Source organism: Gambusia affinis, linkage group LG09 (assembly GCF_019740435.1).
Source record: "Gambusia affinis linkage group LG09, SWU_Gaff_1.0, whole genome shotgun sequence".
In the NCBI taxonomy this organism is placed as follows: domain Eukaryota; kingdom Metazoa; phylum Chordata; class Actinopteri; order Cyprinodontiformes; family Poeciliidae; genus Gambusia; species Gambusia affinis.
In genome coordinates this window covers 8,499,320-8,570,369 of record NC_057876.1, presented here as the reverse complement: position 1 = coordinate 8,570,369, position 71,050 = coordinate 8,499,320, and the positions used below count along the sequence as shown (strand labels likewise).

At 39.4% G+C, this 71,050-nt stretch overlaps 4 protein-coding genes and 1 pseudogene across 9 annotated transcripts; all 5 read right to left on the bottom strand.

Annotated features, from left to right (window-relative positions):
* Positions 1 to 1,282: 1,282 nt before the first annotated feature.
* LOC122836901 (gap junction alpha-3 protein-like) lies at positions 1,283 to 4,284 on the bottom strand. Its single transcript, XM_044126879.1, has 2 exons — positions 3,817 to 4,284; positions 1,283 to 3,129 (listed from the first exon to the last, which is right to left on the bottom strand). The coding sequence occupies exon 2, from the start codon at positions 3,112 to 3,114 to the stop codon at positions 2,029 to 2,031; it is 1,086 nt and encodes a 361-aa protein (XP_043982814.1). The 5' UTR covers positions 3,115 to 3,129; positions 3,817 to 4,284; the 3' UTR covers positions 1,283 to 2,028.
* A 1,068-nt stretch (positions 4,285 to 5,352) lies between these two features.
* Positions 5,353 to 16,060, bottom strand: LOC122836903 (gap junction beta-1 protein-like). Of its 3 annotated transcripts, XM_044126882.1 has the most exons (11): positions 15,394 to 16,060; positions 13,918 to 14,050; positions 12,787 to 13,819; positions 12,525 to 12,655; positions 12,252 to 12,400; positions 11,868 to 12,022; positions 10,259 to 10,344; positions 10,090 to 10,168; positions 8,634 to 8,641; positions 8,306 to 8,446; positions 6,384 to 7,287 (listed from the first exon to the last, which is right to left on the bottom strand). In XM_044126882.1, the coding sequence occupies exons 1-11, from the start codon at positions 15,532 to 15,534 to the stop codon at positions 6,440 to 6,442; spliced, it is 2,904 nt and encodes a 967-aa protein (XP_043982817.1). In that variant the 5' UTR covers positions 15,535 to 16,060; the 3' UTR covers positions 6,384 to 6,439. The 3 variants fall into 3 exon arrangements, with proteins under 3 accessions (XP_043982816.1, XP_043982815.1, XP_043982817.1); XM_044126881.1 differs by lacking the exons at positions 8,306 to 8,446; positions 8,634 to 8,641; positions 10,090 to 10,168; ... (5 more) ...; positions 13,918 to 14,050; positions 15,394 to 16,060 and adding an exon at positions 8,039 to 8,155 and having other exon boundaries at positions 5,353 to 7,281; XM_044126880.1 differs by lacking the exons at positions 8,306 to 8,446; positions 8,634 to 8,641; positions 10,090 to 10,168; ... (5 more) ...; positions 13,918 to 14,050; positions 15,394 to 16,060 and adding an exon at positions 7,504 to 7,769 and having other exon boundaries at positions 5,353 to 7,281.
* A 2,386-nt stretch (positions 16,061 to 18,446) lies between these two features.
* Positions 18,447 to 23,507, bottom strand: LOC122837182 (transforming growth factor beta activator LRRC32-like). Its single transcript, XM_044127351.1, has 2 exons — positions 22,371 to 23,507; positions 18,447 to 22,268 (listed from the first exon to the last, which is right to left on the bottom strand). Exons 1-2 carry the CDS (start codon positions 22,458 to 22,460, stop codon positions 20,400 to 20,402), a joined length of 1,959 nt encoding a protein of 652 aa, XP_043983286.1. The 5' UTR covers positions 22,461 to 23,507; the 3' UTR covers positions 18,447 to 20,399.
* Positions 23,508 to 23,642: 135 nt separating this feature from the next.
* LOC122837183 lies at positions 23,643 to 28,991 on the bottom strand (annotated as a pseudogene).
* Positions 28,992 to 29,303: 312 nt separating this feature from the next.
* Positions 29,304 to 46,535, bottom strand: LOC122837159 (ectodysplasin-A-like). 4 transcript variants are annotated; one of them, XM_044127306.1, is made up of 8 exons: positions 45,991 to 46,535; positions 38,719 to 38,818; positions 35,408 to 35,446; positions 33,964 to 34,128; positions 33,607 to 33,635; positions 33,446 to 33,497; positions 31,216 to 31,346; positions 29,304 to 30,980 (listed from the first exon to the last, which is right to left on the bottom strand). In XM_044127306.1, exons 1-8 carry the CDS (start codon positions 46,315 to 46,317, stop codon positions 30,717 to 30,719), a joined length of 1,107 nt encoding a protein of 368 aa, XP_043983241.1. In that variant the 5' UTR covers positions 46,318 to 46,535; the 3' UTR covers positions 29,304 to 30,716. The 4 variants fall into 4 exon arrangements, with proteins under 4 accessions (XP_043983241.1, XP_043983242.1, XP_043983243.1 ...); XM_044127307.1 differs by having other exon boundaries at positions 31,222 to 31,346; XM_044127308.1 differs by having other exon boundaries at positions 33,973 to 34,128.
* Between the last annotated feature and the right edge of the window lie 24,515 nt (positions 46,536 to 71,050).

Here is a 71,050-nt window from a genome sequence, read left to right as displayed (position 1 = left end):
TGGTCACAGAACATATTGTAAAAGATCACATACCCCATAGATCATGACTTTAACTTTGCAAGAAAGTCCTCATACCAAGTCATCAGTAAAGGAACGGTGAGGAGGGAGGAGTTGGATTTCTCCTGGTCTTGGCAGTCAGCTTTCACGCATTTGACAAGGAATACTAAAAGGCAACACAAAGCTAAATCTATCTAAGATGAAGGATCCAAACTATGTCTGGTGAAGTCCACACCTCGGAGGATACACTGAGATCAAATCAAAACATTTGCAGACAACAAAAACCTTCAGTTGCTCTTCAGTTTAAAGAATTTTGAAAGGCAGAAGTGTCAGACTGGTAGAAAGAAGAAGTGTGCTGATATAACCCAGAATAAACGCTACTGTACTTAAAAGAGCCCCGAATTATAGTTTATCTGACGCAAACTGATCATCTGCTTCTCTTCTTAATTCGTCTTATCGCAGAATTAATGTAAAAAAAATTTAAAATACCATATTGCAAAAAGTGCACACATGCAAAATTGTGCAGTGATTTAAAGTTTTGGGGTAAATAATTTTGTTTCTATGTGCTGCATAAAATCATGGCTTGTAGCTGCACATCTGTTATTTTAAAAACATATACCCCTTTTTTATAAAAATAAGGACATGTGTCACTTTGCATTTTTCATCTTCATTTCAAAAGTAGATATTGTCGAATATTTTCTTTTCTTTGCTGACTTACGGTGTTTTACATTGCAAATGACACTTCTGAGTATTCAAGTAATATTACTCATTAAAGATTTTAATATTTCAATTTATTGATTTTTTTTTATGACAGACCAGCAAAACCGTCAACAAAAATATAAGGTAGGGGAAAGTGACATAGTTTAGCATGCTTTATAATGAAAACTCTGAAGTGATAGAGACAAATCTATTCTTTGCAGAATAGCTCAGGCTCAGATTGAATTGAAAGTGTTCAGTAACAGAAAATTTCAAGAATTACCTCAGATTTCTTATTAAGTTTAGACCCAGGTCATTTCAACACATAGTTTGAGCATCATGAGGTAATGTAAAGTATACAAAACAACAGCTGCCACGGTTATTTTCCAATGTAATCACTTCCCTTTTCTCGATTTGGAGCTGGAACATAAACGAACCGCCGGCGGTGCAAATTTAAGACAGGTTTATTTTGAGCAGTTAAACAAACACGGTCGTCACCAAGTGCTTTACAGGAAACAAACACAAATACACATACAAACAAGGATCGACCCCCCTCCCCCGCCCCCTCACCCCAAAATGTGTTCACAATTATCTACTTCATGGCTGTCAAAATAAAATACAAAAACAAAAGCGGCAGCACAAATCTTGGAACTCATGACACCAGTCCAACTTCTGCTGGAATCAGAGGCAGCCAATCCTCCGTTCAACGAGTTGTCACGTATTGCACAATTCCTCGCTTCAAGTCAGAGCAAGTGAACTTGATTGTGACCTCAAAACAGGCAAAGGAAGCTAAACTTAACTCTTCACCCTATCTTATTTCATTCACTGAAGTCAAGCCAGAGTCCAAGCACATTCCTGCTCTGAAGTCTGAGAACTTTCTGAACTTCAAAGAAAGACAAAAAAACAAAAAACAAACCCAAATTAAACCTGATGAAACCATGTAATTTAATGCAGAAAGAGTCATACCATACAACCCGATTCAATAATCAGCAATACAAATCAATTTTTCATCATAATGCACTATCAACCTAATTTGTGTTCCACAAACAAATGTGATTTGGGATGAGATAAAAAAAAAAAAAAAACTATTAAATTTCATAAAATATGAATTTAATGGCAGCAAAACAGAAAGCTGATTTGAAAAAGGTAACCCACGTGTGTTTAGTGTACAAATACACTTGCCTCTACTCTTAAATGTACCCCACGCCCAAAGTTGGAATGAGTCAAACCTGAGTCGTCTTGTGTGAGAGGGTGAGTTCAGCATTTAAGCTTTCCTGATAATGTAAGCTTCCCCTCACAAGTGTTTTAAGACCCTTCCAAGAAACATATACCTCCTCATATCTTCAGATCGTCTATTCTAGTCCGGCTGCTGCTGTGCTTGCCGCCATGACTGGACCTAGTTTGCATAGGAGACCCGGGGGCTGATACTGATCCGCTTTTTCCCTTCACGTCACATTCCTCTGGCTTGCTGCTGCTCCTCTCCACCGCCAAATTGTCCTTATTCTGCTTGTAGGCAGCTTTGCTGTGGTAAGGGTGGAAAGAAGAGTCTGTTCCCTCAGACAGGGGGGAGAGGTTGTAGCTTGGTACCGGAGGGTAAGATGGTTGGACTTGGCTGTGTTCTCGGAAGTAGTCATCGTAGCTTGGTACCAGAGGCACAGGAGTCTCCCTGTGTCCCTTGGAAGTGCTCTGCAGGTTCTGTTGACCCCTCCTGAAGGTGATGCCCTGGCGGCACTTGGTGAACCCCAGGTGGTAGATCTCTACGAGGTTCAGGAACAATGAAACACTGGCCACCCCGAGCATGAAGATGATGAAGATAGTTTTCTCTGTAGGACGGGATATGTAGCAGTTAACCACATTAGGACAAGGTGGTCTGTCACACGTATACATGGGTTTCAGCTTAAAACCATACAAGAGGTACTGGGTTACGATGAAGCCCACCTCAAACAGTGTCTTAAAGATCACATTGAAGACGTACGTGCGCAAGAGCTCCCCCTGAAGCCGCACTCGTCCCTTCTCATCCTTTATGAGAGCTTTCTTGTGATGAGCATCCACACAGGGAGCTTGTTTGTTGACTTGTTGTTGCCTCTCTTTATCTTTCATTTTCTGCTTCTCCTCCATCCGCACCAGGTGTAGAATGTGTCCCAGATAGATGAGGGTGGGCGTCGACACGAAGATGATCTGCAGCACCCAAAAGCGGACGTGGGAAATGGGGAAGGTGATGTCGTAGCAGACGTTCTCGCAACCGGGCTGCTTGGTGTCGCAGGTGAACCCCGACTGCTCGTCGCCCCACACCTTCTCGGTGGCGGCGCTGAGGATGAGGATGCGGAAGATGAACAGGACAGTGAGCCAGACCTTTCCGACCACAGTGGAGTGCTCCTGGGCTTTTTCCAGAAGCTTTCCCAGCAGGTTCCAGTCTCCCATGGCTGTGTCAGGTCACTAAGACAGAAACAAAGATGGATGACACAAACAAAATCTCTTTAGAAAAGTTTAGAGTATGTTTCCTTGTCCTAAATGACTATAAACTGTCTAAAAACGTTGCAGGAAACTCAAAACAAACAGGCAAGTCCTTGACAAGCTGAGAGTTTAGCTGCTGAGCAACGAGTGGCCTCATCCATGTGGATGCAGACAGGATTATATTTACTTTAAGAGAGTATATATTTGGTGGGTGCAGACAGAAGCAAGGCAGGATTCGGCATGTCCTGGCCTTCATGATCCAAGCCATGGCAACATGATCCCTCAAGAAGGCGAAATCAAACACTGGCCAGATGTGTTGGAGGTCCAAACCAGAGACATTTGAATGATGCTGCTACTGTCGGCTTCCGGTAAAAGCTGTGTTTCCCAGTAGAATGATGTTATTGTGAACTGAACTGTTGTCCTGGGAGCCACTGCAAATACTTCTCTAAAATACTTTAACAATTACAGATAGAGCAGGCGTTAAAAACAAAAACGCATATCAATCCTGCTTACCTCAAGGTAACAAAATAGAAACTCAAATAATTGATGCCAGTTAAAGGCTAGAAAGAGCTTGTCTTAAGATGTTTGAAAAACTGTTCACAAATCTAAGCTCTACAACTTTTTACTGTAAACATAAAAGGTCACAAACACTTGAATGATATAACTCACATTTACTGGTGAAAACCACTTTGTGAACTCAAAACATCTCAAGGAGTGAAGCTTTTCACGTCCTGAAGGGTCCATGGAGCTGTCATGTTCTGCAGACAGGCCTCAGTGTGGCGCCTGATCCGAGGGCCCTCAAGCGATGCCCTTGAATGGACAGGAAAAGCGAAGTCCGTCTAGCGATACGCTTCGTTCCACGCTGAAAAAACCATCCGACTCAGTCGTCCATCTTCAAAGCCTGTTAACAGAAATCAGGACCCAGGCTGCGGCCCAGGGGTCTTCCACAGACACCTAGAGCACTGGAAGCCTTCTTAACCATGTCCAGCTTGCTCTTCCACATCACCCCCTCCCTTCTGAGGTTAAATTTGGCACAGTGGACGCTCTCTAATGTAAACTTCTGAAGACCTTCTTTCTCAGCTGTTACACTGAGTGACAGGGAAGCGAGCCAATGATGTTTGTCCGTTGTGCTTGTCTAGCCAAAGGAGCTCCTGGGGACTAAATATAACACAGGGGCCTATCTCCTATCACAGAGGGTGGGTGGGTGACATGGCTGGGAGATGAGCAGCCTGTGGTATCCTTGTGTTACAGCCTGAGGAAAAAAACAAGCTATTGGTTGTAAAATAACATAACAACAAGTCAATTGATCAGGAAGTTTGTTTCTTTATTACACATTGTGTAACAACCCAAAACACTGCATGCGGGGTTTTTACCTGGGTGTGAACCGGTGCATTTATGCATGTAAACACACATGCATTTGAGAGCTTAAAAATGTTGAGTCAACAACAGTGTGAAAACAATGATGGCGTCTTTTGATATGAAATTTTCAGACCTCGACTGACACAAAGTAAGCAACACACGGATGCAAGTTCTAATCAGGATCTGTTAAAAAGCTGGTCAACGTCAAACATTTACTGGAGTCAAGAAGAAAGCAACACCTTTCAGTAAATGTTAAATGTAATTAAGTGTCGTTTTATTTACAAGTATTTTAAAACAGCAGTATAACCAAACTTTGATGTTTTCAGTTTGTTTGTTCATAAGAATAAATGAAATAAATTGTTGCTCACTGATAAATGAACAATGTTCTATTTTTACTCAGAAGTCGAAATTTCCAGTTCAAATGTTGAACATTTAACAGAGCAGATCTACTTCAACTTACCCTACTAGTCGAAGTTAGTTGAAGTTTGCACACCGACTCAAAATTCAGTGTGTCTGATTTCTTATAAAACCTAACGGGGGGCGGCGGGGGAAACTGCTTAACTGACTTTTTGAGCAAAAATCCCATTAGTTTATGAACTCGGACCTGCAGCATGGTTAAAAGTAAGGTTTCAAGAGGTTTGTGATGAAGCAAAAATCATTGCTATTTATTTATTAACCCTGCATCACAGATTGTTTATTTTACCTCACAAATAATTAATACTAACACTTTACCACAAATAGTACTCTAAGCTGTTTGCAATTAGCTGCAAATAAGGAGTTTTCTTAAATGAATATTTACAGCTTAACAACTAAAGGGGGGGGGGGGGGGGGAAAGAACAAAACATTAAAAGTAATGTTCTAATTTTTCTTTTGAATAAATCCTGTGTTTAAAAGCATTTTGTCAAAAATATGCTTTATTTATATGACATGTTAATTTTACAAGTCATTTTCTAGCTTTATGGATCATAGTTTCTTTGTTACATATGTCTGACCGAGTCTACATCCCACCTGAATTTATAGCAATAATTTGTAATTTGACACAATCTAAGTTATGTAGCCGTTTCTACACAAAGTTAAACATTTTCATTGAAATTGAACTGCCCTGTCTCCAAATACTTGTACCACATTTGATAAAGGCATCGATAAATATGACACATAAAAGCATGTTTCCTCGTCTAGATTATGATTGCCTTAGTGATATTCATCCTTGTTTAGAATTTTTTTTTACCAGGCACATGCCTTCTCATTGCAGTCAAAATGTATACACAAGAAAGGTGGTTGTAGTTTTGTAATCTTAAAAGTGTCAATGAAAAAAAGAAAAAAAAAAAAAAGTAAAATATCACAGAATCTGCTGTACTAAACCCTCACGTGCAAACTGATCAAGGACTGGCTTCCAAAGTGATACATTTACAATGGAAATGTTTCACAGCACCTAATTTATACTAGATCTTTGTGTTCTGGAAGAAGTCCCTCTATTTCACAGCTCATCTATACAACTATGCTGGCAGTAAACTGGAAGCTTTGAGAGCCTGGACCAGCTGCACCTGGAGGAACCCATCAAATGGATCCTGCCTGTAATGCTCCGTCAGGCAACAAATATGCAGCCCTGAACGAAACAAATTCTTATGGTTTTCTTAAATCAGACAGGTTTCCCACAGTGTCAACTTGTGTGGGAATGAGTGCAAGACACAGAGCGCCACAGCCTAATGCACTGTGGCGTTGGGTTTGTAAGAAACCATTACTATGTCTTAATGTGCTGGAGATGATTTAGGCAAGAAAAACATCACAATTAAATGAATATAAAAAGGAAACAAGTCAATGATTTTATTATACATTTCTATAAATAAATGGTAAAATAAACAAATATACAGTTAAGGTGTCATTAAAGCAGAGAATACATAGTACAGGCATGATTTATTAGTTCAACAACGCTTCAGAAGGCAGAACATCTCTCGCCCTTTTCAGTCGGGCTCTTTTTGGTCACAGTTAGCTTTGACTTGAGCGAATGATCTGCTATCAGCTGATTGATTTCGTTTTGTCTGTATGAAGAGAACCTTTGAGTTATCCAAGCTGCTTTAGCCTCGTCCTCGGGGCGACTCATGCACCGCTTGCAGGCCCTCGCAATGAGGTAAGCCACCTCGGCCAGGTTGAGCAGCACGCACACCCCGGACACGGTCAGCATGAACACTGTGAAAATAGTCTTTTCTGTTGGTCTGGAGACGAAGCAGTCCACCGTGTTGGGGCAAGGGTATGAGTCACATTTCACCAGACGCACCATTTTAAAGTCAGGATAGATCAAGTAGAAGACGTAGAGGAACGCCACCTCAAAGATGAGTCTGAAGATGATGCTGATCATGTATGTCCACCAAAGAGCTCCTGTGATCTGAAACTTCTGGTTCTTGATGTGCTCCAGCTCCTTGGGGCTGCCGCGGCCCGACCTTTTCAGGGCCTTCTTGTCGACATGTCGCCTGTGGGCCACATGCATGGCCACCAGCAGCGCTGGGGTGGACACCAGGATGAGCTGGAGAGCCCACAGCCGGATGTGGGAGATTGGGAAGAACTGGTCGTAGCAGACGCTGTTGCAGCCGGGCTGCTGGGTGTTGCAGGTGAAGCCGGACTTCTCATCGCCCCAAACGCTCTCGGCGGCCACCACCAGCACCAGGATGCGGAAGATGAAGATGACGGAGAGCCATATGCGACCGATGCCAGTGGAATGCCTGTTTACACCGCTGATCACGGCATAAAAGGTTCCCCAGTTCATCTTCGACTCCAGGTCTGCAGAAAGGTCAAAGGAGAGTACATTTCTAGTTTTTAATTAAAGTAAAAGAAATGCATTCGATTCTTTAAAAGCCCCTCAAGTAAAATAAGACAACCAAAAGACAAACTAAGTCTTTCCAGCAGACTGCCAATAGTTGGTCTCCTAACCACCCTCCATCACTGACTCTCTTGAATAAATCAAAGCAAACTGTTGCAAGAATTTAGTGTTCAGAGCCTTACCAGGCTCATCCGGCTGTGCAAGCGGCGTAAGCAGCACCGGGGCCAAAGATGACCATCCTGAGGCTTGACATGAACATCAAGCTGGACTCGTTGGACACAGCTGGCAAGAAATGCCAAAGTAGCCTGCTGGCTCTATAAAAGCAGGGGCGATGGCCTAACACAAAGCAGTATCACAAGACGCAAGAAATCGAAGCCAATTGCAAAACTTTTGCTGAGTCACGTGGCTTGCTGACCCCATATTAATACTGTACTCCAAAACTGGCCAACCACTCATTCACAGACAGACAGACCGACAGCTGTAATTCATCCGAGGAGCCAGAAAGCCATTGTCTAACGGCAAAAATACCACAAAAAAAAAAATACAATAATTTCCTTTAAACACTATAGAGAATATGCCATGCAAATACCTATCGTGAATTATCCTTTAGAATACTTTCTAGTTGGATGTTAGGAGCACATCAGCTACATCAAATCATATCTCCATTCACAATTGATGTCAGTATATACAAAACTAAAACCAGAGTACATATTTTACCTTCAGCTGTGGTGGTACACAAAAATGTGTACAAAATGGGAAGAAAACAAATAAGATATTTTGTTTTTCTGCAAGCCAAAAGGCTGGAATGAAAACACCGTGCGTTCGGAAAATGCAAATCATCCCTCCGCCACTAGCCGCTGCCCTGCACCGTAGCAGTCATATGCTCTTATATAAACTATTTACATACAATGGTGGCCTTTATCAGGCTGCAACAAGACTCTTTAGAATTCAGATCAAACGCCTCGATTTCCGCCCACCCCGGGGCAAAGGAAGGAATCTGTGTGGACACAAAAGGCCTCAGCTTCGCCACATTATTTATTGTGCTTGGAGGTTCAGTGACGTGAAGGAAGCCCTTGACCTGGGCCGCTGCTGCGGAGTCAGGTTGGCATTTTACAAAAATCGTGACTGTTCAGACAATCTATACATAAATAATGTGATGATCCCCTCAAACTGTTCCAGCACATTTGTTTTAATGCATGACACAGTTCATTTGCCGTTTCTGAATTGTTTTCAAAGCATCCCGGCATAAAACCTTAGCCAGACTCTTAGCCCATTTTTGTTAAATTATAACAAATTATTAGTAATTTACAACAGCACAGTCTGTGCAGTCTATGAAAGAGTCTCTGCTGCACATGAATTGAAAGCGAAACAAGATGAATCACTCTAAGCTCGGGCTCTTAAACCCACCCAGAAACTTTTATGGCTCCATGAAGTGATTCCTTACAGTTGGTTCTCATAAGTCAAGAAGAAAAAAAAAAAACAATCAAGCTCCAGAGGAAAACAATGCCCATTTGTCATCCACATACATTCAAATAATCTACAGCAGAATACTGCGCTATTTATGCGTCACTTCTGACAGGGTCAGTGGGAGGGTTTGCGTGGAGAAGCCGATTCTTTGAATGAACTCAAAAACTCATTTGCATTCAATCCACAAAAAGGGAGACAAGAAGCACAAACTGTGCCAATCATAGTAACTTTATTTCAAAAGCAGGAACACACATGGAAATCAACATGCAATTGGACATGAAGCCAATGTGGCTTTTTGATCTTAAGCAGACAAGCAAGAAATTTCAGAAATAAAAATAAATCTGATGTACAGACAAGTCAAGTAGAATTTTATAATACAGAGAATCTAGGTGCACCATCAGTTCAGACACGCTCCAGAGGGACTTTTTATTTCTTTATTATTAATGCACTCGTCACACTTTATGTCCCTCTTCCTACATGTGCTTTTTTTTATATTTATTTTTATTTTGCACAAAATCTCAGTCTGTGGGAAAATGAGTTGCATGCATTAAAAACTTTCTAGGAGCAGCAAAAAGAAGCAAACAAGATGCTGAGGGACGAAATCAGATCCGTTTATACAAGTCAGTGTTTCTCTGTGGAAGTACCAATACAATACAGTAGTGCTGGCCTGGATTTTAATGGCACAGATATAATTCTAAAGCAAAAACTTTTAGCAAGTTTAAATACAAACATATCAATTGTGAAGTAATGAACCAATTTATGCTATTTTCTAGAGACTTCTGAAGTTGGAACTTCATAAAGGTCCACTTCCAAATTTGAAAACCAGCTGGATTAGCTGATCGATTTGTTTATTGAGGAAGTTAACAAACAGTAGCAATATAAGCTTACAGTAGATTTCTATATTCACATACTTTAACAATGTGTTCACGAAAATTTGTTGTAAGGAAAAAAATTGAAAAGAAAAACAAAATGCTACATTTAAAGGTAAACTTGCAAAGAATGTAGTTCTGCAGTAAGCCCAGTCAAAAAAGGGAAGTTTCTACTCAGGATTTAATTACTTAAAATAAAATGTATATTAGCTCAATCAGTGCAGTTTGTGTAAAAATTACACACAAAAACTGAACCCAGAGTGAGTTCTTTAAGTTAAAAGGCTTTTGAAACACATTTTGAATCCGCTGTATGCATTCACAAACTGCAAATCAATCAATACTTCAGGGCTACAAATTGTGCACATTAAAGCTTCTTTTGCTGCACAGCAAACTTTCTTACAATCTCCTTCAGTGTCAGCTCACACGGTTTACTTTTTATTTTGAGAGTAGCAAGAAATGAGATATTTTTCCCATTCAGACTCTTGTTTCTTCATTTCACGTTGAATAGCACCTGCACATGAAAATCAAGGTGACAAAAAAAATAAGAATCACAAACAATACGAGCAACACAGCTAGGAGGAGACTCGCTTGCTCTACTTACTTTTTTTCAGAAGACAATTGTTCTTCACTTTGCTGTGCCTCGCATGTCCATTTTGGGCTAATCTCAAAGACAGAGATGCACCCCTCCTAAAAAACACACAGACTTGGTGGCATTTTCACACATTTACGGTTACTTGCGTAAGTATCGCTTTACAACAAGAAAATGAAACGTATTTAGTACATTTTTTTTTCTGTGACTAATCAACAGAGCAATGTATAATTGTAAAGTGGAAGGAACGTTACCAATAGTTCTTGAAATTCTAAGAATCTGAAAAGTGTTATGCGTTTGTATTTAAGCTAGTGTGAACCCTTTGTTTAAAAAAAATAAAAAAAAAAAAAAAAAATTCACTTTTATGCAGTTAGTTCCAAGTCATTTAAGTGATGTTTCTACCTGCGTCGTAAATCAAAAAAATTGCAAATTCTGTCCATTGTAGCATAAACTCAACCTGATTGGACAGAGCACCTGTGAGGTACTGACATTCTTAACTAGACTTAGTTCTGGGCATTAATTGAAACCACGCCACTATAAAGTGCATCCGTATGACCTTTCTGAGATCACCCTACAGTAATCATCAATGGTGTATGATAACAAAATTGAGCAATGTTCTATGCTTAGGGATTCCTGGTTTAGTACACCGACTGTTTTTGACAACACTGCATTACCATTTTGCCGCTTTTGCATGTTTCAACAGATCTTATGGTCCAACATGACACCGATACATTTATAATTTATATTAATATACAAGTTCATTACATATTAACAATTACTTTTATTTGTTCCATTATTTTTTTTACTTAAGTTAATAGACAATTTATTCATATCAAGCCACTGCTTAACTTTACTAAACTCTGATGTTATTCTCACTCCATAGAAAACAAAATATTGGTATCATTTACAAGAAATAAAAAAATTATTTTCACCCATTTGTGCCAACTGTTTGTTTTTTTTGTAACTTAGTGACATGTTCAGTCAGACTACTGATGCAATATCATGTAAATTGGGAATATTTCATGATCAATGGTATAAATACTTTAATTCTATAAGTATACTGCTTTTTTTAACTGTCTGTAGCGTTTTGAGATTTCTTTAACCAAGACCAATAATGCTGGAAATGTGAATATTTTTCTGATAAAGCTTTGATTTTCAAGAAATTTTTTTTTTCTCAATTAATCATCTAAACTATTTGTAAAGATTCATTTCTTGGAGACCTTATATAAACCCCCCCCCCCCCCCCCCCAAATTTGTAAATGTCCACTACCGGCTTTATAAAGGGGTACTACTATTTTCATGTTAAAGTTTTATTTAGCCAATTATACACCTTTGTGTTTTATGCATTTCCTTGTGTTGGTATAACACATAAAAATGCCCCCAAAAAACCTCAAGTTTGTGTTTATAACATGACCAAAGGAAAATGTGAAGGACCTTGAATACTTTTGAAGGCACTATAAATTCCAGATGATTTGGATTTACCTTCTAATCTAATCCACCACTTCTACCTGAAAACTAAAACTGGCTTCCCAATTTGAAAACACTACTTTATCCCCCTATAATGACAAACTGATGGCATTTACCTAATTCTCTAATTAATGAGTGGTTTATCATTAAATACCTCATGGCTCCAAGTTTGCCCTTTTCCAGGAACAGCTCAACTGTAACCGTGGGCCCCTGTGGATACATTCTGGCATACAGCGTCCTGTCGTGTACCATTGCTTTGAACCAACCCACCGCCTCCTCAGTCCAATCTGTGCCATTAATGGGCTTCACCTGAAGGAAGGAAGCAGACTAAGTACCGTGAGCCGAGTGAATTTCCTTCATTATGAGGCAATAGATAAAGCTGTGACTAAGTAAAGGAAATAATTAGCGTCTCTTTGTTACAGAGCTGCTTGTTAACGTTTTCCATGAATACAAGTTGTAGACATTAGTTCCAGAAAGTGATGTAGCTGGGTGAACCCCCAAGAGAAAGCTCCTAGGTTTGATATATTGGACCGCTCACATGTGCCATGGAAACCTGCAGAGCCTGAAGTGGAAGCACCGCCATTTCTGAGGAGAGCTGCTTAACATTACAGAGTGACACACAGGAACTGTCACCGTAGTCCAACCTGTTCACCTCCACGTTTATGGATGACTTTTTCCCAGTCCCATCTATAGCATTCAAGACAGAACAGGTTAGTCTGAAATTCCCAAAAGGGAACAGTCTGTCTGAGTGACACTGCTACCATCTAGAGGCAAGTCTTTGTAAAACCATTTCACATTCAACTCGACTCACTACTGCTCACTCCAGAAATCCCAGCCACCTGAGCCCTGAACCACTGCTCATCTTGTGGAGACCAGTAGATGATCTGAGCGCCGATGTCTGGGATGCAGTTCTGCTCACCATATAAATGACTGACTTTAAGGCTGCAAATCAAAAACAAGACACAATTAACATGAGGAAGAGAACGCCAAGAATCAAAAACAATGAGACGAAAGTGTATTTAACATGTAAACATGACGTGGGGTTGTGACTTATGACTGAACAAATGACTTACTCTGTAAAAAGAGCCTCCAGTTTCCTATGGGAGTCTGCATGCTGGATGTAGAAGTGGCTGGGGCTGACAACATGAGACACCACCACTTCAGCCTCTTCAAACTTCCGGATCTCAAATTCGGGAATGCTTACAATATTAGCTGCCAGCCGACCTGGATGATCCGAGTCGTTTTCTTCGAGTCGGGGTTGCGTGTGCTGCAGAGTTTGGGGTTTTAATTCTATGCTGATACTAGAGTTCTCCACCTGTGCAAACGCTTGCTGCAATTTGTTAGTATCCAAAGCAGTGCTATGAACAGATTCCTCCAGCAAAACCTCTGTGAAGATGTCTCCTATGTCCCATAATTCAGTTTCCGTGGCGATGACGCAACTGTAGATCAAAGAGCCGCAGGAGTGGACTCTCTTCACTTGGAAAACCGGAGCGTGGTTAACGTTTGCGTGCAATGTTTTAGGACCTCGCTCGTCTATGGAGTCATCTGTCACAACATGCCTGAATTGATAGCTTTTTGTTTTGACGGTAGGTGACGTCCGCAGGGGAGACCCTGAATTGTTTGCCTTGTACTTGCTTTTAGTCTGCTCCAAAAAAGTGACCTTGAGTGAACCCTTGGTTTTAGCTTTCTCTTTGAGAAAGCACAGCAGTTGGGAGGAAGTTTGCTTTTGGTGTAGCACCTGGACGTCATCGCCATGGCCCCAGATTAATTGAGACTTCAGGCTGCACTGTGACTTCTCTGAGAAAGCATCTTGGATAGAAGGCAGTCGGACTTCTGACTTCCCTTCACTCACCAGATTGCTCTGAATAATGGCAGCTGGGATGTGCATGGAGACGTCTTTGTTTTTATCTTCAGACACGGCCTTTTCCGGCTTTAAACGGGAGGAGCTTGGAGCCAGAGGACTGTTGTCCAAGTCTGATGACTTGCCACCATCTTGCTGCCTTAAAGGGCGCAGGGAATCGAGGGAAACTTTAAGCTGCTGGTGGGACAGAGCGGCTTTGAGTGGCTGAAAGTAGTTGAAGCTGACCCTATCTAATGATTGGTAGTCTGTGAACATAGGGGAAACGGGAAAATACTTTATTCTTTAAAACCTGAAAGGGTTCCCTTTACTCCAACCTTCAAAAGAACTGAATTATTTGACTTACCAGCTTTATAATTCTTTAACAAAGCCGAGAGCTTCACAATTTCGTTGCACTTTCTGTCCAGAGCCTTTATGACATCGTTGAACCGAGGGTTTGGAATAGATGAGTTGAGGACACCATGCGCATCTTCATAGGCCTGGTGGATAGGACACAGTGGTTTATCAGAGGGGGGGGGGGAAATGGCAATAGGTTTGTCTTATGAGCTGAAAAGAAGAAACATACAAGATTAAAAACAGTTCTGGGGATTAACTGATACTTTTAGGAAGAAAACACTGAGCACCAGTCATAAATCTTATCAAAACAGATCTAAAACAATAAGTGGAAAACAAAGTGCACCCTTTCAACTCAGCTGCTCATAAATCTCTCCATCTTGGATCAAACTAAGAAGCTAGAGTGGATCAATTTGTTTGCTGGAACCTTTTTTTAGTTTAAAGGGTTCCATCACACTGAAGGAAGACCATAACTTGCCATGGTTTGTACGTATTTCGCAGCATAAATAGGAAATACCAGTGACATCGGCTGGCCTTGCCTTAATATGAAGGCACAAAATAGAAATTTTGCCAGACACTAATTTTATGTTCTTAGTAATTGATCGTAAAAATCTGTAGTCTTTCAAATTTCTTCTAGTTTTGATTTAGATATTTTCAAAATAAGTAAACATTTGCCAAATTATTTAGCTGTTCTACTTGTATTGTCTGAGAAAGACCATATTTAAATATATAATACACTTTCTATTTAGATGCCTCCCCACATCTCTATAGGAGTTGGGGGCAATTTGCACTTCTGTTTTTATTCTTCTTTCATACAAGGATGAGGTGATACAGCAACAATTTCATATCCCAACTTTTACAGTACAACCTCTATCATAATTTTAATCACAAAATTTATAATAAAAAAAACCTAAACTGAAGATTTTTCAAATTTTCCCACCTAAAAAGCTTTGTATTTTTCATCCAAAATACGAGAATTATTATTTTTTTTTTTAAATCCAGAAAAATCACATTGTATTTAAACACATTCATTTTGTTAAGTGACGTTTTTTAAGCAAGTTCTATGAACCAATTACATTGTCTCAATAAGAAATATATTACTGTCCCAACCGCATTAGGGTTTACCACCAAATATTTTTGAGCAAAACCTGAAAATTAAGCAAATCAAAGCCACACAACAACTCGCAATTTGTTCTACATCTTGTAAAACCGCTTAAATATTAGTGACCTCATACTGCCTGCTAGATCAAGAGAGACTTATTTGGTCATACTCATTTTTTTTTTTATCCTTACGCATTTTGCTAATGAGTACCATTATTTGTTGTTTTTATTTGATTATTCTGTCCCCATTTTGACTTCAATAGTTATTTTTTTAAAGCATTTAACATACCCGACAACATGCATGCTAGTTAAGTAAAATTGTTTAGCTAACACCCAGGTGACTTGTGAGCGTCACAGCTTTTTTCCCCATCCATGTAGTTAACAATACCTGATTTGTGAAGTCCCGAAGTTCTTCCTCCAGATTATTTCGAGCCTTTTCCAGCAAGTACAGTTTACAGGTTAACTGCGCTTTCTGGATGATTCTGGACGGGCGCGGTTCCTGGTAGACATCAATCTGCTGGGTAGCCATGCTGACCCTGCCGGTTTTTCTTCCGTTATTTTCCTACGCGTGCGCACTGCTGATCGGCGAGTTGGGTGTTTCGGCAGAACGTTCTTTCCTTGAGTAATTTGCCAAATTAGAATAAAAATATTGTTCCGAGTGTAAAAATACAATTTCCTCGGGGTATGAACTGTTACCACATCACAGTAGTCCCTCTGAATGTCTCCTGGTCGACCACGCTGGTTTCTTGCTCATTTCCCTAAAGTAATCCTGCTCACAGCAACAGCCGTTGGTTTTTGGTCTGATAACTCGGTGTTTGCCATGATGAAAAGCAGCTGCTATGTTTTCACTCTTTGTCTTGAGGAGTTTTAGTGCAACTTAAACCACGAATAAAAAAGTTCGGAGTGCTGTTCCCCGGTGTTTTACCGATGGGTTTTGATGGACGAGGCTCGTGTCGAGTTATCCAGAAAGATTTTCCACGAAGGCTCCGGAAGTATGGTGACGAGCCTCTCAAGGTCGCTGTATCACGTGACTGATTCAGGACATGGTTGGATTGAATTGTTTTCACCTTGCAATTTGAAACATGATATGGCGGCATGTTTTAATTAAATGCCGTCATTTTAAACATGACATATGGAAACAAGTGAATACACTGAAGTCTGTGATTATTATTATAATTTGTTAAGATGACCTGTTCAGTCAGATAATTAGATACAGTTTTACTTATAAAATCTAGTTTGAAATTAAAGTACATTTTTCTTTTCTGAGTGTTACGGGCCTTGAGCAACCGTATGGTGCAGAGAATGCTGTTGTTTTATATTCTGGTTATTTGTAATTCATCCTGGAAGTAGCTTGAAAAGATAATAGGTGAGGTGAGCTGGATAGTATGCCTCTGTGTTAGGCCTTTCTTGTTCCATCCCTCCTTAAAAATGTATCTGCCGAGATTGGCTAGCGATGACCTCCCGAGCCACTCTCACCCCACCACGATGCAGAGTGTTCCTGTCAGTTGCTCAGCAGTTGCCATACCAAGATGTAATGCAGCCTGTCAGGTTGCTCTCAGCGGTGCCCTGGATAAAGGTGGTGATAAACGGAGGAGTTGTCCCTTGCTTCAGCCCTCCGAGGGAGCCCTTCCTCACTCTAGTGAGTGTTCAACCTTGTGAAGCATATCATCCCAGCCCCTCCACGCCTATATCTGAAGCTTTCTCCTCACGAGGCTTTCAACCCAGCCCGAGACAGCTTCTTACTGACTCTCTGTCATGTGTGAAACGACTCCAGCGAAATAGGGAGTTGGAAGTTGATTCACCACTAACACAAAAACATACGGCTTCACAAGGCCATATTTTTTGCGCTGATAAGATGGAGCCCATGTGTGAGAAGGGCTTAGGTCAGTGTTACATTTATGTCTGGCATTTTGTGTATGGACTTTCTCCACTCACCTGCTTGGATTCTCTCAGTAGCGTATAAATACCAAAAAACAGTAAATAAAACATGAAGGATTTCATTAATAAATGGTTCATTGGATAAATAACTTGCAGATTTATATTGTCATTTTCTTTCCGCAATAAGCAGGTTAGTTGTGATTCCAGGTTTCAATGCTTGCTCTTATGTGCTATTAAAAAAGCTGCAGCCTTTCTAAATGCCATGATACTACAACCACCAAGAAGAATGAATGTAATTTACCACTTGCATTCCTTTGGTTTCACACCTAACATCCACTCCGTATTGTGTTCTTGGAGTCCTCTTTGCTCAAACTTGTCAAGCTGCTACTTGATCTAGAAAACTTGTGGGGTGGGGCTGTTATGTGGCTCAAGACCTGAGTGATAAGCACTCTGTCTATTCTGATGCTCCTGCTGGAGTCAGTGACTCGGCACTAAAGCTAGACAAAATTCAAAGGACACAACAAAGCGTTATATTGGTAGTATACACCATTTGAGAGGACATCATTAGCAGGGGGAAGTAGAAGCAAAATGTTCTGCAGCACTACTGCAGTGTTTTATGCTTTGGTAGTATATAACTAAAGTTTAATAATGGGTTCTAAGTTGAGTAAATATGATACAGTTCAAGTGACAATGACAAATTCCGGTAACACCCAGTGATTCATAAAAGTCGACACACCCCTGTTAAAATGGCAGGTTTTTAAAGATGGGAAAAAGATAAGACTGCGTTAAATAATTTATCTTAAATTGTTGATTAAAGCTCTGTTATTCTGACACAAATCCTGCACTAGTAAAGTGAAAAGAAAAAAACTTTTTCTTTTTGGAGATAGAGCCAAAGAAAATGAGTTGCTAAAGATTACTGAAATAATTACTTTCACAGTTTGGTTTACGTCTAGTTGGCTCTGCCAGCATGCCAAATGCAAAACCTGCCCTCTTTTCCCCAATAAAGAGGACAGCTTTCGACACTCCTGTCCAGATTACTACAAAGATTTATTTATGCTCAGATTTGGTACTGGACTCTGTTACATAATAAAGCTTTAGTTTTCTTCACAGAAAGAGACCTTCTTATGTTGACTTGAATGTATATTTAAAACCAATGTGATAATGGAAAATAAAGGTCCTCTTTATATTGTCGAGCTTAATCTGATGGATATTTGACAAACAAATAAGCAAAAAAAAAAATGCTTCACATAATCCAAGAATATGAAACTGTGCTCACCAGGTCTCAGAACAGGTTTTGTATTCTTTTTAGGAGGTTCTTCATTCCTGGTTGATACCTTTAAACTACGATTCTTCTGGTTCTTTGCAACCTCTTTTAAAACTTTAAGTATCCAGCCAAGAAAAAGTCAAGAGAACACCACTAGCACAGATGAATTTTATTGATGATAATTCAATTCACTAAAAATAATATGTGTGAACACAAGATGAATTAACGCTATAAATACATTTAAAAGTGCTTCAGCAGAATATGCTTAAGTGTGTGCAAAGTTATGCAAGTAGGTCTCTATATTTTCCATGCTAACAGATTTCCTTTATTCTTGTTTTGGCTTAACTGTACAGGACATAAGTCATTTAAAAGGTGGAAACAACAATTTTTTAAAATAATTTATTAGGTTGTATTTATTTTAGAGCCCAAAAGGTTTGCCTTTTAGCACAACTGTTTTTTTTTAGGCTACTGTATTTTATGGTTCACAGGGAAAACATCTGCTGGGCTAAAAAAAAACAAAAAACAAAAACAAAAACATAGAAACTGAAATTCACAGAAAGGGAAACGGATTCCCTTCAAACTTCATGTGATTTATCTGTAGGTATTAAACCAGAAGATTCAGACTCTTAAATAAAGACTGCCAACACATTGTGGTAATTAAGTACAGCATATTTATTAAGTGCAGCAAGACTGATGCAGAATGACATCTTCCAGGGTTAAATCCACGTCTGTTAGAAAACTCAGATTGATGTTTGATGTTTGAAGAGAACTGTATTTCATTTTCGCAAGGGTTCATGCTGAAAGTGTTACTGGTATTTTCCGTTTGATGATTCTTGCTTGGATTTCTCCGATCTTTATTCTGGGAATCTTGTGAAAGGCTTCATATCAAAAGTATTTCAGCTCAAGCTGCAGTTTTATATGCTAACAAACGCTTCACAAAGTTTGGGCAGCGGATCTGTTCCTCTGTATTCAACACAACTTGGGAGCCTTAGTGTCGATTCAAATCATAACCTTCGCGCTGAGTTGGTGATGTGAAGTGACATGTTTTGTAAAGATGTACAGAATGCTTTGCATGTGCCAACTTATACAGGAAATTTTGCTTCCTTTAGTCAAAAAGGAAAATTGTTTTCGCAGACACTTTTCTGAGTCAAGCAGAGTGAAACTCCCAGGAGTTGTCAGGAAAGCTGATCTGTTGTCCAGTTTGCCTTCGAGTGTTGATTGCTGACTTTAAACGTAAAGTTCTGGTCAGAGGTTAACATGCACTCATCATAGACATTACTGTCATATTAATTTTAAACTTTGATTAAAACCAAAAATCATATATACTTGTAAGCAACAACAAACAATTTCAGGGATTTTTATAAACATTTGGGAGTTTCGCACACGGCCAATCGGCATCATATATACAAGCATCCTCCGCTTAAAAAGTAAACATAATTCTCAAACAATGCTTTTTGTTGATCGTTTTATGCTGCTGGAAATAAGTTTATTTCCCTTTAAGTGGTGCCAAATTTGTATTGAAAATGAATTTTCAGATTGAGCAGCATGGTTGAATGTTTTGATTGCACACAGGAAAATCTTTGCCAAAATGTCTAAACAGCTTATTTTGCAATTGACGATTGGAACTTGGAGAAAACAATTAGTAATTTAATTTTTTAGTTAGCCATCAGCCTGACAGTCCCTCCTCATGATGCTGTGGACTGCAATTCCAATTTTCAAGGAGCAACTTGTGCAAGTTAGCTACACCATTTTTAATGTGTATTTGGGATCACTGTCATGTTGGAGCAACCAGTTGTGAACAAGTTTCCACTATCTGACCAAAGACATAAAAGGATATTGGTTGGCTTCTATAAGAATAGCCCCGAAACCACAAAGGCTTAAGCCTGTCATAAACTAGAAGCTGCTGGTTCACCAGCATCACTATCCACAAAGAATGAGCATTATGGCTTGAAATGGTATGATATTTTGTGGTACCCTTTAGGGTAGGATAAAAGCAACAATCAAAAAGTATTTAAAAGTTGGTCAGTTATTGGTTAAAGCTCCACAAATCACCCATTATCAAACAGACTACTTTCTGTACAAACATAGATTTTTTTTGACACTATGGATTCAAGAATAAATTATCTCAAACCACCCAGGTCTTGTTTTATGAACATTTTTGCAATTTTATGTTCCATAATCATTCCACGTTGTACAAAGAGCAGTATTTAAACATTTAGCTAGAGCTTTACACTATGCAGACTTTGTAAATATCACACCACAGAAGATCTTTGAGTGCAGCAAAGCTTCCTGCTAAAAAAAATGAGCACTAATGATAATATAGTCACAAATAACAATGTTATGACCATTCCTCCAAAATGAACTCCCTGCCCATTTCTTTCAAAGGAGCAGTAAAACAAAGGACTTTTTAGGTATTCTGACATTGTCAAGTTCCTCACTTGTGTAAAGCATTCGGCCTGGCTAATGTCAGGCAGCTTAACCCTCATGTCATTCAAGACTGTCAACCATCTGCTGTCACAGCAGTTGAAACGGTTGCCACTAATAAACATTGTAGTCAGATTTGTGGATACAGCCTCAACCAAAGAATAGTTTAGGGTCATAAAGTCATTGTTTCTTACATCGATTACTTTAAGAGGAGAGCACCCTAAGCTGCTAGGTGTTGCATTAAGTCTGTTGTTTGATATGTTGATCTCAGTCAGTGCAGGCATGCAGGGTAAAGACAGACCCGAGCTGTTTATGTTTATCCCACTGATTATCAAAGACTGTAAAGTTGTTTGCACACCTTCCAGTGCCATCTCATGTATTAGCATGTGGAGATTTTTGGCAAGATTTAAGGAAATGAGTGAGGTCCCCTGAAAGGCATTTGGCGGAAGTATTTTTATGTCATTTTCTCTAAGATTGAGGTGCTTAAGAGTCTTCAGCTGCCCAAATGTAGTGCAGAAATGATGAAAATCTTCATGATTTTTTGACAAAGATCCACTCAAAATGCCACACGGTTGCAATGAATTGTCTTGTAGAGTCAGTGTTTCAATTTGTGTGAGCGTCTTGAGGAAGAGCAGGGGCAGATGGGTCAGATCGTTGCCCTGCAAGTCGAGATGCTTCAAGGAATGGAAAATTATCTGACGAACTTGCATCGGATTACTATAATTTCTAACATCCCAGTTTATGTTTTGCAAACAGTTGTGGCTAAAATTGAGTGTTTCTAAAGAGTTAAGCAAGCTCAATGTCTCAAGAGGAAAAGAGGCAAAGCGGTTAAAGCTCAAGTCAATGTAAACCAGCGGCATTAGCCTCCAGTTTGCATGAAAATAATTCTTTTGAAGTATCGTCTCATTTACAACGCCCCGATAAAGAGAGTTTACTTCAGTTACCATCACGGCCTCTGAATCCAGAGCGCCAAGCAAATTGTTCTGCAAATGTAAATACTTTAGTTGATTCATTTTTGGTAGAATTGGGAAGTATAACAGCTTGTTGTGACTGAGGTCAAGAACTTCAAGATTGTACAACACAACGTCCTCTGGAGTAACAAAGAACTCCACTGAATTTCTGCTGAGATTCAGATATTTCACCTGGTGCAATGTAAAATCACAGATAAATGCAAGATTGTTTCTTGCCAAGTTGAGAGATTCTAATCGGCTTAGTGGTTCAAACGTCTGCGGTGCAATTTCTGATATCAGATTGTCCTCAATAATAAGACTCCTTATACTTTTGCTCTCTCGAAACAGGCTGGGTGACAGTTTTATTAAAACATTACCAGTCATCTTAAGTTGATCAAGGGAAGACTTGTTTCTCAGTAATAGCTCAGCAGCGCCATTACTCAAGCCGTTCATTGATATATCCAAGCTCCTGAGTCCGCCGAGGGATCTGAGGGCTTTGCTGTTGCTGCCAAGGCTGACGCTCAGTCGATTCCTGGACAAATTCAAACGTTCAAGCCGGGCCAGGTTTCCAAAAGCCGCCTCGGAGATAAGATCCATCTGGTTGCCGCTCAGGTCAAGCTCCTCCAAGCACGGCAGAGCAAACGCATGTAACTGTGTGATGACGTTATTTGACAGGTCGAGCCTTCGGAGCCTTACATCCAGGTCCAAGGGGACAGAGGAGAGGTTCTGATTGTTCCAGGACTGACTCTTTAAATGAAATGAACATTAATCATGGTTAAAATAAACTACACGTCCCAAGAAAACTCGGGCCTAAATGTATCTCTAGTAAGAATTTGCCGTTGAGCCTACCTTTGAAGCATGATGAGTCCCTCCAGGTCTGTAAAAGCCATGGGTAATTGACCAAAGAAGTACAAGATTAGAGAACATATGTCTAACCATTGTGTCTGCTCTGCTATACTGTACCCCTGCTGTGCTCAGAGCTCACACACGCCACCTCTTATAGCCCATGCTTCACAAAAAAAAAAGCAACAGAGTAAACAGCTGTGGACAATAGATACAGACAGCGTGGTATCTATTTTTAGACAAAGACTACTGATTATCTGTCTCTTTTTATTAAAGTGAAGCAAACAGATCTCCTTTTATTTAGAATATGTAAATGGATTTCCAACACATACGCTCATCTCTTTGATTTAGTTTCTTGCAAGTTTGGGAAAAGAAAAAGAACTCTAAAAAGGTTAACAATTACGACACTTGCATAAGCTGAATTATTTACGCATTTTTAATTGATTAAAGACATTGCAGGATTTACATTGCCTTGTGCAGCTTCATTTCAACCAAGTAAAGCCTTTACAAAGTGATGTAAATTTACACATCTGTTTGTTCCTGCCAAAGTCTGCGGAAAGCGGAAATCAGTCCTAAAATAGAGGAGAGGAACAAATAAACAGACAACGCGTTGGTGGAGCAGGAGGGACTGGCGAGGTATAAAGAGACACTTTAAAATAGAGTGATGAAAGATCCTAGTGGGACAGAGAAAGAGCAGCAACAGACAACCACACAGGGGAAAAGTTTTAAAATATACATTTTTAAGGATAAAGAATTCAAATTAGGTTTTTGGGTTTTTTTTATGCTGATTTTTTTTTTTTTTACTTCAAATTACTCATCCAGGAGGTTTGTGTTTCTGTGGGGTAAAATTATAACTTCACAAAGGCTAATTTCTTTAAGCCACATTCATTGTGCGGCAACACGCAGTGAGCACAAAGACAAGGGAAGTGAAACAAAAACTCTCTAAAACTCCTCATTCCTACTGTTAAGTCTGAAGGATCTGTTATAGTCTAATGTGTTTTTGGAAATACCATGTACTAGCAAAGTTATCCCAAATTTTTGACAACATCAAGACAGAAATTGTTGATTGGACACAAAATCAGTGATCCCCGATTTCTCCCAGTTAATCTATGGACAACTAGTGCTGCGAGCTGAAACGAAGGGCGCAGAAGAAAAGACTCAGGATTGGGTGATTAGAAATGGTCAAAAATCCTTCTTTTTGCATGCGCTCCAACCTCGTGCGATGTTATATACAAATAATCTACAGTGAACATACAAATAACCGAAACATTCATTTGATTTGGTTAAAAAAATCCTTCGTAATGTAAGTTTTATTCCCCCCTCCCACATTATAAATGTGCTCCAATTAAATGTTTAGCTGTGTGAGCATATTGTTTACACTTAGAAAAGTTTCCAGCTGTTTTCCTGTTGCTGATAGTTGTTTATCTGCATCCTTCCACACAGCTCTGTGGCAGTTTCCCACTTCCTGCAGTAACGCCATTTATTTATGTGAACTTGTTTCAGTTTAGCTGTACGACACCAAAAAAGGTTGAGTCAGCCTCCAGAGAGATCAGAGTCGATGGTCGACAAGGGATCATCCTTTCCAGTTCCTCACCCAGAGGCAAGTGCACAGTGCCTGGAACAAAGAAACATGTGAGGTTGTCTATAGGTTCAAACTGAAATACCTTTTTATTCTTTATATGTTTTCCCATTTTTTCTGTATTTTTATTTTTATTTTTTACAGATAAAATGTAACTTGATGAACAACTTATCATTATCCTAGTCTGGATAGGTTTTCAACAACTTTAAAGGGGCAGTATTATGCATTTTCTGGGCACAGTGGCATTTTATAGCACAATCAAGTAACTTTGTTACTTTCAGTTGTTATGAAAATGCTCTGTCACTAAAAACTCCTCCTTTTTTCTGAAACTCCGGCTTCAGGACGTCATCACAACAGTGCTTCCATAAAAACCCTTTAACAACTTTTTACCTGCCATTATCTGTGCAGTATGAGCTCATTTCCACCAGGTGTTTGCAAATTGCTGCTGGCTAGTCTGAAGGAGCTGAGTGGGAAAGCCACGGGGGAGGTGTATGTATGTATCTGTGAGTCAGTAGCATGGAAACTTGCAAACTGCAGCTCCGAGACAGAGCTTGGTCCACCCAGGCATTTTGCACAGCTCAGTGGTTGCCACGGGAGATTAAAGGATTTCTCAAAGATGCATAAAAGAATCAAGGCAACACTCCAAGTAAATTTTTGATGAGGGAATAGCATTATAACATTATGTAAAGCTAAAAAACAAACATAGACTTTACATAATGCTGTGTGTTTAGTAAATTAGGGGCTCATTGAGGCTGCTTTCTCGTCAGTAAAGAAATCGGTATCGTTTGGTTAGACACGTACCTAAAACCGGATAATCCATCCATCCATCCATCCATCCATCCATCCATCCATCCATCCATCCATCCATCCATCCATCCATCCATCCATTTTCTTACACCCTTCTTCCCTAATGGGGTCAGGAGGGTTGCTGGTGCCAATCTCCAGCTGCATCCCAGGCGAAAGGCGGGGTTCACCCTGGACTGGTCGCCAGTCTGTCGCAGGGCAACACAAAGACATACAGGACACACAACCATGCACACACACACTCACACCTAGGGAGAATTTAGAGAGACCAATTAACCTGACAGTCATGTTTTTGGACTGTGGGAGGAAGCCGGAGAACCCGGAGAGAACCCACCATGCACAGGGAGAACATGCAAACTCCATGCAGAAAGACCCCGGGCCGGGAATCGAACCCAGGACCTTCTTGCTGCAAGGCAATAGCTCTACCAACTGCGCCACTGTGCAGCCCACAGTGGCGCAGTTAAATATGATTAAATAATCATATTTAAAAATTATTAAAAATTATAATGATCTATTTTATATTTTTGCTTAAAATACATATTTATTAGATGCTTTATTTTGAGAGTAAATTGAAATTTCAAGCTCTAGCATGGCATGAAAAATGGCTCTAGAACTATTTCTGAATACTTTTAAAGTTTTACCTTTAACTTCATAAATGGCTGTGATTCCTGCTATTTTATCCACATTTATCATGTTGCGGTTGGCCTGACACAAGCCGACTAGAACACAGTTCAAAGAAGAGTGTACATGTATTTGGACACACATTAAGTCATTTAGCGAAAACATCTGCCCTTAAGAATAATTGTTATGGTTCCTCACTCTTATGTGTAACTACTTAAATATGTGGGTCGGTGCTGAAAGACGAGCTGACCTGTACAAGAGCAGAGGCGCAGGTTTAAAGAATACGAACCATTTTTTAGATAAAAGCTTTTTCTCCCCCTGTTTGATAGCTACGCTGGCAGTGGCAGGTCATTTTCTATAATTATAGCACACTCTTATCTCATCCTTCTTGCTTAGATGTCCTGCTGGTTAGAATTAAAATCAATGGTATCTAAAATCAAATTCCTAATAGTAAAACTTAAAGTAAAACAAAGTTTCTAAATCTAAAATTGTATTTGGAAATACGTTTATTGTATCTTCAAAAGCTTAAAAAGTTATGCTAAGAATTTATGGTCGTTTCAGTCCAGTATTCATAAATCTTTCTTTCAGAGGTCAATAGGAATCTCTTAGGCATTTTTTAACTTTAATTATCCCACAACATTCTACATTCTTCAACCATTATTCTTCTCAGGACAAATTAGTGAACAGATGACTTTTGTCCTAACTCATGTGGGTGCTTGCAGCTCCAAATGGCCATAATTGGATAATTTCTTTAATTAGCATCGTGGGTTTTTGACGTAACACTTTTCAAATATCAACATTTATTTTTTTACTATTCATTTAATTTCACCTGGAATAAGACTAGAAAGTTGTTCCTCTTTCTAGCTAAAATGTTGCTTGTGGTATTCAGAATTACTCGTGCAGGTGCACATTCCTTACAATTACAAGTTATGGAGAGTTTTTATTTGTATTTTTTTAAAGTAAGTTCAGCAACCAGATTAGCTTCTCATGTGGACTATAGAAAATGACTCATGATCAAAATGACAGAAAGTCAGTTTCACGTCGTAAGAGTCCTGCACACAAAATATTGATAAAAATATGAATATTTATCAACAGTTTGCTGATTGGCCTTGGAAGAATTTAGACTTGTGATATGTTACTGTGCTACATTTGGTTCATTCTGACATTCTGGAAAGTTGGACCTGTTCTTTCTTTTCTTTTCGGCGGCAGGACAGCTCTCGTTAGAGCAGCTCGGACTGTTGACCACATCAATCTCTGCTTACAAACCATTTTTTTCCTCAGTTTTTCGAATTACGATAAAATTTGTGTCTTTCATGCTTATTGTCTTTTTTTTAAAAGACAATAAGCAAAGATTTCTTAATCTTTGTAAAGCGCTGTGGCCTGCAAAGATTGGCCTACTATAAAATATAGCAATTCTTACTGAACCCTTGAATTTGTCTGCTTACATGTAACAAAAAGCAGCAGCTGTTGGTACTCACTGACCTGCAGTGTAGCACATATTGTCATAATCTCCCTCTGTTATGTGCTGCAGGCAGCGCAAGAGCTCTGTGGGTCTCGTCTCTGCCTCAGTGGAGCTCCAGATTTGAATGACATGACCCCTAACTGTGCTTTGACTTTGAAACAAAACCTGTGAGTTAAGTAGAAAATTAGCTTGAATACTTGGAATAAATCATATGCAATATCAACTTAGTTACGCTTCATTTGGAATGACACAATACTTGTCCAAACACCAAGTAATAACCATCTTCTTGGACAACGATCCTATTTTCCCTCTGTGAAATTGCATTTCCTCGCTGTGCAGAAACAGTCCAGGGGATCACAGTTATATTTCCTGGGGGGAAAGGCAAAACACATTTATTCAAAAATAATGGCAGGAAGGAGTAGAACTGAGGCCAAGTACTTGAATTTAGTTTTACCTCTTCTCTCTGGCTGTTTGTCAGTGTTAGCTCTCAACTGTAGGAATGACAACGGCGCTGGCAAGGGAAGCAGATAAAAATCATGCTTTAATTTTATTAACTGTGAAGATATCGTTTCTGATCCCACTACCAGATTACACTGTAAAACCCAGTACCACATCTCAGCTCATAAATGAGACAAGTTACCATGACTTGGCTTTTCACAATAACTTAGTCTATAAAAGTTCCATCAAATTTCGGCGCTTGATAAAAACTTAGTTGCTTTAAAAAAAAAACAAAAAAAAAAAACTTTTGCACATGTTTACATTTCATGACTTAAATGTGTTGTCTTGAGTAATTAATTTTAAATTTATTATAATACGGTTCAAACTTTGGAGACGGTATCTTGCTTCCAGTTATGGAACAAAAGTTAGTTGTCCTTAAAATAATTAATATGTTTTTAATAAATTACAACTATAAAATTATTACTCAATTTGTTTTATAATATCTGAAAAAACAACAACCATGAGATTCAATAAGTATGATACAATAGACAACATACATCATTACAAAGTCTGTCAAAAGATCTGTTAATGTTCTTAAAAAATGTACAACTATTTGAAATTTAAAATAAGGCAAAAAAGCCCTTAACCATACATTTCAAAGTAATGTAACCCAAAGGGACTCCACATAGGAAAACAGACCTTGCTTGGCTTAAAAAACAACACCAAACATAACAGTTTGCTGATTGTAAATGTTAATAATTGCCATCATAGTGTTGTACTGCAGTGACACGTTTCTCATTCAATTGTTTCAGGCAGTCAGTTAAAGCAGCCGCCATCGGACTAGCTGTCAGCTAATCAAACAGGAAAGAGAAACATTACTCACAACAACCAACTGTAACCACTTCAAAGAACTTCACCTCAAAAAAATAATACAAACTAACAATTTTAGTTGGCTTCACTATAATGTAGACATTATGGTGATAATGTCTACATTAGAAAACATCTAAAGTTTTGTGAACTTGGCAAGTTCACAGACACCTGAAGAGCTGGCTGTATTATGTGTAGCTTCCTCAAATTACTCAGAGCAGTTGGGTTCTAACTTGATTCACTACTTTTGAAATCAAACAATGCGTGTCATTTTAATCATATTAAAAGTTTGTGCATCCTGGTTAATAAACTGCTTTGAAGCAAGAGGAGTTTTCGCCTACTACTTGGGTTTTGCAGTGTAGAGCATAACTAATAAGCACATTTTAGTTTTTAGTTCTCGGCTCCAAACCCACCTCTGCAGCTGCTCTGTTCTCTTTTTTACTCTCCTAGAAGAGCTCTCCAGAGAACTCTGAGCTCTTTGGAAAACACTTTGCTTCATGCCCTGGGAGAAAACAAAGTATTGAGAGGAAATTTATTATTGCAGCACTATCTGAATACTCGCTAATGGTATAAATCTCAGTAGTAGTGTCCAAGATGACGCCATAATGCGTAATCATTAACATACCTCCCTTGTTTTAGACATCTTGGCCAGTTTCCCATGGACTCCCTCAGAACGTTGCTGATTTAATTGCTGACTTATGTCCCCTCGGAGTTTCTGAAAATCTTTCTCTAAAACACTGACCCTGTGCGCGAGGAAAAGGCTAAGACAAAACATGATCGCCGTTAGTGAGAATAAAGCATTATAGAGCATAGTGACCTGCTGACGGGATGTTCCCCCAGCTACTCAAATGGGTGAGGTCGCACATCAGTGCACGCCGGAAACCCGCAGTTTCAAAATGAGTTTCTAAATGAGGAACTGTCCTCTTGTTGCCTCTCGGAGATGGAACTCATTTAAAAACTGCTGAAACTAAAGCCAACTCCGTGGCTCGTTGTGAAACTCGCAGACAACGTAAAAAGCCACATTTTAATAAAGACAAAGGCCCCGCTCCCACAGCATCATTTATCCTTGTCAGCGCTCGTGCCAGTTCAGGCTGATATGAAAGGGAGGTTGGAGGCCTGTAAATGAACACCACCGGCTGCACAAACACAGAAGACGAGGGAGGCGCACTTAGGCAGAAAATGAAAACATTTTAATCCATCAATCAACTCCATTTACAAAAGTATATTCCATTTTATATACATTATGTACAAGCATGTATTAACAACTTGTTTCTCTACATGGATTCAGTCATAAGGTAACTAAACAAAAGCACTGGGAGACATATCACTGGTAATTTGCAGGGATGCTGTAGTGCAAATGTGCGCAAAACAAAAAAAAAATATATATATACATATATATAGTGCTGTTGCTCTTTGAATACCTTCCTTCGTCCTTGCATCTTGTGGAGTTTTCAACTCCTCCTTCCATGACTTATAGAAAAGGCTTAAATAATAGAAACAGGAAGTAAATCATGAGAAAAACAGTGCCTCGCCGAAGTACCTTTTTTATATCTAACCACAATACAATCACAAACTTTTAAGCTTTTTTTTTTCCTATTGAAAGTTTATTTGATGGCCTTAGAGAAATGGAAGGAAAATCATACAATGTATTTAAACTTTACTAACATAAAAATGTCATGCCATCCCAATGGCGGTATCATGCTGCAGGATTTTTATTATTTCTTTCCCCCACCAGGAAAATGAAAAGGTGATTGTAGAGTTGATTGGACGCTGTCTAAAGCCAAGTACAAAGCAATTCTGAAAGAAAACTAGTTGGTAGGCGGAGGTTCAGTTTTTATCAAGATGACCGCAAACAAAGCAAGCGCTCCAATGGAATGGTCTGGATCAAAGCATATTCATGCCAAATGCATAAATGAGCCAAAGGCCAAACGTAGATCAAATCGAGACATTGTGGCAACACCTAAAAACTGTTGTTTACAGATTGCTCTCCATTCAATCTGTGAGACTGACGTTTTTTGCAAAGTCACAGTAGCTAGCATTTTAAAGCTGGTAGAGACGTTTTAGGTTTTTACTTGTAAAAAAAAAAAAAAAAAAAGCTAAAAACTTAATTATTTTCCTTCCACTTCAAATCTAAGGAAATCTTTATGTTCATAAAATATATTCACGTGATGTGATGAAAGGTTTGAGAAGGAGTGCGAATCATGAATAAATTTGCAAGGCACTATCACTGGTGGTTTTTTTTTTTTGTCATTGTTCAACAGCACTTAAAAGTACATAATTACTAAGTACCTATCAGCACAGTGTCCTTCCTTGTTATAAAGAGAGCTACTGCACATAGAGGGTGACTATAAATAGAAATTTTGAAGTTTGACGAGGATATTTGGTTCCAAAAGGCGTATCTCTGCACAGATTCATGTGGAAGGGAAGTATTTGAAGTGTCCAGAGTCCTTTATAAAGGCAAACGTTTTAAAGTGAACAATAGTCACCAAAGCTTGCCGAGTGTCCTCTAGACATTGGCCTTGAAATGAACCCGGCAATCCCACATCAGGCAGGATGAAAAGACAGCAGACGGCGAGTGCGGTTAACCGTTCTGTCCAGCAGATGGAGCCTCTCCGAGCCTGACGCTGCCCAGGAAGGTGGTGTGATTGGTCATGTTTATGAGCGTGTACTCGTGGGCTATGCGTATGGAGATCTTCTGGCCCGAGCGCAGCAGGCTCACGCCTGCCGTGTAGCAGGTGTTGAACTTGCGCTGGCCTGTCTCAATGCTGCACGTGCAGCGTAGGAACGGGCTGGAATCCACCATCAGGTCGTAGCTGGCAATGTCGGTGAAGTTGAGGTAGTACACCTGGTGAGAACAGAAAAGAGAGCCGCACAAGACTGAGAGGGGTAAGCTAAACAATTTAGGGGTTCTCTGAAAGCCTGAGCAGCAGCAGAAGCATGACTTCCAGAGCTGCACACTGAGCCACAGAGGGAAGAGAATGACTCAGACGTTAACAAAAGCAGGCAGGATTACTTTTAAGATCAGCTGCCAGCTCTTCTGACTGTAATTTTAAAGGAGTTACGTCAAGGACCGTACTCACTTCTACCTGACTATATATGAAGTAGACACCGTCCAGCAGCACCACCAGCTCTCCGGTGCGAGGGTTCATCCTGAACACGTCTTTATTGATGGACACCATCTTCCAGTTCCTGAGGACGCCTTGAGACAGATCTAAACATGTCACAACAAACACAGGGCGAGACAAACGGTCAACATAAACAACTCGTGGCTATGTTTTAACGAAAAACAGATCTTGGCACTGACAGAATATAAACCTGCTTAATGATGCTTGTGCTCCGTCTTAGGAGAAGGACTGAGGTAGCATGCGAGTCTTTCAGTCCTGACGTCAGGCCACATGGCTCTGACATTTAATGCAGGCATACATGTGTTAAATAAACATGAAACAGCAGTAAGATAACAGTTAGGCTGCTATCATTCTGCATAAAGTTAAAGTCGCAGAATCAAACATTTCTCCAGCAGGAAAATGTGCTTTCTCATTTTGCAGCAGCTCCGACATTCATCCTTCGCAATTCAACTGAGTAAGAAATAAATCTGTTTAAAGGACCAAAAATGAAACGATGAAATTTGTTTGAATATTGTCAACAATCAGTCTTCATTGGCGGCAGTCTGTGAGCGTCTCACTCCTTCACTTGGCAGCGTTCAGTCCCTCCAGGAAGTTGTGATGTCGAAACTTGACGCAAATGACCTCATCATACACAAATTCACTTCTCTGCAAATCTTTCCAAGCAATTTAACGTTTTCTGTCTTTTCTAACCAATCAACTAACCATTTTTAAACATGGTATAATATTGTCTTTTTTGGGGAAGTTATGTGCAGCGATATCGGGTATTTCCGTAAGACGACGCTATGGCAAAAATAAAGCCTAAAACAAATAACTCTGACTGCAGCTTTTTGAAAAAAGGTGCTGCAAAATCAGTAGTTTTAACCCACAACATTCACAAATAAAATCCTGGAAGGATTAAGTACTTGCCTACTCAGTCTTGCGGAAAATCTTTCATATATTTCCAAATGCATCAACAGTAGTTGTAGTTTTTCTGTTGACGCTAGTTCTGGATTCTGGCTCATCCGTACCAAAACTTGAATTTTCTTCACATTAAGTCTTTATTTTGTTGGACTTGGTTTGACACAGAAAAAACAAAATCGCTCCTCATCTTTCCAGCAAGGACCTGAAGTCTTTGGGTCACAGCTATACAACATTATCCAGCTAACCCCAGATCATGATACAGCCATCACCATGATTCACTTAGCATATTTGCCCAAGGTTTCAGTTTGTCTCCTTTAGATCGTAAAGATTCACACACAGTTTGAGAGGTTTTAGTAGGATGTGGATGTTTTTTTTTTTTGGGCAAAAGAAAAAGGCCTCTCTCATGTAAACCTATTCCTTAGTCCAGACACATGGAGAATAAATAAGTCTGTTCTCACAAGGAGCGTTCAGTGGAAATTCCTGCAGCTCCTTCAGTGCTGCGGTCAAGCAGCCTCCTTCACCAATTTCTATTGTGTAGTTTTAGTTTTAGAGAAACCCTCAGCTTTTGTAACCATTGTCCCTTTTTTCTCTCTAATAACTAAAGATTTTCTGTACTGTGCCAAGATATATTACTGTGGATTCTTACACTCTTGTCCTCACCAAAATCTTTGTACAATGAGATTCTTTGTAATCTTTCTGCAACGAATGCCTTTAGCTAGAGGTTGTAAATCAACAAATGCCAGGGAATTCCTACTATAACAGGTCGACTTCATTTTGGTTTAGTTAGATTAGGTTATTTGACTGTAATTGATTTTAGGTATGTGACAAAGAAAACTAAATGCTGAAAGCCAAATGGAAATGTGCTTCAGCTAACTATCAGGTAAAAGATGGGCATTTTGCAGTTTTTCCTTCTTAGTTAATTGGAACGCACTATATGGCCTGACATGTGTAAAAAAAACGAAATTATTTATCATGGCTACATATTGTCTTACATAGCACAAGCTTTACATTTTAACAGGGACTTGTAGATGGTTCTGCATTTTGACATAAAGACTATAATCCCCTCAGATTGCTGGATCTCTCGAGCGAGCCATCAAAGGCGTGCCAACAATCTAAAGAAATGTCATTTGTTTTCTTGCAGTTCCAGTGTTTGGCAGGCCCGTCTGTTTGGTATAACCCCAAATTTGTGTGTTTGACAAACAGCAGTGACAGGGATAATTCGTGCTTATTGCTTCGTGTCAAACACACTAGTATATTTCTGAGTGAGCATAAGCAAGGCACCCACCTTCCCTCACTTGGATTGTTGTTTCTTGTCCTTGTAAGTGAACCACTGCCGGCTGGAAAACAAAGAACCCCAGGTGAATAATTCGCAAGGGGGCAGGCAGGCCCTCTCATTGACAAATATTTGTAGAATGAGATTTAATTCAATGAAGGGTGTACTCTTACCTGGAATTTCTTTGACTTATCAGAAACCCCTGCAACAATAAAAGACAGACATGATTTTTTTTTCTTTTTTTGAAATCCTGCAGTTCAATGCTGGAGAGAAACAAAAGGAGGAGCGGTGATTAAACAAAACAAACACTGACATAGTTTAAGGATAAATCACTGCTATTCTGCACAATGTTTGACAACCTGAATCAGACAGCCTCACAGTGGAGGCAATGAGTTAATCAATTTTGACAACTTGAGCCCCCTTCTAGTGTGGGAAAGCGGCGATGTGCCGGAGGAAAACTGTAATCTAGGTGGAAAATCTCTGAGCTCCGTTTTCTCGGTTATCTCAACGCATGTTGCGGAGTCTTGTACCTGCCGGACCTTGAGGGCCTGGAGGTCCCTGTGGCCCAGGGGGTCCGGGAGGTCCTACGGGCCCCACAACGTTGCTTCCTGGAATACCGGGGATCCCTGGGATGCCCGGCGGGCCCTGTGGCCCTGGGGGGCCCGGGAGGCCAGGCGGTCCAGGCCTTTTCTTCGCTGTAGAAAGAGAAAGACAATAAAGTTACTGTTGTTGGACTCTAATCAGGAACTTTACCCCGCATGACCTTCAGAGATGTGGTCATATGAAGACAGGCCAGAGCCACGAAGGTTTTGATGGAAAGCACAAAACAAAATATACGCAAGTATGTTCATATTCCAAATACTCCATTTTGTCTCATTACAACCACAAACCTCACTGTATGTACTAGGATTTTTATGTGATAGGTCAACGCAAACTTCTGTTTATTTGCAAGTGAAAAAAAGATGCATATTTTATTAAATGTTTTTTTTTTAAACATTTAATAAAATAACTTCAAAGTGAATAAAGTTAAAAGTTCAAGTCTAATTGTGGACATGCCAAATCACTCAAATTCAGTCAGACTTTATGGAGAGAGAGTGGTGATGTTAATTGTCCTGTCTTGCCAGATTTTTTAAATAAGTTTCATTGTGGGTATGGAGCATTGGGGTCTAGGTTTTCTGCCACACAGACTTTGGCATGTAGGGCAAAAAGTTCACCCTTGTTCTCATTTGGCTAAAACGTCTTCTGCATGTTTATTTTAAGTTTGAACGTGGCCTTTCTTAATTCTATGCATTTATTTTTGTATGTGTCAAAGGAAAAGCTTGACTTCTTATTGCTTTCTTTCAACAACTGCTTTTATCTTGCCACTCTTCCACAAAGGCCAGAAGTGTGGCCTGCATAACTAAAAGTGGTTCTGTTGACAGATCCGCCCACCTGAGCTGTGGATGTCTGCAGCTCTTTCAGAGTTACCATGGTGACAGTTTCTCAGATTTCCAGGCCTTTCGTTTTATCGTGACGGCCTTTTTAATGTTACATCTGCAGTTGTCCAAAGCTCTTTCCATTTTTTATGAAGAATTAGTCCAGTGAGATGCTAAGAGCTGGGGATAACGCCTGTTTTAAACCTGCTGGAACCACTTCAAAAATCCAAATCTGACCCATTTATGACCCCAGAAGTCATCAGAGAGCAGCTCTCTTTATACTACTTTTAAGTGACATATGTGTAGACTATTTACCAGTAAGATGACTAATTGGTTGCACTGGATTTATTTAATAGTATCAGAGGAAAGATTGCTGAAAACGAATGCATCCCACATATTTCAGACATTTGTGTGAAAAAGTTTGAAATAATCTAGTTTTCCCATCTAATTTTATACTACTTTGTGTTTGTCTAATAGACATCTTGCAAAGCACAGTACCAATTGTAATTAGGCAATTCAAGCTGCAGTCTTCTCAACAACAAAAAAAGCAGACAAATACCTTTTTTCCTCTCTTTCCTCTTCTCCCTTCCATTTGATTCTGAAATAGTAAAAAGAATAGCAGCATGATTATTCCTGAAATAGTTTCAAGAATAATCACCATCTTGGATGGCATCCCGAGCGTCCACCTCGTTCCACGCAGGTCTCCTATAATCAGCTTTACCAGATTCAGACGGTGCGCGCCGTCAGTCTGCGGTATCTCGTAGTGTAGTAATTTGTAAGTGCGGTTTCACCTCCTCTGTATGAACAAGTGCCTTAAGCATTCGCAGGCAGTGGAACTGGAGAAGATCATTAGAGAGATACTTAATCCTGCCAAAATCCTTTTTCTTTGAATTAGACCCAGATGGAGAGCACAGATGAAAGTGTGTGTACATGTGTGCGTGTGTTTGTCAAAGCATATATTCACCACCGGCAAACCTCCCCCCCATACCCCCCCCCCCCCCACACACACACACACACCCGTACGCTGTTGTGTGTTGTGTGTGTGGGGATGTTCGCTGGGGCATCAATGTCACTACTCCGGAGTTAAAATGCGCGCGCGTACATATATGCTCAGCTGAGGAATCCTTTCAAAAAGCCTTTTTGTGCATGTTTACCATGTCATTAGAACTACAAAGGCCATTTAACCTTAAAACCTCACAGTTTGAGTCCCCCCTCAAACATATGGGCCGGCGTTTCTCCCCTGGCTAAATGACTGGATGCATCCGCGTAGATTTCTCTTAACGAGCAGCCCTATCTGGAATCTGGTGCCCGTTAGAGGAGCGCTGCAGACACACACACACACACACACACACGTGAAAAAAAAAAAAGAAAAGAAAAAGAAAAAGGACACGCATACATAAATGCACACAAAACAGCACACATCTAAGGCTGAGATTACAAAAGCCTTTGTCTGTGCGCTCGGCGTAGAGGAAAGACCTGGGAATGATTAGTGTTTAGAGGCTTGGGACGTTACTGATTTATGTAGAAACTCTCAAAGGTGAGTTTTTTCTTCTAATTTAAACACAATCACTAAATTCCCCCGCCGCCACCACACCCCAAGTATTCAGTGTCACGCCACAGACGCTGGAATGCCTTGTGATCATGGTGCACTTGTTGCACTCAGACATGAAACATCAAAGTCTTTGCTCTTTTTTTATCTTTTTTTTTATTTGCATAGCTCAGATTCTAAACAAAAGCTAATTCAGACATATTGGCCATGTGGGTTTTTTGTCCTTCAATGGAGTTATTAGTTTACATACATCAGTTTAAAATAATGAAAGCCATCAACACTGCTGATTATTATTCTAATATTCAGATGTGCGATGATAGGTGCGAACGACATTTTAGAGACTGTGTTATTTTGAGACTGAGGAAAATCGAGAGGATTTCACTGTCTGTTTCGAATTGGTGCAACCCTCCCGAAGCCCTTGTTGTCCTCGCTTGCTATCCAAGTATTAATCAATCCCATTTCACTTAATGCTTTTGCTGTAAAAGCACAGCCAAATGATGTGGTAGTGTCGCTTTGTAAAGTTAGCACAAAGAAGTAAAAAAAAAAAAAAGCTAAAATAATTTATTCCACAGAGAAGTGAGGAGCTAAGAACATCCAGTTTTCAGGATTTAGGAGCCGTAATCCCAACATGAGCCCTTTATTTACACAGTAACCGAACCCTGTTACTACAGAAACAATTGCTCAAAAGTCAAGTCAGCAGGTGCAATGTAGTCAACAAGAGTGGACTAATCCAGAGGACAGCATCTGCTGGTTGTGAAAGGATTTGACTGGTAATCAGAAGTTCAAGTATTACAAAAAAAAACAAAACAAAAACTCAAACCCATTATTTTTCTATTCAATAAAAAAAACATAAGAACTCCTAACATTTGTTTTGTGACATCATCCCTACATTCTGATGCACTTATTTTGAGTTTCCCAAAAATGAGGTAAAAGCTGGAGACACCTTGAGGCTTATATTTCATTCATTTTCTGCTGGATTCAAAACTGTTACTCTTACAAGCAACATACAGCACTTGGTGCTTGTCACTGTCCAAGATAGGGATGCATAATTTGGAAAGTTTAGATCTGGAACCATTCCAAGATAATTAACCCTGGAGGCTGGCCCTTAAAACGGCAGTGTATGTGTATGTATATATATGTATGTATATATATATATATATATATATATATATATATATATATATATATATATACATGTGTGTAGCATTTTACATATTTGTTAAAACTATCATTATGTTCTGAAAGCATAATGAGCTTCTCTAACTTCTCTCTACGCAGAGAAGGGAGAGCGCTGTCAAGTTCACAAATAAGCTGCTCCGTCAGAAATAAAACAAAACAATCACAGTCAGGTGCAGGATTTTAGTGAGATCAATAATCCTTGTGTACGTGCTGCTCACACCCTCCCGCTTTCTCCCTGCTGTGCTACAGCTTCTTCTCGTCAGCAGAGTCTGTCATGAATGCTCAGGTTAGCAAGCATGGCCACTGCTTGAAAAGAGATTTTAAATATAGGTCGAGGAAAGTACGTTCTGGCACAACGTTGACTAAAACAACCAGACTTAATGCCATTAATCTTGAGAAAATTAATGTTATTCAAGTCAAATGCACATGGCATACTGCGTATTGTTGGGGTTTAGGGCCATGCCCCTCGTCGGCACGTTTCTTCTTCACATAGACACAGTTTTAGAAACTTGTACAACAGATGCCACAATTGTGACCACACTTGAGCAAAAAACAAAAACAAAACAAAACTATCCATTAAAAAGTCTGAATGGGCTCTCCCCAGTTATCCAGACTTGAAAAATGTTACTGACATTCCTATTTTATTCTTTCTTCAACAAAAGAACTGAATGAGCAGTAAAATAATTCAATTTTGATCAAGTTTTGCAAATAAATAAGTCTGTGTAAACCTTTTTTAAATGGCATTATTTTGCATGGATCTTTGCCGATGACAAGCGATACATTTATGTTTATGTTGGCCAACAACAGGGGTAAGATTACATTGCATAAAATTGGCCACAGTTTTCATTTAATTCCACCAACGTTCCAATTTGAAATTATTTCCAAATGTTCATGGATCATCTTCCCATGGAAATTTACTGTAAACATCCCTCCTATTTGCAAAATTAGTGCTATAAATATCTTTGGAAGGTCAGACCTCAAAGTAAATTGGAAATTGTTATCAACCAGGGAAAAGTCTAATTGGTGCACCTCTAGTAGTTAATCTACAGGTGGAAAATGACAAGGTGGGAAACACAGCATCCGATTACAGCTTCTTTGTAAGGGTGTGGATGAATTAAAAAACAAAACAAAACGCCTCACACCTGTTTCTGCTTCCCTGCCAGGACTCCTTTTTGCTCGTCGTGTTCTTCCTCTGCTGTCTTTTGTGCCATGGAAGTCGTCGTTTCTGTAGAGGAACCTCTCCTGAAGGGGACACAAAGGTGGTGAGGGAAAGTTTAAGAGTGGAAAATCGCCCAGAACTCAAAACGTGCAACAAGCGTCGAACAAAAGAGCCCTGAATCGAACAGCTGTGAATATCAATAGCAGCAATGCCATCTGGGATGAAGCATCTGAAGTAAACAGAAAATAAAGGAAAAACAATCCAAGGTTTTGAGAGGGAAACACACGTTACAAGTATTGATTCTATTCTTGGCATATAATGTTTGCACAGAAACAACTTGGGGCATTTAAAAAGACGTGGGCCGAGACAGTCACTTGTGGCCAAGTCATTGTCTGTCCCGGTACGGGCGGTAATTTATCCCGTAACCCGAGTCGTTTCTGTCTGTATCTGAACTCGTCACCTGGCCACGGACGCTCTAAAATTCACCTTTTTTTTTCTTCTCTTTTTCAACACAAAAGGAGGACATGAGGTGGGGTTAATTCGAGAGCAACACCTATTCATATGCACCTGGTCCCAGCCTATTCACTGGTGACATGAATAACCAAAATAATAATAAAAAAATAGTCCAAGAAACAGATCTGGTGTGGCTGATTTAAGATCCGTAAATCAATTTTCCCACTGCTGTCATTTTATATGACCTACATATTGGTGTGCTGATCAGTGTCAGACTGCCCTGAAACCTGGCACCAAAAACATCCAAACCACCATACAGACTTTCTTTTATCATATCCTACAATGTGTACATATATTTCTTTTCATGTGCTGCATCAGACATGCCCTTTATTTCCACCTGTGCAATATTTAATGTTTGAATTTCACATGTCAGATCGGCAAAAGTAGGACATATTTGTCAAATAACAAGAAAATTATACATCATTTTGTTATTTCCTTATAATATTAGTGTTGTATACTATATCACAATTATTTTGTTAGTGAAATATTAATCTCACAATGGGGGGCTGAAGGTCACAGTGAATGAAGAACAACTGAAAACAAGGGGATTGACAAAAATGTGGATTTGTTAACTTAAAAACTAAATAAAAAATTCACCAATAATATTTTCCAAAATTGTGCGACCATATTCAAATATGGCATTCAATTTTTGACATGTGATCACAAAGAAAATATTTAAGTATTGCTCATTATACATGTAGAATATTTTAGAAATTATAAGCAGCTTTTATATGCGTTTTTGCCATTTCACGGTTTTACTTGCTATTTGTTAGGCTACAATATAAAATCCTCGTAAAATACATTGAGGTTTGCATCTTTTAAGATATTATATTATATTTCTAAAAGTTCAGTCACGAAGCCCCAACAACCCGATATCGCCCCCTTCTGAAGCAACGTGAACTCCCAGTACCTCCCCAGTGAGGTTTTAAACCAAAACCACTGACAGACCATGAGAAGACAGACACAAGAAGTTATGTTTCTAGTTTTCTGTACCTTATATCAGATGTGGGAACACCCACCCTCCAGAATGCCTTCCCTGAAGCGAGCGATGAGCTGAATCATGTCGAACACCTCCCCAGCCGGCTCAGAGTGCAGTTAACATCTACGTCCCTGACCAGCTGCCAGCTATGTCTGACCTTACGAGGCCCGGGAAATCCAGAGCCGATGAACGAGCGCAAGTTGGAACAGTTTACGGACACACAGCCGCTCCAGATGTTCCTGGGAGCAGAAAGGTTCGCTGTTCATTTGGCGTGCAGGTGCCTCCACATCTCCTCTCCAGCTGTTGGTGTGTAAAAGAACGAGGGGGGCGGGGGGATCTCAAAAGTATTCTTGGTGTGTATGTTCAGCCATATGGCTTTACACTTTCGTCTGTTCTGACAGCCAAACATGATCTCGCAGCCAATTTCTGGCCTGAGATTAAGGCCCCGGCAGAACGACGAAAGACAAACAAGCAGTCTGCGAGGCTACTACCAAACTGGTGCAGCTGACAGATGAAGGCAAAAGAGCGGGGGAAAAAAAATAAATTTTAAACTAAAAGCTCCCATTAAAGTACCATGCGGAATGGTTTCACACTCTCACTTGCTTGGTTTCACATCATTACAACATTTGCAGCCTTCATCATCTTCAAAGGCATGCCGAGTTACAGTAAATCAGGATGACAACGTGTTGGTATGTATGCCAAGTGCCAACTATTGAGTAAACCATTCTTTTTCGGCACAAAGGGAAAATGCAATTAATTAGAGGGCTTTCAAATCTTCAAAGTGAGGGGGGTTGCTGTTGCAAGCCGTGGATGCGATTCCCTGTTGCTTCGTGAGGATATGACGAAAATTCAGTCACCCCAGGCTGTGTAATTTTGCTATTACAGGAGGGCTCCTTTTGCTTTAATTAGCACCCCTCCAAAAGCTTGTATGCTTGCTAGCACTTTTAAACATCAAATTCCCTACATATTTCTGATGACTAAAGACGACAAATAGATTCTCCTTTCTATTTTACTGCACTAAATATCCATCCTGGTTGCGGCATAGACGTGTGAAACCCAATAGCGCTTAAGAATGTGAGGTTACAAAGTTGAGGAGGTGAAACCGAGGGCTGGTGGCTGATGTTGCATGTCGGGTGCCCATCACCGCTGTGCAGGCATTACTAACCCCAGTGGCATGCATCCTCCCGAGAGCCGACGGCTCGTGATACTCCTGTGATTCAAGCGATCAAATTCGACGATGACAGCGTGTTTTCTTTTAAAACACCACACACACAAAAAGGGCGGCCTCCCCGTCTTAACCGCTTCTCTCTGGGCGAGCCATGTGTTTTAAACCATAACCCGGGTAATTCAATAACGGTACGCATACACTATGAAGTTCAACCTGAGGGAGATGTAGCCTGTCAGCAGCCAGTCATCCCTCGGACTGTTGCAACACTTGCTGGCGGAGAGATTCCTCACTTGAACGCGTCGAGAATTTATTAATTTTGGTTGATGTTTGCGACGACTCTGGACTCAATCTGTCTGCGCCATCTGCCTGTCAGGACGACTCAGGCTGTGCGCGCTTATGTGTTTGCATCCTCACATTGCCGATGTTTTAACCTCCTATTGGGCTTTTTACGACAGTTCATTTATTTACGCATGATATCCGGGTGAACAATCACAATACTTCCCGTTTTAACTATCGGCAGCAAATTACAATCAAAGAGGGTCACGACCCACCTGGTGCCTCAACGTTGTACACGAGTGAGGACTTTTGAGTTTGATTCCCATCAAACTGGGTTTTTTTTTTTTTTTTTTTAATAGCCATTAACCAGACTCCAGATGTTTCAGCATGTGCTCTCTGAGACTTTGAAGGCACAGATCAGAGCACAGAATTATTTCATACAACAGAAGGCCCAAGAAGAAAACATGAGCCGAGGTAACACGATCAAATAATCCTTAGATCACACTTTAATACATTTTTCTCGCTGATGTCAGGTGGATAAAGGCACAACATGCTCAACCCCCACATCTCGTTGCCATCATAGATATTTGCGCCATACACACCTGGACGGAGGTTGTTTTATTTTTACTGTTGGGAACTGAGCAGATCTGCAAAACAGCTGGAATTTACTGCCTTGCTCAAGGGCATTACCAACAGCGAGGTGGAGGTGAGGACTGTTAAGATCACTTCCCAGACCCAGATCATAAATCGCCAGCTCATCTGCTTGGATTAAGAGAGCAACTGGAAGGATTTGGTGAAACTGTGAAGTTTTTAAGTGGTTCTTAAGTTCTACCTGCATTCCGGAAACGGCTGCTTAGTTTTATGATTGTTTCTAAGAAAATCTTAAAGATCTAAGCACCGCCATTCTTGTTAATGATTAAGATGAATATTTTTCACTGACATAGAAAACTAAAGTCTGCTGGATGTGATTTTCATTTATCACCATCAGATCCATTTCTGCTTATACACACAAGATTTTTGATCTCTAATAACCATTATTGGCTGCTTTCTTCTGATTGGATTTCATCTTCTGGTTTACTATCAAGGCTGACTGAGATAAGTCAAAACATCTACGGTACTCTAAGAGAAGTATTTATATAGAAATGTCAAGCAAATATGCAATAGGTTATAGCCGACAAATATGCAATAAAGTGTGAATATTAGCCCTTATAAACAATGTCTTCACTTCAAAGAAATGCTCCTTTACCAACTTGAACCCACACAATGCCATTTCTTTCCTTTTTAGCTACCAGTTTGTGGCGGTGTACAAACCAATTCCTCTCTGAAGTATTCAAACAATACAATATTCAAATTGTCTTTTGTCCTTTCTTGCTGCTTCCAAACAAACCAAAGTAAGCAATTAATGTTCTTAAACTTTTATAATTTTTCTTCTATCACTACCCGAGTATCTTTTGATTAATTTTACGGATAACTAATTCTAAAAAATTTATTCTACATTCTAGAAAATGACCTAAAATCATCTGCTCTCTAAGTGGGTATGAAACCTTCTTTTAAGACGAGGTATAAATTGGTAAATAAACATTACTTGAGGCACAGCTAGATTTCCTACAGAACTTCTCCTGAGTACAAAATGTTTTAAACTTCAAAGGTTATCAATTGTCCAAGGAGCGAAGTGACCTGGATCCAAATATTTTTTCTTTATGGTTCAGCATTTTCATGGGTTATGGAGACAAACGCAGCTAATATCTATCCATCGTTTTCTATAGCCACCTTTTCTATCAGGGCCACGGGGGTGGTTAGCGGTCGGGTACACCACGGAGGGGCCGCTGGTTCATTACAAGGCATAACTACTATTAGCTATTGTACAATTTAATTCACTTATGTACTGTTTTAAAGCAGACATCTACTTTTATGAAATATGTCGCACGGAATGTCCATTGGCGTCACTTGGTAGATGGCTCCATCTAACTCCAGAAGAAGTCTGCTCAAAAAATGTCCAAAACTACAAAAAGTGAGAAACGTTGTAGGGTCAACATGGAGTTCTAGTCATTTTGTCCCTTCTCTACTTCTATGTTTGTAGTTTGGTCATACCTGACTTGTTGGTTGACTGCTCGACATTTCTATATAAACCTAGCGTTGAGTTGAGTTGTATCTATATTGACGCAAGTTAATATAGATACAACATAATCTAAGATAAGATAAAATAAGAAACTGTCTTTTTTGTGGGTGTTACAGAGTTAAAAGTATTCTAAAGTACTTTAAAAAAATACAAGATTATCTACTCAAGGTGTGTCTTATGCAAAGTTAATTATGTGAGCTCATTTAGAGTCCTTTTGGTCTGATACTGGGTCGTTATCTGTCATATTGCACATGAGGAACCAGAACCGAAATCAAAAAGGGATAACAGTTAACCTAGGTTTTCAGAATGCAATATGCAATAAAATCAAATTATGGGTGGAATATGAACATTTATTGGCAATTTATCATTATAATTATTGGAAGAACCTGTTCACAAAGTATGTAAGTGCAAAATGGTTTAGTTATAGAGACAAAAAGGCAATGTACATATGTGAAATAGGGGTATGAAATGGTAAAGAGGTAAACTGACTAGAGTAACACTTGCATAAAAAGGCAGCGCTAACCCATTTCTGTTTTATCTGTTGACACCTACAGTAACAGTGGGATGTCAAGCAATCATTCTCTTCTCAGATGGACACTAGAAACTGCCAAACTAGAAACAGCTTTTTTTTTTCTTTGAAATTCTTTTGGATGCACTTGTTCATAGAAGCAAAATGGGTTTGTTTCGCCAAGAAACTCTGCAGAAACCGATCAAATAAAAAAAAAGTCGTTTTACCATGATGAAGACATCCATATCGCCCGTCTTTCTCAAAACATAGGTTATACTCACAAAAAACCAAATCCAGGTTACACATGCTGTGAAGGACAGTTGAGCACCACTTGTTTTATGTTTGCCACATCAGATGTGTGCTGATTGTTCTGGTACACTTGTCTGTATACCTGTACATCACATGAAATTTCAACCATTCCCGCTGAGGGGGCCTTTGATGAAGACACGTGTGAAGATTCCAATAAACATTTTTTAACTCTACAAGAGAGATTCTTCAAAGGAACGGACTTGGGGGGGGAAAAAAAAAGGCCAACAAGTGCGGCCTCAATGCCACATGCTCCTGTTTCTCCAACTATGTAAACTGTGGGACGTGTAATCAGAGTTGTTTAATGCAGACATCTGGCACGGACAGCATCACAGCACTGTTAAATATTTACAGCTGGGCTACAGTCTTTCACCTCATGAAGCATCACCATCTGGGCCGAATACCAGGCCCGTCTCACTCGGCTACAACAAGGGAAACAACTACTATCTGAAATAAGCCAACCAAAGACACGGCTAAATAAATATCCCGAGCTTGTGAGAGAAAAATGTTACGGAGAAATCCCAGTACAAACGATGGATCTCATTAATGTTCCCTCCAGAGGAATAGATGTGTTTGCACTGGAAAACTTAAATTCCTCGGGGTGACAGCTACAGTTCCTGGCCAATGTCCCACACAGAGGATCGTTTTCTCCAGCACAGAGCTTACACAACCGCTGACAAATGAGCAGGAGTGATACAGCAACCTAAAGTTGAGCGGTACAACTTGGTACTTTTCGTGCTGATCAAATTAGGGAGTGGAGTAGTCAGAGGAGGGGGAGGCTGTTTGCCAAAGCCACAGACAACACAATGAGTGTTCAATCAAGCCGCTAACAAAAGGGAAAACACATGTGAGACGGAGACTGGCTCTGCTCCAAGTACCAAGTGCCCCATCTAAGTCCTGATGAATTTACATCAGCCTTTGGGGCTTTGCACCTGCTGGTGATTCAGTTAATGTGCAGTCCACCTGCTCCAGCACACTCACTGACCCCCCTGTGCGTTTCCAGCTGGGCGAAACTCTGAGCATCTAACTCTTTCTCTGTTTTTAGAAGGGGGGAAAAAAAGGACGACAAACTGGAATAATTAATAAATTGTATGAGTTCATTCCAATATGTTCTCCAACGGGAGATGCTTTATTGAGGCAGGGCACATGGGTTTACCTGATGGATGGAAAGATGAGGAAATCAAATATTTCTCTCAACATACATCTCCCTGGGAACTGGGTTTAAACAAGCTGGTGACGGGATTCTGCACATGAAGTTGGCCAGTAAAACATGCCAAGGACAGAACACAGACACACAACCTGACACCCTGACACAGAAACAGGAGCAATCAACCAGCCTCCGACAGAAGAAGCGCGCTGAATCTCATCGCAGGTTTTCTTTTTTACCTCTCGATCCTCTTCGCTGTGCCTGCTGCCGGTGTCCATTCGCGGGTGGCCGGGCGGCAGAACCCCCACCGGGTCATCCAGGTCAACTCCGGCGCGTGTCACCACAGAGTCCCGCTTCTGGTGGGTAATTTCCCTTTTCACCTCGGAGCGCAGGTCCAAATAGCAGACCAGGGTGACTGCGTGTAGGGTGAGCGACAGCAGGAATAATCCCAGAAAGACAGCGCTGCCGCTCCGACCCCTGCACTTCTTGCCGCACATGCAGGGAGCCCCCCTGGGCATCACCGTGTCCGGGAAGTCGTCGGCGGGTGAAGCGTCATCGCATGCCATTATCGGAGGGAGCGCGGGTCATATGCTCCTTATCTCGGCATAATCAGCTCGACTTGTGGCGCGTCGAGCCGGGGCTATTCATTTACGTGAAGGCTCATAGGTGCAGCAACAGCAGGTCGGCTGCAAACTTCTCCCAGGATCTGTAGTAACAATGGATGTCCCGCCCAGCTCGGCTGTGATTGGTCCAGAGCGCTGACTAATCCAGACAGTCCGGGACAGAGGTTGGGCGCTGGATTCAAAAGGGCCAGTGGTTGAGCGACACCCAATGGGCAATAGTAGGTACTACAACACGTGTAGACGGAACGCTGCGAGAGAAAATTTAAAAAGTAAAGGAAAAAACAAAAAGAACACCTGGATTTAACTAAGCCAGAGGTTCTCCGGATTTCGTTTTAAGGGGAACCACCTTGGTAAAAGCTAACTTTCACGCACAAATATATATAATGAAAGAAAACTAAAAAGAAATTCTCATAAAAAAAAAGAAATATAACATTGAAGAAAGCCCTTTCTCTGCTTCTTTGCTTTCTTGGATGTAACCCCCCCGCCCCCCCCCCCCCCACACACACACACACAAAAAAACAATTTTACGATAGAACCACAATCTTCACAGACTAAAGATTAGTCTAGGCTGCCATATTATATTATACTAATTGCAGGAACACATAGATATCACTAAGCAATGGCTTACTCACGTTGCTGAATTGTAGTCATTTAGTGCAAAGAGTACTCTCATGACTGGTCTTATTTTGGATTTCCAATTTTTTCATTGAAAAAAAAATCGTAATATTCCTAGAAAGGCGGAATACTGTGAAGGAAAGTCACATGTTTCTCAAAACCTCAAAACCCAAAATGGCTGCCCTGCATGAACAAAAGTGGAGAAGAACAAAAAAAAGACAATTTATTTTTCTGATTATTTGTAGCTCTTTAAGCTATTAATTCTTTAGAGAATGGGGTGCTACAGTATTTTAAAGCACAAATCAGAAAAATACATCTTTTTAGTTTATCCTGGTGACATTTCAACCAGCAAATCACACTGGTTTTCAAACTTTTAAGTGCAATACAATTATCTTTGATGTTGTTCTCAATTAGGAGGCAAGTAAAGCACAACAACTGATCTTCCACACAGAAGATGGAAGTACAGTAGGAAGGGGAGAACCACCAATGAGCTTCCTGTGTAAAACAAAATCTAAGAACATGCAAAGTGAGGGTTCTCAAACTACGGTACATGCACAACTGGCAATACTATACCAGCCTTTAATGGAGCATTTGGTATGAACAACTTACAAGTTTAATATGAAGCATATTATTTACCATGAACTAAGCTAAGACGTAGAGCCAATAAGCTTAGACATAAGAGTGAGCTCTTCAGGCACACAGATATCTGGTGCAGCAAAACAAAAGACTCGTAAAAGACATCCTGTGCAGGACATTTGAGAACCACTACAGTAACTGAATACTGAAGTGGTCAACAATGAACTGGAAACAACTGCTAACAATCTTTTAAGGCTGTGTTTCATTTACGTAATTGTCAAAATACCATTACAACTAACAACACAACTCAGCATATCCATCCATCCATCCATCCATCCATTTTCTATACACCCTTTATCCCTAATGGAGTCAGGAGGGTTGCTGGTTCCAATCCCCAGCTACGTTTCGGGCGAGAGGCGGGGTTCACCCTGGACAGGTTGCTAGTCTGTCGCCGCAACTCAGCATATCCAGAATGATAACTGCAGCTATCATTACCCATAAAAAAAAATATGAAGCACATGTTGGATTTTGAGGACGACTTTTAGATCAGAGTAAATATCTAATAAAATAGTAGGGTAAAAATAAACAAAACAACATTCACTTAAACAGTCATAATATTGTTGGTTTACAACCACTCTAACATATAGAAGGGTTAATATTTTTCTGCTTTATTTATGAGGCAGTTATTCTGAAAACAGTTTATTTTGTTCTCATGACGTGTTTCACATAGGAAGATCATTACCTGCTCATTGCTTTCTGTCTCATATTCCTGTGTAAAAAAAAAAAAAAATCAGCAGCATCTGTATAAATATCAACTCAATGCACAAATGAGGTTGGGTTAAATGTGTGTGAAAACCATTCGCATAGACCACCGGCCATTTTGAGACATGATTTGTTTTTGGTTAACAAGGCTAACTATTTAGCTTGTTTTGATTGTCTCTTTTGGTACTACATATTGGAACCTCACTTCAAAAATCCTGAACTATTTATTTTAACAGGAAACTCTTTGGAAAGACAGGATTTGTAATGTTGTATAATATGAAGAGTTATTTTCACTCATTCAATAGAGGTCACATTGTCAACTCTAATCCTAACAAGAATGTGAGGGTTTTCTTAAACAAGATCTTAGCAGCGGTCTGACTTTCTCATCATGTATTAAACAACTTGACAGAAAACAAAAAGAAAACCCTCTTTGCCACCCTGGAAGGAAACATTGTGATATTGAATGCTTTAATCTTAGACAACAGTCACAGTCATTGTTTGCTGTTATGTGTGGTCCAGCACAGTATTAGTGAACATGTAGGTGGTTGTTGTACACTGTGTGGTACCTTGAGGCTGGAAAATACATTTCATGACATTTTTTTGGTGACGTAAGCATGAACAGAGATGGGTGGTCACTGATGTAATGCATAATGTTTATACATGTGTTTTAGGAGTCCGGGCATGCTATTTTTCACCAGTGGACTTTGTTTGGCATTGTGGTTTTTCATGTTTGTGGCAGCTCATGGACTGGTGTTCCTCTGTAAATACCAGCCGGTGTTGTTGAGAAAAATGGCAGTGCAGTTCACAATCGTATTATCATCGGAGAGTTAAAAAAAAAAAAAAACAGTGTTGCAAAAGCAGTAAAAAGCTTTTAAGAAATGATACCACATTTTTAAATGACATAACCCCATTTTAGTGTCTGGCTGTATGAAGAGGCCTGGAGGAGAGACAGTGTCACAGTGAGGTCAGAAGCACCATCAAATGCAATGGACATGTGTTGCTCAGCTGGGCATGGGAAATGGTGTGACATTTATGTTAGCAAATTGGCGACTGAGGACAATTCCTTAACCAGATTAAATGTGGCTTTGAGGTTTCTTCATTCCCAAAAATCTGAAGCTGGGACGATCTTATTCTGATGCAGACACTTTGATCTGCTATTCAAGGAACTAGAAGAATACTGGCACATCGGGGTTGTCCTTGAGCAGCAAGATGATGAAACCGGCAGCCTAATCAGGCCTAAAACATGGGCTGTTGATGGATCACCACCTTCGATCACATCTACGGGCATGTGCCGCGACACATTTGTCTTTATTTTTGGCGGGACAAACCCTGACATTTACGTGTGCTTGAGCTACATCGAGGTCAGCTCCCTCATGGTAAAAGCTCAAACAGACAGACTCTGAGGAATCGTTGGGTTTCGCTTCAAATTGCAAAGAGGAAACAATGGAGACGAATGACTTTTGGAAATCCGAACAAGTAATATAATAAATAAAGTACAATATTTTTACAGTCTGAGGCTAGTTGTTATGGACACAGGAACTGAAATGATTTATTCTGGCTTATTCTCTTCCACATTTTATTTTCCACAAGCATAATCAGTGTAATTTAAAGAAAAACCTGATCTTCAAAGGAAGTTATTCTATCCAGCTGCCACTGAAGGGCAGCATTGCCAAGCTATAAATCATTATAACTGCATTCCTCTGTGTTGATGAAGTTACAAAAGCATCTTCAATATATGACAAAATTTATTACTATTCTTTTGGTTTATATAGCCTCTCTGTAGACTATTGATCTAAAAACAAGCCGTCTCTTCTTTCTCTGCAGCGAAGTTACCCCTCCTTTGTTAGCTTAGTAGACAGAAAAAATAAAGAGAGAAAAACATTCAAAGTAACTCTTCTAGGGTCTGCGGCTAAGCCTAAGCGTGTTCGCCACGCTTCTCATTCAAGCAGCCACAATGACTTTGAGAGGCAGGAGATTCAGGGCTGCAAAAGTTAAGAGCATGCATTATCGAAAATTGTTGCCCGCTCCTTGGTGTGTTGAAATTATTTCTCAGTATGTATGAACTAATATGCAGAATTGCATTTCTTCTGTCAGATTGAATTAGTTTGCTTTGGTAAATCGGAGACAGAGCTGAAGGTCAGAGACGACATGGCCGAAGCCGATCTGCTGCCTTGCTACAAGACAACACGCCACAACAACATTAAACCTGTAACAAATGACCGCAACTGGTGCTGTGATTTCTTGCTGTTTGCTGTTAAAAGGAGCAGGAATAATTCCTAAAATGTACCCAGGGCTTTCAAGCAGCGTTCATAAACGCTGAGCCACTCTATCCCCTCTGAGCTTATAACAAGATTTAGTGGCTTTCTGTGCCAGATGATAGAAGTTTGCAGGATGAATAGGTGCTCTTATGTTATACCACCACAAGTCAAGTGGTGAACTGCTCAAAGATGATGGCTGCTTGGTCTTACAGCAAAGGAGTGGCTATGTAATTTCTCCATTCTCTGTTACGTACTTGAACTGATAAAAGAGCAATTCAAACTCTATTTTCAATTGCTTTTACAAGGCATAACATATAGGCTAGAGTGATTTTTAGCTGGAAGCCCAGTACGGTTTCATATTACAGCAAATTGTTTTACAAAACTCCAACTCATTTGTACTGGCTTAGGCAGAAGTCTGTGCTTTAAATCATGGCAAATTCATAGACAGTGGCATTTGATTTTTTAAATCTCCACTAAATTGGACCCTGTCTGCCATTTCCATTAATTCACTCTCATTGTGAATGCCTATCTTCATAGTCCTTTTAAGATCACACGGCTTCCTGTACTCACTGGTCTTTCTTCCCTCTGCAGCTTTTTGCTTCCTACTTTGCTCTCTTTTTTATGTTGGCTGACTGGGTTTTACAAATAACTTTCAACAAATTCCCATCCAACAGATTTGTGAAATCATCATCTGGATTCAGTAAATCCTAGTTTGGCAAATAATATTATTTCTGCATGTTTTTCTTAAGAAAACTCTTTGATTAGGGTCAGGAAACATCATGTTTTAATCAAATTGGGGTTTTAATGTCATTTAATAATAATAATAATAATAAAAAAGATTTCACCAGAGTGAAAAGTATCCAGGATAGTATAGTAGCTGAACTTAGAGATTAGACTTAAATCACATTTGACCAGAATATCTTCTTCCACATGCTTACAGTGTCCTACATTTTGAAAGTATTTTTGCCTTACTTTCAAAAATGGCTTCCTTTCTTCCACTCCTCCATTAAGGTCAAATCTATGAAGTGTATGACTAATAGACCCTCAGAACTCTGGATTACAGTTTACATAAACTAATTTCTTTATTAGGGACTTCAATGCTTTTAAAGACCAAGATCAGTTGACATAAAGATGGTCTGAGCTTTTGAGGCTTTTATACATTTGCTCTTTCCAATGCGTTTTTTAAATTAAATTGTTAACTATTTTAGATGGCTATTACCTCATCCCTGTTCATATATGATGGGAGAATGGATGGAACAAAATAAAGTGTGCATTTTGAAAAAAAAAAAAAACAGAAGTGGGGCGGAGATCCACTTTCCAGAGGGATATCTACTCTGAGCATACTGCCAACACTACAATGTGAAGGTTTAGATCAAAGCACTTTCATAGAGAAGAGTCAAGTGAAAAACTCAGATTGAAATCTAACTGAGGATCTGTTGCAAGAGTTTGGAAATGTTGTTCAAACACCGTGTTCATCCAACTTGACTCAGCTCTAGCTATGGGCAACATTTACTTTTTATTAGATATGTAAAAGTGATGTCAAGAAATCTTGAGACATTTTTAGCAAAAGGCTTTTCTGCAAAGTGTTTACTCGTAGAATACAGATGTGTGCCACACTTTTCAAATGTTTAGTTGTAAAAATGATTAAAGCCATGTACCCATTTCCTTCCACTCCAAATTCAGGTGTGATTTTATGTTGGACTCTCACAAATCTTTACTAAAAAGACAATGATGTTTGTGTTCGGAATGAAACAAAAAGCAAAAAGGTTCAAGAGGTACACATACAATTGGGAAGCATTATGTGTCACAAAAACGCATAGCTTTCATATCACGCTTTCTCTTTGTTCGTTTGACACATAGGAAAAAAGATAAGAGTGAAGTCTAACATCTACTGTTTAACTAAATGTAAATTGGTATCTTCTCATAGCTTAAATTGCTGGTGTGTGGTGAATGTTTCAATGACAGACATAAAGTGTTTACATGTTTTACTGAAAGTTTTTGAGCCCAAGAGCAGTTTTCATTTGCCAAAACAGTTTAATAGAATATATTAAAAAGGGATGTTTTTTCTGAAGAGGCTGTCATGTCTCGTTTTGCCTCAAGCTCGGCAGTCCTCCTCTGTGAGTAACCTTTTTCCAATGCCCTGCAGCCCCATCAGAGGAGACATGATTCTGCTATTGTACATATTAATGAAAACCAGCAGATCTGGAGGCCGTAGCACATGCTCACATGACACAAAGTGAAGATCTAGTGACACACAACAATACATTTGTTCCCTCACTGAAGAGTTCATTAATGTATTGCCACTAAAACGGTGCTCTTAAACTGAAACCCTTTGAATAAACAATGTTTTTTTTAAAATGCTTCCATAACTAGGGTCCTGGGTGATCTGGCACTAAAATGAAGAAGCCATTTGCTAAAACAATTTCATAATTCCCCTTTCAAATTTTATGACTATTTGCTTGTGTAAGCTGATGAATAAAATGTAAACTCAACCTGACACGGTTATGGTTATTGCAACCGGGTTACAGCGCAAAGCCTGCCTCTCTGATTTGCAGCTGAATGTGAAAGGACGCTTTTAAAATTGCTGGCACATATTTTATGTCTTTTTCAGTAAAGAGAGTGATGTTACGTCAAAAGCCTGAGAGAGACAAATAGTTCTCCTTTTTTATAGCAAGTTGGCACAATTTCTGTAGGACTTCTGTATTTGACGTGCGTCTAGCAACGCAAAGCCACTTGATAACTTTGTTTTGCTAAAGTGGCGCAGAAACCAAAGTTTGAGATCAGAGGAGTTGTTAGTATTTCTTTTTAAAGGTAGTTATTTGTAACGGGATGTATGGATTCTCGTTATATAAATGATATCCTTAGCAGGACTATCAAAATAATCTAAATGTTTATAAGTTGGAAAAAGTTGATGCGAAAGCTGGACTTCAAGGTTAAATATCAACTGAGAAGAAAAAACAAAAAGAGAGTTAGCAGACATAAACTATCTTTAATGAGGCTAAGTAACCAGAGCGACTGGATACCTTGTAATCACTTCAAATACAATGTGGAAATGTTTCCTGGAAAATAATAATAGATGCATGTAAAAAACTTGACTCCACCATTGAAAATATTAACAGGTAGAAAACACACCATAATAAGTTTGAGGACAACACAACAAGTAGAGATTACAAGTCAAGATATTTTAAAAGTGTGTTTTTAACTGTGTGTGTAGCAGTTACCCCTTGTGATTGCCATCAGATTCAACAAGCTCTGGTTCAAATTAAAAACGCTTAAAGTTACTCATCGTTGTTTTGGCTGGACATGTCTAGCACAATCGGACCACGCATACATCAGTTAACCAGAATGCATTCCAGCATAAATAACATGATGACGTCCATGTGACAATATTTTTAAAAAACCCCAAAACCCCCCCCAAAAAAACAGCCTAAAGTATATTTGCTTTTGTGTTTTTACATCTCAAATAAATATTACTATATTAAAGTCTATTGTTACAACTAATCATGGATCATTTTAATGTTTCGACAAACAAATCTGTATCATATTTATAAATCAAAGCAAGACTACAAAGTTATTAAAATAAAGACATATCTTCTCCAAAATGGAGGAAGATTGGCTGATCTATCAGCAGGGTAATATTAGGTTTCGTAAAAATGTTTTCCAAATCCGTGCCACAAAACCATTGACCATGTGTGGAAAAACGTTTACGACTCACCAGTTGAAATATATTTTACCAATCATGAGAAAGCATTGTTGATTTTCCAGGACGATTTGTGCAAAAAAGCTTGAACAACAAATGGAATGTGGTTAGGATAACAATTGGTTAGGGACATTTATCCAATTAGAGACGTATGAAAATTTCTGAGCATGTGTGTGCAATTTTGAATCTGTGTGGAGTAGAGAAAATCCTCAATAATATGAAGGTTATACAACCCGACTGTTAGTTTACGTAATTATTCAAGATTAACTTTTGAAATAAATCTTGAAAGAGCCAAAATATTTTGACATTCATGCCTGTGAGTGCATGAAAATCTCACACAGGAACTGCATTTCATTCAGTCTTAATGTGGAAATTGCGATTATTGCTGCCTGATTAATTCTGAGATGAGAACAAATACAACGTTCATTTTTAAATGGGGCGAAGTCCCAGCTGCAGATGAAAATACAGTGAAAACCAAGTTAAAGAACATTAAGGATTCTGAAGAAATGAATTAGCAGACTTTTCCCCAGTCAGGCCCACTGTGCTCTGCCACCATCTTCATCACTTGGGGAGTGTTTACGTTTTGGCTTTTTAAGCATTAAATTGCCCCCTAACCCTCTGCAGGTACAGTTATTGAGATATAATGGAGACTATCCTCATGTACACACTTGAATACCTCGCACAACCTGTAAAGCCAGTGCCAGTAAAGATGTGAAATATGAGCGAGATCCCTGTTTATATGAGCCTTTATATGTGCCAGGACGGTGGTTTACAGCCTCTGTGTTCCCGGGATGTTTTCCACACTGCTTGTTCATGTGAGTCTGCCATCTTCAATAAACAGTCACTGCCCTTATCAAAACCTCTAAGCCAGACCAACAGCATGATTAAGAGGCACACCTGAGGTGAACCCAAAGGTAATTTACCCTGCAGGTTCCATTTCTCTGCTGCCCCCTCTTTGTTTATTTCTCCCTTGTCTTGCTTGTTTAGATTTCCCGTATGTTTGGAAGGACTATGATGTTTTGGACCACATTTCCATGCCCTTGATTTGACTTCAACGATCCCGCTACCAAATCGCATCCTGGTAATGTAGGACTCTCATAAGCAAGGGATTTCATTTCTACACCATGACCTAAGTCCAGTTTGTGTGGCACATTTTTTCAGTCTCCTTCAATCTTTCTCTCGCTATCCGTCATGCCTTTGAAAGATAAATGCCCGTTTGCTCAGGTCAGTGTTCATACTTTTCTTGCCTCACGACGTGACTTCACCTGCCCTCTTTAAGATGAATGACTGCAGTGCTCTCTGTGACTTCACTTAAACAACACAGCCCCATTTCTTCCTTCCAGCGGCTGAATGAACAGGCTAAAAAAAACAAAAAAACAAACAAATGGAAGGCGAGGAAAGCCAACAGCTGAATGTAATTGTTGTGCTTAGCAGAGAAAAGGAAAACAAGTTGCAAGGAAGTTAATTGTAGCACACAGTGATGAAGAGGTGGCGATGGCTTACTCACCTGAAGCGACCCAGCTCGTCAAAAAAAAAGCAGACAAACAAACTATATGATGCAAATATAATATGTGAAATTTAAAAGGCTGAGATATCCCACCCTTTTCGTATTGTCCATGACCATAGTAGAAGTTTGTTTCTGCCAACAGTTGTTCCAACTCTCAACCTAAAACCTGAAAAAATGTGATTATTGCTTTAGAAATACCCACGTATTAGTCTGCAGGTCACCGAGGAAGGTTCTCCTTCTCCCACTAAGGTGCTGCCAGAGTTCATAAAGTAAAGTATTAATGTCACTCTACCAGGCATCTTCACACTCTGATAAATTTAAAAGGCAGCAAGAGACAGCTTGGTGAAGCATGGGCACGGTGATATACAGACAACATGTCGCCTAACGTTGTGTCAGCGAAGGACTGTCCCAGGTTTAGAAACCTGGCTTTACTTTGACACCTCTAAGGATTATGGGCCTATTTATATGTGGATCCTTTGTGAAGGAACCGAGCTGAGTCATGTTATGCCAACAGTGCATGAAGTATATCACATCACATTGTGTCTTATCATATTTCACAGCATTGTGTAATGTATTATTGTATCATGTTGTATCACATGCATAATACATTTTGCTTGATACCATTAAATTTATCTGTAATGGTATCATATTGAATTGCATCATATTAACATGTCATGTTGCATGTCATTGTATCATATTGTATTCCATTTTATTATATTTCTTACTTTTATTTTTTGTTTTTAAGTAGATCTCAGTGGATTATATCGTATTGCATTTCGTTGTTTATCATATTGGATGCCACAGAATTGATTGGATGTTACACCCCTTTTGAATTTTCTTGCTCAAAAGCTCTTTCTTGTTTGTTTATGTCACATTTTATATATCAAGAAAATATTGAGCTGAGCAAATAGACTGCAATTGTTTTTGCTAGTTCATAGTTTAACTAGCAGTTTGTAATAATAAAATATCTTTGCAGATTTGTCAGCGGAGGAAAAAGCATGACTGTGCATAATTACGTACCTAACAAATGACTGATTATAATCAAGGATAATTTATCAGCTGGATGGAAAGTCAGGCAATCAAAAGTCAGCAGTATTTATTGTCTTAAGAGATTTCATTCTTGATTATTTCAGACTGATAAACAAGCTATTGTAGCTACCCTTCATGTCAGTACAAAAAAAAAAAAGATTTCATGAAAAACAGCTGATTTTTAAAAATCTCAAATATAACTCAAAACATCCAGCCAGCACAACTGCATCCATGTCACTAAGTTTGCAAGTAAGAAAAATTATGTGTTGCAGTATTTAAAAAGAACCATAAAAACACTCTCTTGATGGATGATAGTCCAATAGTAATTTGTCCCTGGAGGATGAGAGTGCATGCTATCAATTCTGCAATACATGAGGCTACAAATACTCAGCAATAGACTGTTTTGGTAAACAAGGAAGGGGGAAAAAAAAAGATTAATGGACCGGCGTTTGCTTAGAGAAAGGCAGAATATTTCAGTCAAGAAAATTACAAAGATCTCTCATTCAGACATGTGAGTAATTAGGAAAATAGGCTCCTTAACGTTTTCAAAAGCAAATTATCGTAGGTTTATTTTCATGGGAAATGATAAGCATCAGTTCACTGATGAACTTTATAGTGAACATCTAAAGATCAGCTTTGCCTTAATCCCAAACGTTCTCATCCTGAGCAACATGTGAGCATATCAAAAAATTTAATTTAATAACTTGATAATTCTCTGTCCTGAATCACATTGTTTATAAATTCACACCCACATTCACAGGATTTGACATGTTACCTTAATAAATATCATTAGCGCAATAACTGTACTTTTATTAGACATACTGTGGCAGCTTCCTAAAAAAAATTGTATCTGGAAATATTACTTACATTGATTTTGTAAAGAACCGGCATACTGACCTGGGCTTGTCAGTTTCTGTTAGTTAAAAAACAACGGAGTCTAAAACCAGACATGATTCTTAAGTGCAAATATACACTTCAGATATCAAAAGTGAAGAAAGCTCTTCTCTACATGTACCGATGCAAGCAAAACCTATGAAAGAAAGAAAAAACAAAAATGAACAAGCAGGATCGGGAGATGCTTACTGCTGTTTAACAAAATGTTTACATTACATTTGTGGATGCTTTGTCCTCGGGTTTAAAGAATTGGAGAAAGTGATTGTTGGCGTATGGTTTAAAAGCCTACGTTCATGACATCGGCGCATTAGTCTTCAAGGCCTGGGTAAGTGCAGCTGTGAAGGAACCATTAATCATGAATCATTCGTACTGGTTCTTACTTACCTTTCGCAGAACTGTTTGTTGTTTAAGCAGTAGATTAAAAACAGCACAGCAAAAGATCTCTAAACAGTTTAAACTACAACACAGCCTGTTCAATTCCTATTGTTATTATTTTCTTATTCAGTTTGTCAGACTGAGAGGTTTCCATTGTTTTTTTTGGAAAACTGAGGGCTCAGCTTAGCTTAAACTTAAGGTTCTGCTACCTTTTTTTTTATTTTGTGACTGACAAGTAGAAGTAGGTTGTCTCACACAGCATGAGCTAACAAAGGCAGGGGTTATTTACATGGGGCAAAGGCATCGCTGAATATATATTAGTTAAATCAGCAATCCAGTAGGCCAACCTCTGTCTCAGATTTAGAGCCATGATACACGAGAGGGATTTGAGTTTCTAAACTATCATCATTTCCCATTGAGTCCAGACAACCTGTCACTGAGTTGCAGAAAGTTCAAGAGTACTCTCTGCAACTCAGTTCAATAGTATCCACACACATTTTTACATTTTGTTTTATATTTGACAAAGAGGAAGAAAAATGATGCATGGTTTTGTAGTGTAGCACATTTTTAAAAAAAAGGTGGTGTCAGTAAATCACAGAACCACCTGATGCAGCGCTTACATGCAACACGTCTCTGGCAGTTTTTCATATCTAGAAAGTTTCATTTTTGCTCATTCTCATTTGCAAAGTAGCTCAAGCTAAGTGAGAATCCTGACTTAAAACATGTCAACAGACGGTCACCTGCTTCAAAGCAGGACATTACCCGGCGTTCGATGATGCAGAGTCCAAACCCGAGTGAAAAGTTGAGCGAGGAGATTCAGACTAGTGTGCTCAGTGGCAAATTTTGCTTTAAAAAACACTATGGTTGGAGCGCATGCACAGCTTTTAGACCTCGATGCAGTTGTTCCAGTTTTGTCCTCGTTTCCTTTGCTACATGCTTTGCCCCCTTTAGATTACTGTCAAATAAAAGCTACTAGTGCCAAAACAACAAGAAGAAAGCAAAAAACACAGGGATGGATGTTTGGATAAAACGAAGGTAGAATATAGCCTTTTCATTACAATTATATTCCAACATTCCTGCCAACGGTTCATAACAGCATTACACAGGAGCATTGTTGTGAAGGTGGAGCGTCTGAAATAGCACGAGGCACTTCAAGAGACAGAGGCCCAATTTCCAGGTGTCAGATTACAAAGTCAAATGTCTTTTAAGTTATGTTTGATATGCACAGCATTTTTATAGCAACTGAATGTAACAAAGTTACTTGATTGTGGAATAAAATATTACCATGTGTCTGGAAAGTACATAATCGACAATACTTCAACTAATTCTGTCAGAACATTACTTATTCACAGCCATCTAGTATTATGTTAAACTCTGATAAATAATAAAAAAAAACATTTAAAGGAGTACTTTTAAAGCTTTTGTTGTCGGTATTTCCATCTGACCTTGAAAGCTGCTTCAAAGCACCAACTGTCACTTAGTGTACAGACTTTCATGCTCATGACCTCAGCTCCTTCTCGCCTTCTACCTCCTTCCTTCCATCTCATTATCTCTCCAAATATCATAAGTTATTCAGAAGCTCTTAAAAAAGGCAGACTATACCCTGACACAGCAATATCCCGCCAAGAGTGTGCCAGTTCATTAAAAAACCTCGTCAAACATGCACAACACAAACACGCGCGCTCACACGCACACGCACATTTCCGGCTAATTCAGCTTTCTGGAAGCGTTGCCTTGTGTTGCTAATAAGTTTCACTTAGCTCCCATAGAGGGTCCTGTGGAGCAAGATCTGAATCGGATGGGAGTGCGGGGGGATAGGGGGAACTTTATGGGAGCGAAGTGCAGCGAGGGGAGCTGGCTGTGTTGTCAACAAACCTGCAAACAACCTGTGCAGCTTTGCTCTGTCGCAACCAGGAATGCCAGTTGTTAAAATGTTTGACATTATGCTATCAGCTGTCACGTACCCTAATAATTTCCCGCTCCTCCTGGCATCCCGCTTTTTAAATTGCCTGCACCTGGCTGCCATGTTGGTTGCATGTTTTTGATGAGAATCACTCGCCAAGAAGGAATGCTTTTCGCTGGTCTCTCAGTAGAATAGCTTAGAGCTTTATTAGGGACCATACGCCTGTCTGACAACAACTGTCGTCGTGTTAAATCCCATATGCAGCTGTGTGTTAGTCACAGAGTCTCACGATTGGCGTGCACCTGTGTGTGTGTGTGTGTGTGTGTGTGTGTGCTGCGTTGGGTAAGCAGCCCTCTTCAGGTTTATTACCTGGCTATGAATCATGAGCCTTCATTACAGCCAGCTCATTGTGTTCTGAAGGTTAAGCAAACCAATTAGAGTTCTCCACACGCCGATGGGGTTCTCAGCAACAACTGCATCCCCACATCTTGCATTTTAAGCAGGAGAGATGGGCGCGGGGGATTAAAGAGATCTGGGAAGTGAGAAGTAGAGGAAAAGACGGGGTTAATGGCCGAGGATGCAAGGGAGAAGACCAAAAATATGAGAAGTAGAGGAGAAAGAGCAGGAAACTATGCGAGAAGGAAAAGAGAAAGGGAGCCTATTAAAAGAAATGACACCGTCATGGTTCACTGTGCAGCCCTGTGCTTAATGCTCTCTGGCTGTCAGCACCACAGTCAGCAGCACTGGCTGGCTGCTCCCAGGGGGACGCTGTGTTGCTCCGTGCTCTCGATTAACTTTGCCGCTTATTAGAACAGATATCAGAAAAAGATGCTGCCAACCAGAGAGCAGGTCCGGCAGAGTGCCGGATTTGGTGCGCTGTAATATTAATATTAAGGTAAAGGTTTTTTTGGGGGGTTTTTTGGAGGAAGTTGGGGATCCTTAGCATGTTAGATTTCTTCAAACTCTCTTTTTATTTCATTATTATTATTATTATTATTATTATTATTATTATTATTATTATTATTATTTTACACTCACATTCTAACAACATGTGCACTGAGCTTGACTGATGCAGATGCCTCTTTAGTCGTCACCAGATCCATTTTCTTTGGATCAATGAGTAAATGAGTCTGTGAGGAAGATGCACAAGCCCACACTCATCTGCTTTGGGAACAATCTGAGATTTGAGAAATCATTAGTCTCAATGGTTGCTTTTCAAAATGATTCGGACCCTTTAAAAGTTGTTTTTTTTTTTTTTTAACCTAATAACCGAACACTGTAATTGTTTTAATAGAATTTTGTGTCACAGTTTTTAAAAAAAGGGGAAATTGTGAAGTGGAAGGCACAGTCATCTAGGAATGCTTCAAATCCTCAAATACTTGAAACTCTAACATGTCATTAACTGCCTATCTTAATAGTTCAAAGACCAAATACACCTTAATGTGAATTAATATGCATGGTGGGAACTGCCTTGGTACGAGAAGAAAATATCGACAGGCTTCTTCATCCCGCCTCCTTAGGATACAGTCAATCAGCACCAAGGAAATAAATGGCATCCTTGGATTAGTTGCTTTGCAAACACTAGACAATAGTGTGTCAAATAACTTTGTTTGTAGTTATTTCAGCTTCCTAAGCTTCCTTTTCTTTTGAATATTTTGAATGTGCTGTTTGATGGAATCTTTGAAGGATTTTCTGCTAATAATTTTGAGTTACAGTCCACAGAAAAACCCCCAAATACAAATAATAATGAACCACGAATAAGAGGGGGTCCACTGTAAATGGTTTTGGATTTTTTTTCTAATTACACACTCTAATTAATCTGTTCTTTCTAGGCCTCAGTGGTTTGGTGAAGAACATTAGTGAACAAACAGTACCTTTTAGATTAACGATGGTTTTAAATCAACATCCCAGACTTTGCCCCTTTTAGCACCGGATAACAGGACATCTGGAAACTGAAGGAGTATAAAACAACTGCAAATCCACCAAAATGCCTTCACTTACTGGCTGGGTAAGGAGGGCATTCATCAGAGAATCAGCTCAGATGCCCATGGTAACTCTGGAGAAGCTGCAGAGAACCACAGTTTTGGTGAGAGAATCTGTCTTACTCTCCACTAACTTTAAGAGAAGGAAAAGGACAAAAATTAGTGAAAGAATTTAGAGGTCCTGGTTGCAGTCATGCGAGGGTTGCACCAAACACATGCATAAAGGGACACGAGATCAAAAGGTAAATTTTTGAATACTATATGTGAAAGAAAAAAAAAAAAACCAACAGTTTAGATTAAACCTTATTCATGCGTTAAGATGATCTAATCAAAGTTCAGACCCAAATCCAATCAAGAATCAGAGAGAAGATTTGAAAATTGATGTTCTCTGTGGTTGTGCATACCTGGTAGGCACTTGAAGCTGTAAAATGTGCAAATAGTTTTCACTCAGAGGTGCTGACTGTGCATCTAAAACTTGTCATAGTTTCTTTAATTATAAAACAATGCATTGATTTTATTTGCACCTTTATTTCCATTTTTACTAATACTTTTTATTAGTTGAAGCACATTGAGATTTGTGTTTTATTGCAATGTAACAAAGTGAAAACAATTTTAACACACCTCGGAAGGCTCTGTATTGTGGTGGACACATCAAGGATTAAGGTACACTGAAGCAAACAACGAAGGAAGGTTTGAGAAACGCTGAAATTACAGCTTTCATCCACATGCAAAGTGGATTAAGCTCCATGAAATGTGCTCTTTTCATAGCAGCATAAAGAAAGGTCATCACATTTGTGAATCAGAGAGGAAGAGTAAAATTTAATACCATGTGACTTTATTAGGCTGCTTTTCAATTCTTGTGAAATGTTGGGTTTACACAATCACCAACCTTTTTTCTGCACGTTATAATTTTACATACAAGTCAAGTATGTGTTTGATAACTGATTTTTCGAATTTCACACTGAGAAAGACGGAGGGAGGGAAAACTAGGAGAGTGAGAATGAGCTCATCCAGGAGATATAAAGATGAGAGGCTGGGAACGGGCGGATGCTGGTGCACTAAGTTGCCATATTAGCATTTCAGAGGGAATAGCAGAAGAATCAGTGAGGAAACTAAAAGGCTGGTTCAGCACTGACAGACAGACCCAAGGACTAATGTTCAATGAGGAGGAAGAAAAAAAACAAAACGCTCCTCTTTTCCTCCTTCCTCCTCCTGCTTTCCTGTTTTTCCTCTCAGCTGCACTCAGTCAGAACACCAGCTAAAGATGAATGACTCTCAGAGCGTCATCATGTTTGGACCTCTTCTGCTTTAGTCGCTGTTGGTCACACATTTCTGACCTGTATTTTTACTAAGTTACATAATCTGCTTTGTCTTTTATAACCACGAAAAGCACGTTTATTAGTGTTGTTGAGAGAGTTTATTCACATTCCTATTAAGGAAGAGTAAAAAAACCCCATAAAAATAAGTTTACTTTTGTAGAGGCAGCCTAATCATACACTAATAAAAAATGTATTGTTTTCAGAGGGAGAAATAACACCTCACCACAACTATTGGCTCTCCTAAACTAATAAATAAAGGAGGCATTTTTATGTAAGTACAATTGATTACTTAGGAAATTTTGGTTGGTAATCCATTATTTTCCAATCTCCAGGGGTGTAAGGATGAAAAACCATGACACAGAGGTTCACCTCTTTTAGCCACTGCTAATAAATAGAAAAACAGGAGAACATCCCAATCAAGTAAGGCTGAATATGTCCACCTTAGCTGTTTAAAAACCCCCCCAAAAAAACAAACAAACTTGCCCTTATATGTGGGTGGAAATGTAGTGAAAAATACCAGAGATGTATTAAAACAATTATGACAACATAACTGTTTTTAAAGAATGGCACATTGGTTAAACTAAACAGCCAAACATTTCAGAATGTTTTCATTCCTAAAGCCGTATTTTTATGCTAAAGGCAGGCTCTGCTGTTGCATGATGGTCCAGTGTTTCATACTCTGTCTGTATATTACCTTTAATGCAACACATGATGAGTTCTAAGTGCACTCCACAGCAGATGAAAGCTACTCCTGAAAAATGGCTGAATTACTGTGAAGTCAAGGGAACAGCAATGTCATAAATGCTGATGTTTCTTCTTCTTCTTATTATTATTATTATTATTGAAAAAAAAAAGATTTAAATCTTTGATTTATCTCTGTATTAATTTACAACCTATTAGAACCTAAGCAAATGCTTCAGAAGCTGAACTTGACGCTCTGCTCCCTTATATAGTGTCGCTTCAGGAGCTGGTCTGGCACTTTACACAGTAGTTGTCCCCCCATTCAGTTAGATTTCCTTGAAGCAGGTTGAGGCTCTGGGGTCACAGCTGCTGCCTTATCAGCTTGACCTGTTTTAAAATGCCAACATCATCAGGGGGAAAGAGCCTTGAAATGCCTGTTAGTGCTGAGCTTCGGATTTCAATTCACAGCCCCCTAAAAGCCTCACTTACTGCAACCTGATAACGGCTCCAGGTGTCTGGGTGACGTCCAAATAGCTGTCTTTAGTCTTCGCTGGGTTAGAGCCGCTCCATTTTTGGAGTCGGTGCATGCACCGGCCCTCTTCCTTTCCCTTTTTTCCCCCAATCTGTTCTTCCCCCACCTCTCCTGTCCTTCCTTTCACACATTTACTCATTTTCCCCTTGCCTGGGAATTTTCTCCTAAAGACATTTTCTTTTTTCTTTTTTTTTTTTTTTTTAATAACAGAGCAGCTCCCCATTGATAAACATGCTGCCTGAGTTTCTTGTCAAAGACACTTCTGCCTGCAGAGTGTTTTCATTTTTTCTCTGCACCTTTCAGCTTCAGTTAAACTGCAGGATGAGATGAGAGTCATATTTACTGAAGTCAGCAGTTTTATTATGGCTTATATTGCCATGGAAGCTGCGAGTTCCATATAATTTCTTTGTAATGCCACATCTCTGGGGATAGTTTGTATAGGATGAAGTAAAACCATTAAATTCCTTTTCCATCGGCGCGCTCCATTCGTACATTATTCATACTGGGTCATTTTGGGTAAATTACTTCGGGGCATCCCTGTTCTCATATAGAACCTGCACATTGTGTACATTACGCATTTTGTTGTTCTGAGTCCAGCACTCCAAGAGGTTTAGTTGTAGCTCAGAGATTTTAAATTTAAGGCAATAAATCTTTGGACACATAATGCTCACAACCTTTGTTCTTATATCGCAGCCTCGGGGGTTGATGAGCTCCCTTCATGTGCCAACGGAAAAAGTTTGATTCTTGGACGAGTGTTTTATGTTCTTTTAACAGCAACACATATCTACAGCACTTTAAACTGTATTATAAGACAAACTATGTTTTCATTGTTGAAATAAGTCATCGAATCTGACCACTCATCTTTTAGTTAATTCAAACCGATTGGCTTCCTGTTACAGACGAGGCTTTTTGTGAGCAGGATTTCGATTAACGTTTTGGGGACGGCGTCGTCTGTTTTATCTCTATATACAAACAAATATACAATTTGAAGCCCTCTAAGCTGACATGTGATGTGATTCAGAGGGTTCAAGCACAAACCAGGAATTACCAAAGCTCTTGAAGCTGCTGGAACACCAGTGTCACTGTCTAAAGTGAAGTAGGCATGATGGGGTGACGAGCAAGAAAAAAGTGCCTGTGTTTCTCCTTGTGGGCTGAAGCAAAGTTTGCTACAGACTACAAGGAGAAAGCAAATTCCTTCTGGGAGAAAAACCTTGCTCAGGTGAAACCATGATGGAGCTCTTTGGCCTCAATTACAAGAAGTATGTCTAAGCAGTTAATGTGGGGCTATCAAATCTAAGTACACGGGACCAACAAAGCAAATTCCACACCTGCATGTTTTAAACATTTCCCTGCTTTATCCCCCCTGACCAAATAAAAGAGTCATATGCAGAGTTTTGTGCAACTTGATGGTAGCCTTAGTTGATAATTGAGCAATTAGCATTTATTATAGAGCAGAGACACATAAATGAACATATGGGACTTCTATCCTCATGGACCGGAGTTCCCAACTTCAGTTTTTTTAACTAGTTATAACTATTGATTGGAAAAAGATCAATGTCACTCAGACATGGAACCTTTTTTTGCAGTGAAATGTTTGAAAAGCATCTCTTGAAAAAATTAATAATGGACACAAATCATTTATTTGATCTCAAGTTTGCTGCTAACTTTACGGAAATTAAAATTTATGTTGCATACAGTTGCACTAAAAATATACATAAAAGCCTGGATACAAAGCAAGTTAATTTGTCAGAATTTTCTGTGTAATTGAGGAAATTGCTCAATCTTAGTTGGGGGTGACTACTTTACCTTTAATCGTTATTTAAGAGAAAAATAAATTAAACAAATTTAACCCTGATCACAGAGCAGAATGACACCTTAATGTAGTCTTAATGGAGGCTCACATGGTGGTCTGTGTTGAGGAACACTGGTTCTGTCTGCAGATAGAAATAACTTATTTTATTATTCCAAAGTTTAATTTCCTTTAATTTCCAAACTTTAACAGTAACACCAGTGACGTTGTGGAAGATTTGGGAACTTCACTTCCGTAAAAACTCTCAAATCCCCAACATGAATAAACTGGAAGTTGATGTGAATGCAAATGCGAAAAAGTCCCCCCACCCCCCTTTCTCTGAACTAGCAGAGGACTTGCAATGTGTGTGCCGGTCTGACCCAGTTTCTCCATTATCACAAAATGCCGAACATGCAAAAATGGAAAGATGAACCTTAAAATGAGAAGATTCTGAATATCCCTCAGGCATGTGGCTGGAATAAAATCTACCCAGCCCAGGCAATCTGTATGCCAAGAAGGAAGACATTCAAGTCTTTTTCGTATATTCATGTTTCACTCGTCCACTTGCTTTCGTTTCGCCCTTGCCTGCTCTCACCTCTTGGTTTCCTGTCTGAGTGGCTCTTGTCCCTGCAGACCCTCGGGGACGCTAGGTAATAGAATCATGAGGCAGGTATTAGTTAGACAGAGATGTGAGCATCTTCTTACTGAAGAGGCTGATGTCTTTGGATCGCTGCAAGTCGTAACCTTCAAAACGGTCACCATCTTATAGCCAGAAGGACACAGAGCAGCTGATTTAAAGATTCTGCTGGGATTTTTATTGGGAACAACCATTTTTGGCTTCCTGCAGCACGTGAAAGAAATATATGGCTGCTTAGAGAGCTTGGGTTGCTGTACCTAAAGAAAGCATGAATGTGCACAAAATACAGACAAACTAGGGTGAAACTTGAATCCATGTGAGAGCAAACTTTACTTGCAAAGCACATAACTTCATAGGTTCAGATTTTTATTATACTTGTTGGGTTTGTTATTGTTTTCAAAAGTATGTCAGTCAGAGTTCAAATTAAATCAGCAGTCATTAACATCCAAGGACCTATGAATACATTCAAAGAATTGAATAGGATTACCATTGCTGAAACTTTCTGAATAAAGTAAATGTGTTTTTTTTTTTCATGCTGCGCTATGAGTAAATAATACAGAGTACAAACTTAGAATAAATTTTGCCAGCTTTAGCAGACAAGCAAGAGCTTCAGCATTTGCGTAATGAACGATGCTGTAGTTTTTTGTTTTTTTTTTGGAAAAAAGTTAAAAGCTGAACTGATGCTGCCGATGCGCATTCATAAAAATGAGCTAGAAATCTAAAATTATCAATCACCTCCTTCCAACTGGAGTCCACACACACTCAAGAGATGTTGCTTCCTGTGGCGCCAGCTGTAGGTTTTCATGTGTATTTCTGCTGCTGTTTATTCCCCTCTGCCTTATCTAATGCCTTTCACTGCAGATGGTTCAACAAACAAACTGCAGCCATTTGATTCATGTTCCAGAGAAGCAAGCCAATTACCGAAAACGAATTCTTTCATAAATTTCTGTGAGTGACGTAAATGAAAGCGTTTCGGAGCCCGGCTCTCTCTGCATCATAGCAATGTCTGTCTTGGGGTCCAATTTACAACAGGGTACGCCGATGGAAGCATTAGGTTTGCTTGCCGCAGTAGGAGGGTGGTATCGTGATTAATTTAGGCTTGTTTTGTTAGTGCAGGAAGCCACAGAAAAGCTCATTACAATCAGCTGGTTTTTGTCACAGTCTGGGCTCTCTCTCATCTCCCATAGAGAAGCGGGGCGATACAGCTTTCCTGAATATGCATTGATGATGATTGCATGATTTATGCATGAGCTTTGTGGCACCTTAAGACCATCTAGCCGAATAGAAGTCCTTGAAACTCCGAAATTGGAGCTTTTCTCACTATTCTTTAAATGTTTGTTTCAAGCACTCCTCTACATCAGTCACAGGCCACAGTGAAATGTATGAAAACACAACTGAGTTACGAGGAGGAAAAGATAACAGCGGCTTGTTTACTTTAATATTTACCAAGTACCATTAGGAAACATGATGTAAGCTGTCATGTTTCCTTGCAGACTACATTCGGTGTTCACTTTGGATGTTTCCGTTTGACTTTGGGCTTTCAACTGACTATTATATGCGCAATTAGGCTGTTATATTGGCATAATTGGCAGTAAAAAATGGCTTGCCAGGAAAAAGAATTGAACCAGGACAATGATTGATGGTTATGTGAGAGTTGCCAGACTGATGTGTGCATTGACCTTCGAGGAAGCTGAGCTCATGTGGTTGCTGACCCTTTTATGCGTCCAGACAAGGCATCCCAGATTCTCAGAGTGTGCTGCTCTTGCAGCGGGCCCCGGGGGGACTCCTGTTAGCTCTGATAGATGATGATGATGCACTTGGCTTACTACTAGTCCCACAAATGTTTCTGCACAGTTACCTCTCATCAACAGCACCTGACTCTTGAGTAGGGCCGTGTAAAAAGAATATTACGAATCTACATTTGCCAAAAGGTCAGTGGTGAAAAGGATTTGGAAAAAAATTGCTTTTGTTTTTTTCCTTTCTAGAAATTATGAAATCATTATGGGTATTTCCAAAACAAATTTTCATGATCAAGTTTAGTAAAATACAACTGTTTGTTTTGTTCTAAATTTAATAGTTGATTGAATTCCGTATAAATACAACTTGACATGAAAACAGAACTTTCAGAAATGGATTTACGTTTCCGCTCTTCAGTTATTTAAAACTTTAGCCAAGAAGAGAGAAACGTAGTTGGGATTTTTTTTTTTTTTTTTTCCATTGTATCAAACCCATTCAACTCTGTGGTCCGGCTTTAATGGGATTAATGTTTGACACAACTAACTTGATGTCTGTTGCAGTTCTTCAGCTCCATAGTCATATGTTAATAGATGGTAAAGATGAAAAAAAATAATACATGGTTTTTCAATTATTTATTTTGCAAAAAAAAAATCCTATTATTGTGGCATGCATTTGCATTCAGTCCCTTTTATGGTACTGACATTAAATAAGTGCATCATGCAGACCAAGGAACATATCAGACTGAACCTGACAAACATTAAGTACATAAGTACATTAGTCAGAGAAGCTCACAGTAACTACGGAGGAGCTGCAGAGATCCATAGCTCAGGTGGGAGAATCTTCGGACAGGACAACACAGGAAACATGTTGTTTCTAGTGAAACCAAAATCAAACATTTTAGCCAAGATCCAAATGTTATTTTTGGCATTAAAATAATATTATTTTGCAGCCTAAACATATTATCTCACAAACAGACACAAACACACGTAATCTTTGTATAAAAACAGATTTTGAAATGGATCATTTGCCTTCCACATCACAAATGTGCATTTTATTTCACAGAGACAAAGCCTGTTTGCAATTTAATTTTGATTAACCAGAACAAAAACTTTGTGCATCTAAGCTGAGTCCATACACAGACAACTGTGTAAAGATTGCAACAAAGAGTTGCAAAAGTTTTGGTGCTGATTAAAATCAAGCAACCGCCTGGTGAAGCATCCTTCTAATCCTAATTGGTCCATAAAAATGATACTGAAGGGGCACCCAAGAGAAACGGAGTGGTTTAAAAGAAAAACTGTGGAGGGGTTCACTAAACTGTGAAAAAAACACACATTGACAAATTTCTTTCTTTAAAGCATTCGCACCGTAAAAAAAAAAAAAAAAAAGAAAAAGAAAAGAGAGAGGTAGCCTGAATTTGGAAAAAAAACAAAGCAGCAGAGAATGTTAAACCTTGTTAGAGCTTCATGCATGATTGAATTTAAAAGCAGACACAATTTAATAGGCTGCAACACACTCAAAATCACTTCTGACAGTCACAGTCAGTGGAAACAAGTCATTTCTCTTTTGAACGGAAGTTCAAACAGAACTGAAAACCCTAGTACATAGTATGCAGTTGAAAATCTGCTTGCTTCTCTGGGTGTAAGCTTATTTGGACCAACAATATAATTGCCTTTAAACTAATCTGCATAAATAGGCACCCAGCGCTGCTTTCAGCATGATTGTATTTACTAGGTGATATTTATGATTGCAAAACTGAGGCGGTCTCGTGCTGTGTTCCTGCTGCGTCAAAAAGCTGGAACTTGGATCCAGGAGGGACGTTATTGTCTGTGTTCCAGTGACAGAAAAAAACCAGAAAGGAAGTAGCGATTATAGCTAACTGATCATGACTTCCTACCATTACTCTTCCAACCTAACAAGATTTTTCACTGTTTCATATAGCATGCAGCACTGTTGTGACAAAGCTTACAGCCTGTGAAAAGTCTTTCATGAAATGCTTCGCAGAGTAACCGAGGCCCAAAAAAATGTTTATCACCTAAGCAATCACCACCGTCAATGTTCAGTGCAGCCATGTTGGGTTTTAAGGATCCTCCAACTGACCAACTTGTAATCCAGAATTAGTGGACATTCAATTACTCCACATAAGAACTCCAAATTACACCAAGGCAAGGATTTAAAACACCTTGTGCCAAAAACATTAGTTATAGTACATAGTACAGAAGCTACTGAATGGCATACTGAACAGGTTCTTGAGTCACTTGTTTTTATTTCTGTGCCATATTGTGTGTGTAAGACATCTGGCTGGTTCTGTAGTAAAAATGTCATTGTGCCTAACATCAATCAAGGTCTCCAAGTAAGTCAATTAGCATGACACCAAGTGTCG

What these genes read in the sequence shown, in the direction of transcription:
- LOC122836901 (XM_044126879.1), bottom strand. Translation starts at nt 3,114, where the DNA reads ATGGGAGACTGGAACCTGCTGGGAAAGCTTCTGGAAAAAGCCCAGGAG.
- LOC122836903 (XM_044126882.1), bottom strand. Translation starts at nt 15,534, where the DNA reads ATGGCTACCCAGCAGATTGATGTCTACCAGGAACCGCGCCCGTCCAGA. An exon ending in TTCGGGACTTCACAAATCAG is followed by an intron (nt 14,051 to 15,393) that starts GTATTGTTAACT and finishes CCTATCCACCAG; the next exon opens with GCCTATGAAGATGCGCATGG. An exon ending in CACACAGATTCCTTCCTTTG is followed by an intron (nt 7,288 to 8,305) that starts CCCCGGGGTGGG and finishes CCTTTGACCTTT; the next exon opens with CTGCAGACCTGGAGTCGAAG.
- LOC122837182 (XM_044127351.1), bottom strand. Translation starts at nt 22,460, where the DNA reads ATGGTTAGACATATGTTCTCTAATCTTGTACTTCTTTGGTCAATTACC. An exon ending in GGACTCATCATGCTTCAAAG is followed by an intron (nt 22,269 to 22,370) that starts GTAGGCTCAACG and finishes TTTCATTTAAAG; the next exon opens with AGTCAGTCCTGGAACAATCA.
- LOC122837159 (XM_044127306.1), bottom strand. Translation starts at nt 46,317, where the DNA reads ATGGCATGCGATGACGCTTCACCCGCCGACGACTTCCCGGACACGGTG. An exon ending in AGGCCCTCAAGGTCCGGCAG is followed by an intron (nt 33,636 to 33,963) that starts GTACAAGACTCC and finishes TTATTGTTGCAG; the next exon opens with GGGTTTCTGATAAGTCAAAG. An exon ending in AACAATCCAAGTGAGGGAAG is followed by an intron (nt 31,347 to 33,445) that starts GTGGGTGCCTTG and finishes TGACATGTTTAG; the next exon opens with ATCTGTCTCAAGGCGTCCTC.